Source organism: Canis lupus, chromosome 10 (genome assembly GCF_011100685.1).
Source record: "Canis lupus familiaris isolate Mischka breed German Shepherd chromosome 10, alternate assembly UU_Cfam_GSD_1.0, whole genome shotgun sequence".
NCBI lineage: Eukaryota > Metazoa > Chordata > Mammalia > Carnivora > Canidae > Canis > Canis lupus.
Genome location: NC_049231.1, coordinates 3,937,857 through 4,009,945, shown reverse-complemented (window position 1 = coordinate 4,009,945; position 72,089 = coordinate 3,937,857).

The window sequence follows — 72,089 nt, the reverse complement described above, 5'->3', positions numbered from 1 at the left end:
GGGACTCCAGGATCACACCCTGAGGCAAAGGCAGACGCTCAAAGGCTGAGCGGCCCAGGTGCCCCTCTCACATGGATTCTTAAAGACAAACCTGTGAATAATTATTATCATCTTTCTCCCTGGGAATTCCTTAACTACAGTCAAACTGAGAAAGAATATTACTAAACCTCCTACTATGTGCTTTATATGTATGATCACATGTTATCCTAAGAATGACTCTGTCAGGTACGGAATATTATTTTTCTAATTTAATAAATAAGAACACTGATGGTTGAGAAAATACCTGACTTGCCAAAAGTCACATAGCTAGAAAGTGACACAGCTGGCACTAAAACTATGTGTATCTTTCTCAAATGCCCAAATAGATAGTATTATGCAATTGTGTCTAATTTTAGAAAAAAACAACCTGATATATATGGAAGGGTCCTCATTTGCGAAAAGAGTTTACCCTAAAATCAACAACATTTACTCATAATTCAAAGCTGTATTTGCTTTTGAACATGAATGTTTTGGTCCTAAAATGTATCTGAAATATTTCCTATGGGAAGATTTATAAAATAAATGAAAAGAAGAATATATAACTAATGAAAACATCTGGGGAGGGAATTCAGATGCCAAGTTAATCAGTTGGAATGTTAAAAGTTACTGAGAGCAAAAATTATAATATTGCTTTTTTTAAACACAATATAACAGATATTTCAAATACTGCTATAAAAGCAATCTTTGTTTGGACTCATTAAAGTAGGATGATAGTAAATCATCATAAACACTCATGTCTGTCACATGGCAAGATCTCCATAACAAATATTTTCATGGTGTCATTTGGTAAGCTACTTCATTTCAAGATAACTCAATTTTTTTTCTAAATATAAGTCTACAGAGATCAATAAAGTCGTTTTAATCTTGCTCAATCTGATTAGAGCATTATTTAGCACTGTATGAGTTTTTAGAAATGTATAAGGTGAAAGTATATGCAGATCCTTCCTTTCCTCAAGTCTGCACCATGTATCTCCCCTAAGCAGATACAGATTGAAAAATGTCACAGTGTAAGACACTGAAGTGCCATTATATGGTTTTAGGTGGAGCCTAGGAAAGATGCCATTTTACACACATGAGCTCAGGATAGCTATCAAGATTCAGAAATGACCTTTTGGTCCAGTTGTCCAGCACTGTTAAGATCACGCTGTTAGGTTCTGAGGCTTGTCTTGCTTTAGATCCCTTATAATGTTTACCACAGGGCTCTGCTCATTCAGAAGTAGTTATTGATTTAATGAATAAAGCAATATATTCTGTAGGAGAGCTGATAGCTTTGCAAACAGCAAGTTTCTTCCTTCCCTTCTCTGACCGACCTTCCTTCCTTCCTTCCTTCCTTCCTTCCTTCCTTCCTTCCCATCTTCTCTCTCTCTCTCCTCAGTGAAAACATACTGGAGTCAGGGAATGTTCTCTCCATTAAAGAAAAAGCCTGGGATGCCTGGATGGCTCAGTGGTTGAGCGTCTACCTTTGGCTCAGGTCATGATCCCAGTCCCGGGATCAAGTCCCTCATCGGGCTCCCTGCATGGAGCCTGCTTCTCTTTCTGCCTGCGCCTCTGCCTCTCTCTCTGTGTCTCTCATGAATAAATAAATAAATAAAATCTTTAAAAAAGGAAAAAGAAAAAGGCTAACCAAAGATAACAGGGATGCACCTCAGCTTTTGGACTTCAAGAAAAATATTGCTAGCACCTAAAATGCATTCAACTGCTTCTTAACCTCTTATACAGCTTAATAATCTTCATTGTTGGTGGATATCTGGCTCTTTCTATGGGACACTATAGTTGAATTTATCAAAGTTAGAGGATACTCTTGATCAGATATGCAAGCAGAGACATCAAGTAGAAAAGGCAATAGTCACAGTCAGGAACATAGAGGAAGCTGTGAAATTGATGAAGCAAAATAAGCAAAAACTAAGCAGTCAGCACCAAAGATAATGGACACCACAAACAGGCTGATAACTAAGGCTAGGAGGTTAGACCTACGTTTTCTTGGTCAAAGTCACTAAACTGGACACCGGGATAAGAAATATATCACAACTCAAGACATCTAGATCAAATACAACAAAATAAGGACAGGAAGGCCAGTTACCAGTTGGAGGAGTGTATTTTGGTGCCATTACATCCAGCAGTTAGCTATTGGTGATGCATCCCCCTCCTGCTCTCCCTGATTCTCACTCAGAATTTAATATCCTAGTGTTCAGTTTACCTCCTGCACGATTCTTAACACTGTTTTTCAAGTCGCCACTTTCAACATTTTACTATTTGTTAGTTTCACTCATCTAGTTTTTTGTTTGTTAGTTTTCAGAATCACTCTCTTAAAAATGATAACTGTTCACAAAGGAAATATAACAAAATAAATACCTTTTGCTTGAAAATCTCTCTTGAAATACTTCTTTTGGTTGAAAACCTCTTTTGAATTGCTCTCTTTGATCTCCATCGAGGAAGTTGTCAAACGCTTACCAGTAAGCTTCTAAAAGACCATAGTCACAGTTTCTTTAACTCAGACATGACTATCTTGTTCTTTATCACTTCTCTCTGACTTTTGGAACTGCACATATTAGCTTAAATAAATGAATATGTCATTTTTCTATCTTTTCATGACCATTGATGTGATAGATATCAGAATAGAATCCCTTTTTTCATTTTCTACCTTGTGCTGATAAAGAGAGCAGAAAGGTAATAATGTCTTTAAATGGAATATGGTATCTCATGAGTATTCAGGACTTAGAGTAGCTGACATTGGCAGGGATTACATAATGAAGAGCATTGATGATAGGTCTATAATAAAAATGTGGTTTTATCAGAGAAGACATTCTGCTTGCCTTGCTTCCTTTATCTGACATCTAATCAAACTAGAACCAGATTATACCAGGAAAAATTGTATTTGTAGCACCGGATGCCATTCATTTATGTAGACTGAAAAGTAGTCATGATTCCTAGCTGGCCACATCCTTTTTTTTTTTTTTTTTTTTTTTTTAAGGGTAAATTATCCCACTCATAATGTATCTTCTAGGAAATTAACACCATAAATAACACTTGGGTGCTCATATCACTTTTGTCCAAGTTATGATTAAGAACTACAATTTTCCATTGACTTGAAGATTATATAAAGGTCAAGAAAATAAAACAGCTTCTCTTTGTTGAGACTTCCACTACACAAAAGGCCTAAGAAATAGACCTTATATTTCTAATAGATGTGTAAGGTGATGGTTTACTTTCAAAAGCAATGTTAGTATATAAAATATAAATTTAATGTACTGAGACCTTATTAATTATAAGGTCAATGATAATACAACTAATACTTTATATTTCGACTTTTCTGAATTTGTAGAAATTTTCCCGTGCCTCATTTGGACCTCACAAAAACCTTATGAAATAGGCTGCATTTTGATGGAGAAAAAAATCCTAAAATGTATTGAATGTTTATTTTGTGTTGGCATATTTTGGATACTTCCAAGTATATTACCTTTATTTTATTTTTAGAGAGGAAGAGAGGAGAGGCAGGGGGAGAGGGAGAGAGAGAATCTTAGGTAGGCTCCACAGTCTAAAGAGAGCCCAAAGTGGAGCTCTATCTCACAACACTGAGATCATGACCTGAGCCATAATCAAAAGTTGGATGCTTAACCCACTAAGCAACCCAGGTGCCCTTCAAAGTATATTACCTTTAATTTTTGAAGGAATCCAGCAGGATTGATTTATAGAAGAAAAATGAGGCTCAAAGAGATTAAGTAATTTTTTCCTGAATGCATGGAGAGTAAGTGAAATTCATTCATTCATATTTCCAACTCTACTCATAATTGCAGTTGGATATGTTTGAGTTATCGCGAACTTTATGTATTCAAAATTGAATTCTTTATTGTCATTCTCAAATCTGTTCTTCATTTTCCCCTTCTAAGTAAATAACAACACCATCCTCCCACTTGCTCAAGCCAAAAATATTAGAATCATAAATACTTCCTTTTATTTATCCTCATCCCATATCAAATTCTTTAGCAAATACTATTAGTTCTACCTTATTTATCATGAATCTCATTATCTGCCATCATTTCAACTTTGATCACTTTGCTCTAACCATAATCATCTCTCACCAGGACTATCTTAAAGAGTCTCCCAAGTGGTCTAATGCCATGGTAACTCTCTCTAGCCTACTTACGGCAAAGCAGCCAGAGTATTCTTCTGAAAAAATAAATCATATTATGTCACTTATGTGTTCACAACACACAACAGCTCACTATTTTACTCAAAGTGCTAATCATGGTCATCAAGGTCATGCATAATCTGTCACCTGCTCTTCTCTTTTCACTCTCTTCCTAGCCCACCCCCTATGCACTGGCCTTCCTCCTTGACCAAGCCAAGCACACGCTGCTTCATGCCATTTGAAAATATCTCTCTGAATTGCTCTTTTCTTAGATAATCTACTGTGGCATTTCATTCAAGTCTCTGATCAAATATAGTCTTAAAAAAAAAAAACTATCTATTTTAAATAGCATACCAGTTCCTCTCCCCTTCTCTGCTTTAATTTTCTTCTTAGCACATTATCAACTAATATCAATTTTTTTATTTTATTTTATTGTGTTACTAGCATGGCATCTCCAAGACAGTAATAACTTTTAGTTCATTGCTGTATCTTTAGCACAGAACATAGTAGACTCAATAAATATTTAAAAATCCACATGATCATCAACTACTAAGTCTCATATGTGCTAGACACTATCTTCTGAAAGAGTTAAATCTTGTGAAAAAGATAAACATTGATCAAGTAGTTATTGGAGCACAGTGGTATAGGAGCAGACAATAGGTAGGCATAACCTGTACTTTGATATCTGGGAAGATGCCCTATATTGACTATGGGTATGAGTTAGAAAAGCATAAAGGGAGACAGCAGGGCAAAAGAATTCCAAGAGATGGAATGGCAGATGCCAAGGCTGCCGTGTATGAAGAAAGCAAACACAACTCATTTGAAAAAGTTAAAGAATTTTTGAATGAGAGAATTAAGTACATTAACCAAAAGGAAAGTAGGGGAAAATAAAGCTAGAGAATACATGCTTCATGCATTAATCTTTTTCCTAAACACAATCAGACCTATATAGTCTAGAAGATTGGATTAAAATATGAATTATGGATGTGCAAATGTCATTTGTGAAGTGACAGTGATAGTATAGTATGGTAGCAGTGAAATGGAAAAAACAAAATGGATTCTAAGAAAATATTTTCTTTTCTTTTTTTAAAGAGAGAGAGAGAATGTGTATGCACATACGCATGTGTGTGAGCTTCCGAGAGGGGAAGAAGGAAAAGGAGAGAATCCCAAGCAGGCTCCACACTCAGCACAGAGCTCAATGGAGGGCTCAATCTCATGACCCTAAGCTCATGACCTGAGCCAAAATCAAGAGTTGACACTAAATAACTGAACCACTGAAGCCCTCTTGAAGAAATTTATCCTTGATTAAAACAAAGCTTTTGTTTGAGATAATAAAAAAATGTATAGATAGTGGTGATAGTTGCACAACAATGTGAATGTAATTAATGCTACTGAAGTGTACACTTAAACATTGTCAAAATGGTAAGTTTTAGGTTATGTATATTTTACCACAATAAAAAAATACTAGAAATAATTTAAAATATAGATAAAATAAAAAACACAATAAATTACTAGGATTTTTTTTTTAAAAAAAAACCTTTTCCCTTTTATTATAAGTGGGAAGTAAGAAGCTATGGAATTAAAACATGATTCATAGATTTCTAGCTAAGTTAAATCAGGCTAATTTTGTGATGATTTTGATATATAAGTGGAAACGTCAAGTAAACAGTCAAATATGGAAATCTGAAGCCCAGAAAAGAGGTATGGACTGAAAATACAAGACGGGAGCTGTTGGTCTGGAGATGGCAATTGAAGCCTTTGGAAGAGTATGTAGGAACAGGAAAAGTAGACTCACAGAGAATCTATCAGAAAAGTATAGAAGGAGAAGAAATAAAAAACAAGAGAATATCTGACAGAAGTGAAGTGTTTTAAGGAGGAAAAAGTTAAGTAAGATTATTGTGAAAGGCCATACAAGACAGCATCTAAGAAGTGTCTTTTTATTTGATGACAAAGAGAACATTGCTGATTTTAATAAAAGCACATTGAATGAACTTTTAAGATTCCAAAATAGAATGGGTTGGAAACTGAATGGGAAGTGAAGAATGGAGGAAAAGCATTTTAGAATAACCTTTAGGAAGTTGTTATGAAAGGGATCAGGAACCAAGCAGTGCCTGGATTACTAGAGAGAATCAAGAGGCACTACTTTTTTCAGTATGAGAGACATTTAAGCACGTGTGAATTTCATACAAAGGTACCTGGGGGAGGAGAAAGTTACAAATCAAAAGAGAGTGCTCTGGATTGATACTCCAAATGTTTGAAAAGAAAATTAGATGCAGGCCATAGCTGACCTAAGAGGAAGGATCACTTTCCTCCTTACAACAGGGAGGAAAGAATGTCCTCTTAGAACTAGGGTCTAAACCAAGAGGGCTGTTTGTTTCCCACAAACCCATAGTTATTCTTTATAACCCATAATTATTTTTATAGCATAATCAGCATCTTCTGTTAGAAAAATATTCTGAGATACCAAAAGTAATGTTTAAAAAATACTTAGAATTTTACCAAAATATTTTATTTGGATATTATCAAGATGGCTTCTGTTTAACTCACCTTCCTGACACCTGTTACTTCACTTCCAGATACATGGAGCAGCTACTTATTCTTTGAACAGGCCATCTACTCTCATGGCCTAACGTCTATTTCCTTTGCCAAACCACGTCTTGATTCTGCTGGAGCCAAGCTGAGAATTTGTCACTAGGGATACAAAAAGGAAGAAAATACAATCTTACAGAGATTCCATAAGAAATGGAAACATGGAGAGCAACCCGGGTGGCTCAGCAGTTTAGTGCCGCCTTCAGCCCAGGGTGTGATCCTGGAGATCTGGGATCAAGTCCCACTTCGGGCTCCCTGGATGGAGCCTGCTGCTCTCTCTTCCTGTGTCTCTGCCTCTCTCTTTCTCTGTGTCTCTCATGAATAAATAAATAAAATCTTAAAAAAAAAAAAAGAAATGGAAACATGGATAGTTTATTATAACCCAAAGTGTAAAATACTAAAATGAGAGAAGTATTTTCAATATAATACCACATATTACTAAGAGACTGGGCTCCTGAAGTATAGAACATGTTTCATTTATCTTTAGCACAATAACTATCATGTATGTCCAAAGAATTCAAAAATAATTATTGAACTACTGAATAATTGAAAACAGTGGTACAAGCTTTATATTTATGAATAGTGTCATCAATGCAATAAAAGAGCTGAAAGGGTTTTGTCACCATTCCATTTTGGGTTTTGTGAACTATTGATTATTCCTAGGGAAAGACTATTAGGAAAACTAAATTTGCTAAGAAAACAATTAATTAGAGCACTCAAAATCTGTGTAGTCCATATACTTTTACGGCAGACTATATCTTTGATTTTAATCTCAAATAAATTGCTTCCATCTACATCGTCCTACTCATCTGCTCTAAAATAGCAGTACATGTTAAAGGCTAATGATAGAGATCAGGGTATTTTTAAGTACTGATAATTATGTTGCATTTCAGAATGTACTTAGTGTATATCTAATATTAATTTAGATAAACACTAATATTCTATGGTAGTGTATTGAGGCAGGTTATAATTCCACAAATAGCTTAATAAAAATTTCATTTATTGAGTTCTCAGACAAGCTTATCTGTAGCTCAGAATTATAGAGCATTTACATTTGGAGATGGGTGGGAGAAAATACCTTGTATAAAATCCCTATATTTAAATTACCATTTCAAAGTATTTAGAGAAATAGACTTGATCATTGGTTTTACTCTAAAGTATTTATGGCATTGGATGGATGATAAATTGGCTCGTTCAGTTCTGATTATACTTTTGATGTCAAGGTAGAAGCTCCTAGAATGTGGTATTTTATCTATGTTGAATTAAGCAATAAACACAGGGCAGGCATTCACGTTTAGATACTTACAGGATACAATAACTTCTATAAAATACCTGTATTTAGATGACGATTTCAAAATATTTAGAGAAATAGACTCAATTGTTCTTTTTATTCTAAAGGATTGATGACATTGGACGGATGATGATATTAAATTGTTGAGCTCTGATTATACTTCTAATTTCAAGATGGAGGGTCTAGGATGATGGAATTTTCTCTATGTTGAGGCAAGCAAGATATACAGGGCTGGGGATACTATACATAATTAATGCAATGTACAATAAAAATATTGTGGAACATAATCTTTAGAGGTAATTTCATATTTATGTAAAATATTTTTATTTCTTTTTGAAACAAAGGCTTAACACAGCATCCCTCCTGGCGATTTTCACATTTTAGGACAGCAGCAGTGTAGCAAAAATAAGAGATACATTGACTCCAAAATTATCTTACTATTTATTTATGTCACATATTTTAGAGAAATCATACAGCATGATGGTTGAAGGTAGATTCTAGAAACAATTGCTTGGGTTCATAGTCTAGCTCTGCCACTTAATGATCTTCACAACTTTTTCAACCTCTTGTGCCTTGGCTTCCACATTTGTAAAAGGGATCATGATTCTCTGTCTGAGGGGTAATTAGAAGAATTAAATAAATAATAATAAATTAATAATAATAAATTAATAATAAATAAATCAATGCATAAGGAACAAAAATTCCAGGTGCACAGCAAACACTCAGCATGAGTGAGGTTACTGTTCCTGTGGTCTTTGAGGATATGGTTTTGGACTATTCTAAGCACTTTACCTAAATCTTCTTGGTCTGATCGTAGCAACTTGAGAATGTGGTAACAGACAATCAATACAAAGTTCAACTTGGAAATATAAATTAATAAGTATACACGAAAGTAAAATTGAAGAAAATATTCTGGCAAACTTTTGCCTAATAGTTGACACAGTCTCATGGGCACACCTGCCACTATAATATGTTTAGAGAATAAAACTATATGTGATCTTTGAATTGAAATTTCCACTATTTCAAATTACAAATTACTTCATCTCTGACGCTTGTCACATTCTATGTATTATGTCTTATTAGGCCATTATCATAGACTGTCAAGCAGGAAGCAAACTACTCAGTTATTTTTTTTTCTCCAAATAATTATAGCACAGTAAACACTTGCCATTTTCAGAGTAAAGTATGCACATCACCTGAGTGCAAGGAGGACAAAGAGGACTGACAAACTCTAACTATTCAATCTATGTAATTAGAAATGGATTCCAGAAAAAAAGTAAAATAAGGTGAATTTAAAGAATTTTTAAAACATAGCTAAACTTTCACAAATTTGAGGGTAGATTTTTTTATTCTCTGAGAAAATTAGGAATTAGCATACTTTACCTTTTGTTGAGAGGTAACACTGGGACTGACACAGTGCTAATGCTTTACACTACTTATCTTTTGTAACTATAACAATGTTAGGTGTTGGTATTTGTTATCCGTCGCTGAATTAACGAAGTATTAACTACTTCATTAAACTCAGGGAGGTGAAGATACTGGGTCAAGATTACCCAGCTAGGAAGTAGCTAATACATAGGTTGAAGCCTAAGTGGCCTGTCTCTAGGTCTCATGTTCTTAAACTTTATGCTTTGTTGCCTCTCTATTTATTAACAATACTGAAACCTCAAAGTTGTCTTTATTTCAAATTATTTTAATTTTGATATTCTAAAAAGTCTTGAGTAAAAAAAATTCCAATTTCTGCAGAGTACAGGATCTGAAGCCAGAGAGAATGCAAATCCTCACTTGCTACGGAACAGCTTTATGATCTTGGAGGCAGTGTATTTCAAATTCATGAGCTTCAGTCATCTGTAAAATAAATTTAATAATGGCGCTTCATGCAGTTATTGCAAATTTCAAACGCTACTATATGTAAAACATGTACACAGGTGCCTGGAAAAAATGAAATATTTAATTAATATTCGCTCTTATTATTATTAGCTAAAATAAGACCTGGGGTTCAGAATGTTATTATAGTAATTACGTCTGTGAGTGGTAGAAGACCACAAATGACAGTGGCTTTAAAATAAAAGTGTGGGATGTCTGGGTGGCTCAGTGGTTGAGTGCCTGCCTTTGGCCCAGGGCATGATCCCGGTGTCCTGGGTTTGAGTCCAGCATCAGGCTCCCTGCAGGGAGCCTGCTTCTCCTTCTGCCTGTCTCTGCCCCTCTCTCTGTGTCTCTCACAAATAAATAAATAAAATCTTTAAAAAAGATAAAAGTGTATTTATATTTTATGTAAACATGTGGAGGTAATCATTTCTGGACAGGTGTGTCTTCTGTGTCAGGAGCTCAGCTTATTCTATGTTGTTGCTCTGCCAGGCATGGTGTCCATTTCTTCAGACGACTCATGGTCAACTTTGGCTTGACCATATCCAGCCACACACATCTGTAGTCAAGTCAGGAGAGAAAAGGAAGGGCAAAACAACAGCAACAGATAAAGGGTAGAGACTAATTTCTTAAAGATGTTCCCCAGGGGCTGACACCCGTAACTTGATCAACATCTCTTTGTCAGCACTTAAGGCAAAACTAAAAGCAAGGGAAGGCGGGAAATAGTCTCTATTCTATGCATGCAAGAAGGGACCAGCTTTGGGGGAGCCTGCCTAGGTCTTTATTAAGGAGCTAGGAAATGAAGTGGGGGCCTTGAAACTTGCTTCAGTGTTGGCTGAATTTTTTTTCCTTAATACATCCCTTTTTATAACAATAGCTTTCTTATGAAGTATTAGATATTATCTTTGTCTGCTTGTACATTTTAAATAATATCCTCTGTCCTAGTTATATATTTTCTCCTCTCATTTTCTCTTGTTTTTTTTTTTTTTTTTTTTTTTTTTTTTTAAGGAGAAAATCAAAAGGAAAGGATTATCAGTTTACAGAGGGCAGCACAAGGCAGCCCGGATGGCCCAGCAGTTTGGCACCGCCTTCAGCCCAGGGCGTGATCCTGGAGACCTGAGATCGAGTCCACATCGGGCTCCCTGCATGGAGCCTGCTTCTCCCTCTGCCTGGGTCTCTGCCCCCCGCCCCTCTGTGTGTGTGTGTGTGTGTTTCTCTCATGAATAGATAGGTAGGTAAGATCTTAAAAAAAAAAATTTAAAAAAAAAAAAAGGAGGGCAGCACAGCACGGTGCTAGTACTGTTTCTGGGATAATACAGAGTAGAGAACCACAAATCTTTGTACTTTTTCAATCTGTTGTTCTTAAAAGTAGATTTGTTTGGTGAGACAAAAAACCACATATATTTGCCCCAAATGCAATTTTTGGAGAATTATGAGAAATAAGTAATATTTCAATAACCATTGCATATCCTATTGAAGCACTTGGATAGTTCACCAAAATAATGGAGAAAATTCTGACTTTTTAGCTAATGTTTCTTGATCCATTTAAAAGATCGACTTTTGTTTCTTGCAAATAAGACTATAAATTGTGTAGTCTATAGGCAATCTCTAAAAATTGTAACTCTTACATTTTATTTTTTACAATTTATTTATTTTTATTTTTTTAAAGCTCTACTTTTTTTTTTTATTTATTTATGATAGTCACAGAGAGAGAGAGCGGCAGAGACATAGGCAGAGGGAGAAGCAGGCTCCATGCACCGGGAGCCCGATGTGGGATTCGATCCCGGGTCTCCAGGATCGCGCCCTGGGCCAAAGGCAGGCGTCAAACCGCTGTGCCACCCAGGGATCCCCTACAATTTATTTTTTTGAGGGAGGGAAACAGAGCATGAGTGGTGGGAAGGTCAGAGGGAGAGAAACAAGCAGACTCCCCACTGAATGATGATCCCAACATAGGACTCAATCCCAAAACCCTGAGATCATGACTGGAGCCCAAGTCAGATGCTCAACTGACTGAGCTACCCAGGTGCCCCTGTATTCCTTATATTTTAAACTAGATGTTGATTTATATTTGGAAGAGTATGGAAAGCAGAGGGAAAAGAGTAATTATACAATGGAGAAACCTGACAAACACAACCATCGCCAGGCGATTAAAGTCAACAACAGTGATAAGCCATATTGGTAGTATGTATCTTTGATATGACGTGAAAAAGGTAGCATTTTGTCTTCATGACCTTCCTTCAGAAACCAGTAACCCCAGTTTAGTCATGAATTAAAAAAAAGACAAGGCCCTGTTGAAGGACATTTTACAAACTGTCCACAACTTGCCAACTGTCAAGATCATCGAAAAGAAGGGAAATCTGGGAAACTGTTATAGCCAAGAGGAGCCTAAGAAAACATGACAACTAAACATAATGTGGTACCCTGGATGGGATCCTGAAATGTAAAAAGGGCATTAGGTAAAAAGTATGAAATCTGAATACAGACTTTAACAAAAATATATCAATATTGACTCATTAGTTGTGACAGATGTACCGTACTATTATAAGATGTTAATAGTAATGGAAATTTGGTATGGGGGTATATAGGAGCTCTCTGTACAATCTTTGTAACTTTTCCATAAATCTGAAACTATTCTAAAATAAAAAGTTTAGTTAAAAAGTCAATATAATTTAATAATTGCAGCCATACTTTTAAATATATGGGTGATATTTCTCCTTTTAAAATATTACCAGCTTTAAAATAAAATTACCAGCTTTAAATTGGGCAAATATCTAGATGTAGTTGAGAGAATGCCATTTTTTCCAAACAAGGATAACAGTTGTGCAAATGAGGCAAAAGCCATAAACACAGATTAGTTTAGAGATGGCAGAAATCGATGCAATGTTTCTGCTGCTCATCTAGAGATAACCTGAGAAGTAAACAAATTCCAGAATTCTCATGGGCCTGAATTATTCCTGGTGATTACAGTTGAAGGACATTCTGAAAGTCACATGGATGGTGTGCAGTTTTCTTGCCTAATAACTTCTTTTGGTAGGAAGATCTTCTGAACAAGAACTTTAATTAATCATAAAACAAATATATGATATTGGGGTACCTGGGTGGCTCACTTGGTTAAGCAACCAAGTCTTGATTTCAGCTCAGGTCATGAACTCAGGGTCCTGGGGTCAAGCCACACATTGGATTCCATGATCGGCAAGAAACCTGCTTGAAATTCTCTCTCTCCCTCTCCGTCTGCCCCTTTCCCACCCCCTCTCTCTCTAAAATAAATAAATAAATCTTAAAAAAAAAAAAAAAGAGGGATGCCTGGATAGCTCAGTGTTTGAGCGTCTGCCTTGAGCTCAGGGATCCCTGGATCCAGTCCCACATTGGGCTGCCTGCATGGAGACTGCTTCTCCCTCTGCCTGTGTCTCTGCCTCTCTCTGTGTGTCTCTCATGAATAAATAAATAAAATATTTTTAAAAAAGAACCACTATTTTATATTTAATTATGTTTGAATCTACTTATCTAAATTGAAATTTTTCATCTCCAAAGAAACAAGAGCTTTAAATGATACACTGGACCAGATGGATTTCACAGATATCTACAGAACTTTACATCCAAACACAACTGAATACACATTCTTCTCAAGTGCACATGGAACTTTCTCCAGAATAGACCACATACTGGGTCACAAATCAGGTCTGAACCGATACCAAAAGATTGGGATCATCCCCTGTGTATTCTCAGACCATAATTCCTGGAAATTAGAACTAAATCACGAGAAGAAGTTTGGAAGGATTTCAAACACGTGGAGGTTTAGGACCATCCTGCTAAAAGATGAAAGGGCCAACCAGGAAATTAAGGAAGAATTAAAAAGATTCATGGAAACTAATGAGAATGAAGATACAACCGTTCAAAATCTTTGGGATGCAGTAAAAGCAGTCCTGAGAGGGAAATACATTGCAATAAAAGCAGCCATCCAAAAACTGGAAAGAACTCAAATACAAAAGCTAACCTTACACCTAAAGGAGCTAGAGAAAAAAACAGCAAATAGATCCTACACCCAGCAGAAGAAGAGAGTTAATAAAGATTTGAGCAGAACTCAATGAAATGGAAAGCAGAGGGACCAGAAGAACTGTGGAACAGATCAACAAAACCAGGAGTTGGTTCTTTGAAAGAATTAATGAGATAGATAAACCATTACCCAGCCTTATTAAAAAGAAGAGAGAGAAGACCCAAATTAATAAAATCATGAATGAGAGAGATCACTACCAACACCAAGGAAATACAAACGATTTTAAAAACATATTATGAACATATTATGAACAGCTATACGCTAATAAATTAGGCAATCTAGAAGAAATGGATGCATTCCTGGAAAGCCACAAACTCCAAAACTGGAACAGGAAGAAATAGAAAACCTGAACAGGCCAATAGCCAGGGAGGAAATTGAAGCAGTCATCAAAAACCTCCCAAGACACAAAAGTCTAGGGCCAGATGGCTTCCCTGGGGAATTCTATCAAACGTTTAAAGAAGAAACCATACCTATTCTACTAAAGCTGTTTGGAAAGACAGAAAGAGATGGAGTACTTCCAAATGCGTTCTATGAGGCCAGCATTACCTTAATTCCAAAACCATACAAAGACCCCACCAAAAAGGAGAATTATAGACCAATATCCCTGATGAACATGGATGCAAAACTTCTCAACAAGATACTAGCCAATAGGATCCAACAGTACATTAAGAAAATTATTCACCATGACCAAGTAGGATTTATCCCCGGGACACAAGGCTGGTTCAACACCCGTAAAACAATCAATGTGATTCATCATATCAGCAAGAGAAAAACCAAGAACCATATGATCCTCTCATTAGATGCAGAGAAAGCATTTGACAAAATACAGCATCCATTTCTGATCAAAACTCTTCAGAGTGTAGGGATAGAGGGAACATTCCTCGACATCTTAAAAGCCATCTACGAAAAGCCCACAGCAAATATCATTCTCAATGGGAAGCACTGGGAGCCTTTCCTCTAAGATCAGGAACAAGACAGGGATGTCCACTCTCACCACTGCTGTTCAACATAGTACTGGAAGTCCTAGCCTCAGCAATCAGACAACAAAAAGACATTAAAGGCATTCAAATTGGCAAAGAAGAAGTCAAACTCTCCCTCTTCACCGATGACATGATACTCTACATAGAAAACCCAAAAGTCTCCACCCCAAGATTGCTAGAACTCATACAGCAATTTGGCAGCGTGGCAGGATACAAAATCAATGCCCAGAAATCAATGGCATTTCTATACACTAACAATGAGACTGAAGAAAGAGAAATTAAGGAGTCAATCCCATTTACAATTGCACCCAAAAGTATAAGATACCTAGGAATAAACCTAACCAAAGAGGTAAAGGATCTATACCCTAAAAACTATAGAACACTTCTGAAAGAAATTGAGGAAGACACAAAGAGATGGAAAAATATTCCATGCTCATGGATTGGCAGAATTAATATTGTGAAAATGTCAATGTTACCCAGGGCAATATACACGTTTAATGCAATCCCTATCAAAATACCATGGACTTTCTTCAGAGAGTTAGAACAAATTATTTTAAGATTTGTGTGGAATCAGAAAAGACCCCGAATAGCCAGGGGAATTTTAAAAAAGAAAACCATAGCTGGGGGCATCACAATGCCAGATTTCAGGTTGTACTACAAAGCTGTGGTCATCAAGACAGTGTGGTACTGGCACAAAAACAGACACATAGATCAATGGAACAGAATAGAGAACCCAGAAGTGGACCCTGAACTTTATGGGCAACTAATATTCGATAAAGGAGGAAAGACTATCCATTGGAAGAAAGACAGTCTCTTCAATAAATGGTGCTGGGAAAATTGGACATCCACATGCAGAAGAATGAAACTAGACCACTCTCTTTCACCATACACAAAGATAAACTCAAAATGGATCAAAGATCTAAATGTGAGACAAGATTCCATCAAAATCCTAGAGGAGAACACAGGCAACACCCTTTTTGAACTCGGCCACAGTAACTTCTTGCAAGATACATCCACGAAGGCAAAAGAACCAAAAGCAAAAATGAACTATTGGGACTTCATCAAGATAAGAAGCTTTTGCACAGCAAAGGATACAATCAACAAAACTCAAAGACAACCTACAGAATGGGAGAAGATATTTGCAAATGACATATCAGACAAAGGGCTAGTTTCCAAGATCTATAAAGAACTTATTAAACTCAACAGCACAGAAACAAACAATCCAATCATGAAATGGGCAAAAGACATGAAGAGAAATCTCACAGAGGAAGACATAGACATGGCCAACATGCACATGAGAAAACGCTCTGCATCACTTGCCATCAGGGAAATACAAATCCAAACCACAATGAGATACCACCTCACACCAGTGAGAATGGGGAAAATTAACAAGGCAGGAAACAACAAATGTTGGAGAGGATGCCGAGAAAAGGGAACCCTCTTACACTGTTGGTGGGAATGTGAACTGGTGCAGCCACTCTGGAAAACTGTGTTAGGTTCCTCAAAGAGTTAAAAATAGACCTGCCCTACGACCCAGCAATTGCACTGTTGGGGATTTACCCCAAAGATACAAATGCAATGAAACACCGGGACACCTGCACCCCGATGTTTATAGCAGCAATGGCCACAATAGCCAAACTGTGGAAGGAGCCTCAGTGTCCACGGAAAGATGAATGGATAAAGAAGCTGTGGTCTATGTATACAATGGAATATTCCTCAGCCATTAAAAACGACAAATACCCACCATTTGCTTCGACGCGGATGGAACTGGAGGGGATTATGCTGAGTGAAGTAAGTCAATCCGAGAAGGACAAACATTATATGTTCTCATTCATTTGGGGAATATAAATAATAGTGAAAGGGAATAGAAGGGAAGGGAGAAGAAATGGGTGGGAAATATCAGAAAGGGAGACAGACCATAAAGACTCCTAATTCTGGGAAACGAACTAGGGGTGATGGAAGGGGAGGAGGGTGGGGGGTGGGGGTGAATGGGTGACGGGCACTGAGGCGGGCACCTGACCAGATGAGCACTGGGTGTTATTTTGTATGTTAGCAAATTGAACACCAATAAAAAATAAATTTATAAAAAAAAAAGGAAGAAAAAAAATAAATTGAAGTTTTTTGTTTGTTCATTTTACGTCCCTCCACTCCATAGAAAGAGCAATAATAAATAAATATTTCAAAAGACATTTTAAGTAGTTAGGGAAAATTGACCCCCTATGGATAAATGTTTGATAAACATCTTCCTGTTTAAGAATTACTGGTGATTGTCTCTCTAGTATTGCTTAGAAGGATGATTTTTTTTTTTTCTGTTGGTGGCTTGCATACAGCTGAGATATGAAATAATTCTGACATGGCTTAATTTATGCTCTGTCACATAACAGGACTGTGTCACCTTTGTCAAGTTATTTCTCGCTAAGCCTCAGTTTCTTTCTCTATAAAAGGAGAGAAATAAAACTTACCTTATAGGATTGTATATGTAAAACGATTTTTATAGGTCAAGGCATAAAATTGCTGTTCAGTAAGTAGTCACTTGAAATGATAGAGGCAGGATAAAAAAGTATTACTCAAACTTGATATTTTCAGATAGAATATCTTTCCAAAAAATGAAAAAGAATGATTATATTTTTGCCATCTATTAACTATAAGGATAGGAATTCCACCAAACAGGAATTGTACATTTTTTTAGAATGAAGAACCTTCTTAAAATCAAAATGTTTGCAGATTCTCATATAAAAATAATTTTATAGATATTAATTATGATAATATTTGACCATAGTCTTTTAAAATATGTTTATAATCTATTAATCCCAAGTGCATCTGTTTACACTTTTAAAACTGTAATATACATATAGGCAAGACCTAATATTCCTTCAGTCTAGGGGGAAAAATGATATATATATAAGAATTTTTGCATGTACTCCTTGTAATACTGAGGTCTTTATAAGTTTGTGTCCCTGTGCTCTGGAACCACTGCTTTTTTTCTATGATTTTATTTATTTATTTGGCAGAGAGATAGAGAGAGCCAGAGAGCATAAGCAGGGGGAGTGGCAGAGGGAGAGGAAGAACCAGGCTCACGGCTGAGCGAGGAGCCAGATGTGGGGCTTGATCCTAGGACCCTGGGATCATGACCTGAACCAAAGGCAGACTCAACCAACTGAGCCACCCAGGCATGCCTGGAACCACTGATTTAAACCATATTTTTTGAGTAATCAAAAATCTAAACTCACTAGTATGACTACATTGTCCTGAACAATGTCATATTCACTATTAAGAGCCACTTTTTCACTTAAGTGTTAAAGACTTAAGATAGTACCTTTGCGTTCCCTGTAGCTGTTTGCATACACTAATACTGAAAACTTATCCTGGTGTCATCCTTCTATGATCTTTTAAACAAAAAACATATTATAAGACAAAGGCTGATTGTCAGCCTTTGAGACTTTCTGTGTTGTAAAAAAGACCCCAGAAAATCAAAGTAGCAGGGAATTCCATTCTGAATTACAGATGAAGCAAATCAAGTGTTGACACAAGAAATATGCAATATAAGACAGTAAATAAACCATCTCTTGTCACTGTTGGATGCAGATTAGGATGGTGACAGAACTGATGGTCTCAGCTGTCTTTGCTAGGCCTACCCTTGTAAAACAGGGCATCTGTATATGGTTTATACTGCTTGTCAATCCTCTAGACTATAAACTCATAACCTGGTACCACTGAGGCTTATGAGACTTATGTGGTATCTAATAGCCCCACCCAACCAGCAAAAATAACTACTTGGCATACATAAACGTACAAATGGGACTGTCCCTGGAAGAATTTAACAATTTTCTTGGTCTGATAAAATGGTTGGGAAAGAGAATTTTAAAATCAAGTACATTATTTTTCTTTTAGAGAGAGAGAGAACAGGAACATGAGCAAAGAGGGGCAGAAAGAGCGAGAGAATCCTAAGTAGGCTCCACATCTAGAGCAGAGCCCAATGTAGGGCTCAGTCTTACCACCCTGAGATCATGACCTGAGCAGAAATCAAGAGTTGGACAGACGCTTAACCGACTGAGCCCTAGAAAAACAAAATGTCAGTTTGGAGGTAGGTCTTGCAAAATGTGACAGAGCAATCGAGGATGCACAATATTAGTCTTCATCATCCAGACTGTGGCAGACTCATTGTGAGGACAAGAAAGAGCCATAGTAGGTTCTACAGACTGTGCCCAGAACCCCCTTATCTGAGGAAGGCAAAGGAGGCCAGAGGGTGAAGGAGGGTCACTTCAGCACTCGTCAGAGTAACAGTAATACCTTCTCAGTGACTTTTTCCGACAGTCTGGACTCTTCTGGCACTCTGTCCCAGGGCAGTTAGACAGAGAGAGCCACACCAGTCAACTGGTGACAGAGGGAAGTTGGCAGATGTGAGCCATCCAGAAATTACCATCCTTTTTCAGCCAAAGAGGAAAAAAATAAGGTAGAGATTAGCTGTTGTGCTATGAAGTTGCCCCTTGAATATGGCCCTATAGACAGGTGATCTGAGGAATAACTAGTAGCTTAGATAAAAAGTATTCTGAGAGGACCTAGAAGATAGTTAAATTCCAGTGAAGAAGTCTGAGAAGAAACTGGGGGAGAAAGACATAAGGTAGGAGGTGAGCCTGGCAGGATCACTGATGACTCCACTCCATTCTCCTTTGATCCATGTCTACTTACTGGAAGACCTTTCCTCCCCAATGAACCACAGGATAAACTATAGGGTAAAACTCAGGAGTTATGATCTAGGATAAACCATAACACACTGCATCCGAATTGTAATCAAATGCTCACCCACGATTCTCTCAATTACATTAAACATCCCTGAGTCCTATTGATGTCTGTATCCTCAGTGCTTAGGACTGTGTTTAATTCTCTGAAAATTCTCAGTATGTATTTGTAGAATATATAAAATATTGAATTAATGAAAGGATAGTTAAGAAAATTCCACTTTCTAATTTCTCAGATATATTTTAACCCAATTTGATACCAAAATTTATTTTTAGTCATTAAGGTTATAAGCACAGACGTTCTGAAACTTCAGCATGTTCGAATTAAAAAATGCAAATATCCCAGTCTCCAATTGCAGAGACCACTAATGCCTGCAGAGGCTTGTACACTGCAAGGAATGGTTTTTTTCAATTTGCATAATAAGATTGCAGAACTAACAGTTCCTACTTCTGCCACTTTTCCTGAACTCTTTCAAGTTAAAGCTATTTGCAAAAAACAAAAAACCAAAAAACTTGTATTTATTACAACTAAAGATAGCACTTGGAAATCTGACTTGTCAGGAATCTATAAAAGTCATAGACTAAAAATATATAAATATTGCAATGTCTTTTTTTCTTAAATCTATAACCTTCAATCTATTTTTCAAATGAAAAGATTTGAGTGAGCTATGGATTTCCAAATGTTAACTATGTGTAAAATCTCTTCTTAATTGCTAATGATCATTCCACTACCTAGTATATACTAGTTTGCATGGATCCATCCCATCTAATTATTACACGGCCACCACTTATACTTACCTGTGGTCCTATTTCTCCACAATGACATCTCTTATATTATTTCAGATTCCCTTGACTATATAATGTATTTATTTATTCTGCCCAAGAAGTGGAAATTGTATCATATAGGTTCCTATTATTTTGCCACTTCACAGAAGCTAAATAGGAATGGTAAATATTCAATGAACTAAGACTTCATTAATGCTACTAAATTATTTTTCTTAAAATTTTTTCACTGATAAAAGGTTGAGATATTAATAATCAATATGAATATTTAATTAATATTAATATATGGACCAGAGAAGACAATCCTATCTAGGCTAAAATTATGACAATACCAAATAGGTTCAGGACAAGGGATTATTTGCTTCCCTATATTATGAAACCTAAAGTACTCATACTGAGAATATACTATAAAGCGTTCATATTTGGAAATGTAATCCTTGGAAAAACCATGGCCATGTAGTATTCTTCTTCTAGCACACAGATGGGACCTCTGATGCCAACTGATATGTTTTCACAATAATATGTTTTAAAATATCTCGTCTTCTCTCTTTTGTATATTAAGTGTTCTTGTTTGCCATTCAGCCAGAATCCAAAAATTGCTCACCTTCTTTATGTCACCCAAGTAATACCAAGGAGTGCTTACAAGGAGCAATTACAAATGCACAACAGGTGCTATACACGGAGATATGAATCGTGTAAAGTATCCACTCTTTCCTGACAAAGCGGTGTCCTAAGAAATCGTACAATATAGCAGATCCCACTTAAAAGCTATTTACCCTAGGATTTCATTGCACCACATATCAATATAAAAACTTACACTACAACCTGGATTGCATGTGTGCTTTCCTTTAGTAATAATAAATCTCGAAGTCTGTTGCTCAAGGTTGGAATTATGGGAACAAAGCTCAGGAATTAAATGAAAAAGCAGGATTACACAAGATAGTATTGTCAGCTATAGATATTGCTTTGGATTTTTCTTACCACGAAACACTGTATAATGCTAAAATGTCCCCAGGTTAGGGACCAGCTTCAGAATACTAGCAAACATTAACCACCTGTATTCAGTTGAGCCAAATGTTAAACTCTGAGGTGATATACAGTATTCAAGAGAAATAGGACATCACTTTTTGGCAAAAAAGAAAAATACGTGCATACAATTGAATATGACATTTAATCAGTTCACATTCTTTTCAGTCAAGTGGTCTTTTGTAAAAATTAATAAGTTATGAACCAAAAATAATATCAAACATTTTAGGAATAATATGACACATTCAGTAAATAAAGTTGCATTTTGGTGGTGGTTTTCTGAATAGCAATGTTTACAGAAAGAAAGACACTAGCTAATTTGATGTCCATGTGCTGTAAAATGCAGAAGCTGTCATACATTGCATAGGTAACATTTTCCAAATTCATGGACTGCTATTACGATTGTAACCTTCAGACAACATTTAAAATAAATTCCATTTTTTTTCCTACTGGACGCAATTTATCACTTTTCAGAAAATGTACAGTCACAAAAAAATAAAAAGATTTTTTTCAGAAGCGTTCAACTGAAATAGAGATGTTGTAGACTTTGGGAGGAAAAGAAAAAGACCAAGTTTCAGGTAATAATATCCCTCGGGTCAGGCATTTCCTGTCAGTTAATGAATAACTGGGTTAGAGAACCCCAAGGCAAAGCTTACTCCTTAAACAGCATCGCGTATAGCTGATAAGGGTTTTCATATTGACCTTTTCTGTGGTTTCCCACTAGTCTCTTTTTAAAGCAATGGTTTCTATTGATCCACATCCCCATGTTTCTTTTTAGATATTCTTCTCGAGAAATATACTTTCATAGATTAGCAAATGTGTGCACAAAGAGGAAAATATGACCTCAGGAAAATATCATGGGGCAACAGTAATAGGTCTTACACAAGATGTCCGCCATTCTCTGGAGAATGATTAAAAGTGGAGAGGGTAGGGGGAGATGCAATAAGTCTGGATTCTTCCAAGCCAGAAGAAAAGAAGAATATATTTCACAAACCATGGCATTTCAAATCTTTATGTATTATTTCTTAAAAAGGATTTGGGGTTAATTGAATATGGGCCCCATGCCAGCTGTTCTCATTATCATATTTCCATATTCTTAATTAGTTGCAAAGAGTTACAAATCAGCTTTCCCAAATACTTGGAAAGATTTACTGTGGAAGCTAACTTACTGATGACAAAATCCTGAGAACACTGAACTAGCTGGTGATCTAGTATAGTTTAAAATCTTTCTAAACTTCTCATATTCTAAAACATGAGAATCAGATATTTAAAAGGGAGTCTTTAGGCTATTCTAGCTCAGATTCTCATTTTTCAGAACTATAGATTGAGCTGTAGAGAGATTAACCGACTCGTCTAAGGCAGTGCAAAAATGCCACATGAAGAAATGCATAGATATCAATCAGTAGAGTAGTTACCTGTGCATTATCAACAAAAGTTCAAATTATTTCTCGAGACTCGAAGATGGGATCAGTTTGGAAGGTGGATGCTAGTTTGGAAGTTAGGTGCCCAAGGTCTTAGTCTTTATGTCCAGAAATAATTAGATAAGGAGTAAAGCAAGAGGAATAGGTGTGTCCAAGAAGGGCTCCACAGGGGACATGAAGACTGATTCACAGATTTTAAGTTGGTGAAGAATATCCCTTTTACAGACCAGTGTTTCATAGAATACATCCTATCAGCATTGTTCCCTTGGAATACCTGGTGCATAACGTGTATGTATGTAAATGTATAAATGCATATGCACATAAACAAATGGATACTTCATAAACACCTACTCAAACACCTTTAAGAAATGCTACAAATCATAACCCTCCTAGGACATGCCCGTGGAAATAGTAATTAAAACCTGAGAGTCCTGGGAATCCCTGGGAGGCTCAGTGGTTTGGCGCCTGCCTTTGGCCCCAGGGCGTGATCCTGGAGTCCTGGGATCAAGTCCCACGTCGGGCTCCCTGCATGGAACCTGCTTCTCCCCTGCCTTTGTCTCTGCCTCTCTCTCTCCTCTGTGTCTTTCATGAATAAATAAATTAAAAATCTTAAAAAAATAAAAATAAAACCTGAGAGTCCCTGCAGTTGTTAAAGGCTTTGTGAATTCTTCTCTTGCCCTTCTCCAGACCCGCACACATGATTTTAACTTAGTTATGCTGTTTCTTAGCTTCTGCTGACCCAGGAACATTTCTTGTTATGCCTCTTAACATTCTGTAGAAATAGTGTCCCAAAGAACATGTTGGGGGAAATCATGTCTTAAGCATTCATCTCCACGCATAGAATAATTTGATCTAGGGGATCCCTGGGTGGCGCAGCGGTTTGGCGCCTGCCTTTGGCCCAGGGCGCGATCCTGGAGACCGGGATCGAATCCCACGTCGGGCTCCCGGTGCATGGAGCCTGCTTCTCCCTCTGCCTGTGTCTCTGCCTCTCTCTCTCTCTCTCTCTGTGACTATCATAAATAAATAAAAATTTAAAAAAATAAATAATTTGATCTAAAGAGATGAAGAGGGATCCCTGGGTGGCGCAGCGGTTTGGCGCCTGCCTTTGGCCCAGGGCGCAATCCTGGAGACCCAGGATCGAATCCCACGTCGGGCTCCCGGTGCATGGAGCCTGCTTCTCCCTCTGCCTGTGTCTCTGCCTCTCTCTCTCTCTCTGTGTGACTATCATAAATAAATAAAAATTAAAAAAAAAAAATAAAGAGATGAAGAGATAAAATATGAACTAATGCACTCAACACCATGAATTCTACTTCTTTCTTCTCTACCAGCCTTGCTCGGTAAGCTTCTCCTCCCTGAAAACCTCATGGACTTGGTATGCTTCTTTTCTTATCAGATATAAATCTCTCACTTTTTGCTCACCTTGACACAGGAGAAGAGGCAGGACAGCACAATATTTAGTGTGGACACAGAGAGAAACCAACTTGGCTGACTGCTAGAACTATGTTTCTAAACCCCAAGTTTAAAAAGGTTAAAAAGTCTGGGTACAGTTTTTAGAGATTGCCTTGTACACTATACAATTTAAAATAATGCCCTGTAAATCATAGAAAAGATTGTTGTGAGTGTTAAATGCGACACCACATACAGAATTCTTAGCACAATGCCTTACCAAAAGCACTCATTAAATATTAAATAGTGGTCCATTCACAAGCTAAGGTGTGAAATAGTCAGGGTTTCCATTTTCGTTAAAACAATTTCATTTCTTTTTTCACACTCCCACCCTACCCTGATATCAACCTACTAGGATGACAGGACATTTAACTTCATTTGATATCCATGGTTTAGTTTTCCTAGTGTTACCACAGTTCAAGAGTCTAACCCAATCCAAAAGCTTAGGAAGGTGTTCAATAGCTAGAGTCCTCTGCTGCTTGGATTGTCCTTTCAATCTTACCAAGAGCTGCTCTTACCAAGAGCATGATGCTGTCAGCCAATGATGGCTGCCCATCATCATTCATTCTTCCACACTTCTTCAGTTTCAATGATTCTGTTGCCGCTTCTATGTGGTACATAGAGATTGCAATGACTATAATTCTACTGAATACCAAATATGGAATTTGAAAACCTATGTGACCTGACAGATCAGTCATCTCTTGGGCCTTGCCACTTCCATGACATCATAAGTGGGTACAAGGACCAATAAATGTCAGCATTCTCAGATGTCTCAAACTGTCTATGCTTTTTCTTCTCTCTTCTCTTCCTCCTTCCCCTTCCTTCTTCTTTCTCTTTCTTCACAGCCTCCCCACTCCCAAATTTCTTGCTGAGTAAACTGCTGGAGACTGATTTCTATCCCCTCGGTGTCCTGCCAAGATCGTTTGTCTATATCTAAAAGTTCCCTTTGGCTTTTAAAATCAAAGCAACAAATCAGGGAAATTTAAAGGTAAATTTTGATTTCCATCCTATCTCCTAACCAGCTATTATCCTACCCAAATTACCCATAATAATTATTCTAAGAAGGTGCTAATATAACATCAGAAAGTCTTTGGAGTTTTGAATAGTTTTAACCACAACATACCTTTTCAGCTATGTGGAGGTCAATCCAGCCTGGTCAGAGTGCCTACTCAACTCTTTCTGTTTACCTTCTTATCCATTAGCTTCATCCCTACTGCCCATATAGGGTTTTCCCCCCAGCTCTGGAATTATTTTCCCACTCCACCCTTACCTTTTTACTCCATTGTCATTAGTTTTCTCCTGATGGGGAATACTGATCAGCCCAGCAGAAGGGTTCCAGTGGGGTAAAAATAACTGAAGGTGTCTCACAAATAGAACCTCAGAGAAAATGGATGTAAGGTATCATGAAGAGATACAGACCTAAAGGAAAGCCAGAAAGTGTAATCCAAGGGTGCTTCCAAAATGAACAGGGCTAACAGGACATATGGCAAGCTAGGAAGGACAGGGAATCAGGGGCCCCAGAGCTGAGAAAAGATACAGGAGCAGTCAAGAACAGGCAGGTCATAACTTGAGCCAATTTCCTAAGACAAAGGTGGGATGTGCAACATTAATTTTTATGTTCCAGTCACTGCATTTTGCACAGATGGGAGTTCCTTAAGCTTAAAAATAGTGATTGGGCCTTAAATCTAGGCCAAAGTTCATATCAGTACAATAAGAAATACCACTTACTACTGAAGGAAAATATATAAGGTGACTTCAGAGCTGGTAGGCAGGTAAGTATTGCTTTTTCCTTGTACAATGCCCTGTGTTATGTTTGTTCACTTTAACATACGACTAGAGTGTCCAATGCAGGGTGGGCCTTAGACTCTGAAAACTCATGACGCTGGTAGACTTCTGCCTATTTACATATTATAACCCAAGCAGCTACTCTGCTACCCCAATATTTATAACTCTTGCTATTAATAAATTTTACAAGCTGCAGAGTAACAGGAAGGAGCTGAAACCATAGTTCCTCAAAATCCTTCTGGTTTATTTATTCAACACTCTGGACTGGTGCCTAGAAGTTAATCTTCAGGAATCCACCTTATAGGAAGGCACATTTACCTTTGCGGAGACCAAACCCCAGGGGATGAAGTCTGGCATTTTGATGAAAGTGGCAGCAATCTTCAGACTGATGTGAAAGATATGATGAACAAATTTTACTGTCATTGTGCTCTAAAGGTTTTGTTTGGGTTTTGACTGTTAGAAGATTAGGAAAACAATTTATGCCTTAGGGCTAGCTCTTGTCACAAATACAACTAGTCCTTGTCACAAAGAGTTGATCATTATTGATATGATTAGGTTTAAGTATAACAAATCTCTATTTGTTCTCCATTTAGCCCATCTGGGATTTTTGTTTGTTTCGTTGGCTGATTTGTTTTTTCCCTCCTTTCCTAACTTCCTTGCATTAACTGAGTTATTAAAAAAAATATATTCCATTTTATTTCCTCTACTGACATTTAGTTATACATGATATTTTTTAGTGGTTAATCAAGGAATTATAATATGCATCTTTAATTTATAGCAATGTACTAGGGATTATTACACATTCATGTATAATGGAAGAACCTAACAATAGTATTCTACAACAGTATGGAGGTTTCTCAAAAAGTTAAAAATAGAACTACCAGTCCTATCCAGTAATTACATTGCTGAGTAGTACTCAAAAAATACAAAGACACTAATTCAAAGGGATACATGCACCCCTATGTTTATAGCAGCATTATTTGCAATAGCCAAATTGTGGAAGCAGTCTATGTATCCATCAATAGACGGATGGATAAAGAAGTGATATAATGTAAATTATCTATTTTAATATCAATATATAATCTAATATTAATTAATGTATTAAATATATGATATATTATTCAGTCAGAAAAAAGAATGAGATCTTTCCATTTGCAAAGACATGGATGGACCTAGATGATATTATGCTAATCAAAATAAGTCTGTCAGAGAAAGACAAATTCCATATGATTTCACTCATATGTGGAATTTAATAAACAAAATAAATGAGCAAAGGAAAAAAGAAGAAAGAGAGAGAGAGACCAAACCAAGAAACAGATTCTTAACTACAGAGAACAAATGGATCATTACCAGATGTGAGGAGAGTGGTGGGATGGGTGAAATAGGTGATGGAGATCATGGAGTGCAATTGTCTTGATGAGTACTGGGTGTTATATGGAAGAAATATTGAAAGAGACCATAAGGGAAGGAGGGGTAACTGAGTGGGGAAAAATTAGAGAGGATGACAAACTATGAGTGACTCTTGATTTGGAGAAACAAATGGAGGGTTGCTCAAGGGGAGGTGGGTTGGGGGATGGGATAACTGGTTGAGAGGCATTAAGGAGGGCACGTGATGATAAGCAATGGGTGTTATACTATACGTTGGCAAATTGAATTTAAATTTAAAAAAAGAAGTGTTGACTCACTATATTGTACACTCAAAACTAACATAATACCATATGTTAACTATACTAGAAATAAAATAAAAATGTAATGAAAAATAAAGAAATGTTTGCACATTAATACGTAGGTACGTCTTAAAGATATATATATAAGATAGCAGAGAGCAGAAAAATAACAGCATCAGTCCAACTGGTGGTAGAATTAAAATATATTTTCCTTACACTAAATAAGCTAACTGAACTTGGAAAATCATGATGCAATAATAAAAATAGAGAGACTTAGTTATCTCAGGCATGTAGCAAAAATATTCTAGATTTATTCTCAGTGATATTTGCGAATGCAAGGGAGTTTTACTAAATTACAGCATAAATATCATACTCTGGATTTTTAGAAGTTATAAATGAAGCAGGAGAAGTGGCAAAAAGCAGGAGGATACACTATTCATTGTTGCCCTTGACATGTAATTAATAATGCTTTATTTAAGTATGTAGAGTTTTATGATTTACAAAATATGTTCATAACCCTCTTTTTTTTTTTTTTACAACAAATGAACGTAAAGGCTTAGGAAATAGGGTAGTAGGATTTAAAGTTTATAAAGGATTTTTTCCTTTAATTTCAGTTCCATTAAACTTTTAATTCTTTACTTTCAAATTTTGATAATATTTGACATAATGAAAGCTGAAAGCATATAAGGAAATATTCCTTGCCCCACTTTCCACATTAATGCAAGGAGAGCATCAGAAATGCCCTTTACACACTAATCTGATGAATACAAAAGCAACAAAGAACAGAACATGCCAATATTATTGAATATCATATCTCTGGAATCAAGGTACAGCAGGTAAACTTGTTTATTCATGTAAAGGATAGCTATTACTTGAATTTTTCCAATGTTATAGTTGAGACCATCTAAACACTTAAGCTATTCTAAAATGCAACTTTGGATTTTAATTAGGAAGCTCAATGTTTTCCTTCAAAGTCTCTGCCAGCCAGAGACTTTGAAGCCCTTAGAGACTGATTGGATTATGTATTTTTGGAGAACGGGGATAAAGGATATAAAATGTAAAATGAGTTGACCCAATTATAATTACTTGGGCTAAAGCTATGAAACCATGCTACATTTTAGCAGAGCCAATTTCCTAGGAAATCTTAAACTTGATAAATTTCCTAAAAGGAATTTTCCTTCTTCTGGGTTTGATTCAGATTTAGGACAAGAGATATGATCGATCTTTCTTCTTCCTTCCCCCGCATTTTTGCCACAAATTTTCATGTAAGTAATGATTGTGGCTGTACAATTGAAGTTTTTGACATTGCAATAGTCCCAAGGACCATGATTGGCAATTTGGAAAGAAGGAAGAGGTGACAACTTCATGTAATGTCATAATACATCATAAATGCCATAATACAAAACTCTAAGAGGACAGATATTGAAAGATTCCTCTTTCCTCAATATCTCTTCCTGGCTCCTTCCTGAGCGGACTTGTCTTAATATATTACTAGTATTTGATTTCTGAGCAATTTCCACTTTAATAGGAGACAATAAGAGAATGAAAATATTCCTAAAAGTAAAGAAAAAATCTAAGTGTTTATTCCCATATGCTGGAAAAATAAACTTCAGTGTCACTGAGAAATGATCTCAATAAAATTATCAATTTGGGGAGTGTTCTATCCTGCTCAGATAGCAAGCCAGCTAGCTATTTGTGTCCATATTACCTAAAGATTTCACTACAGAAATCAAAGTATTTCTAGTTTCCTAAACATGTGCAATAAGAAACCAGACTAAAACCGCCACTATTATGGATAATTTAATCCAAATTCAGTCTACATCATCAGTATCTTTTTGTTTTCCCTGCAAGTGTGCAACAAATTGAATGTCTTGATATTTGGAAATCATTCTGACATACATCAATATATTTTAACTTGAACTCTTTGGGAATGGAGGCAACAATTCATTTTTTAAAATTATTTTTACTTATCTTTAAATATAGGAGATCTCTAAATGCGATGTTAATGCTCATATCAGAATTTAAATCATAATAAAATATTGTTCATTGAAAACCTACCTCTTTTCTGAGTTTACTGAATTTGTACTTATTAAATTATTCTGTCTTTAACTTTGAGATCAGCTTCTTTATGATGATTTCGTGCAATTAGAGGTAATTTCATATCTTTGCTTGTGGCATCACTAATTCAAAATATTTAGGAGCATATTGATACTATCTATACTTAAACTTTAAAACAATATATACATGTCCTCATTTGTAAACTTATAAACATAGAATTTAATGTAAAAAAGAAAAAGAAAAAGAAATCTCACCACATGAGGAGACCATAAAGAACCATTCAGAACAACAAAACTCCATATACAGACGTCTGTTGATAACTGCATATAAGGCCTTATTTTAGATTTAGTATATACTCTTCTTTGGTGCATGGAACTGTAGCCAGATGGTTCAGAGAATCAAGAACCAAGAATAAGAACCGAACCAATCACACGTGAGGTGGTCAGGGCATCAGGTAAGGAGATTTACTTCTACAACATCAAGTCCACTTGCTGGTTCTTTGAGAGTATTTGAAAGGAGAAATGCTACTACCCTCCCCCCTCACCCCAGCCACCCAAATGAGATCACCTCACTTGTTCAAGTCTATCTATATCTAAGTGTCCTTTGAATTTACCTAACTCAGGATCCTACTGAGGTCCCGCTCCAGGCCAAACTTCTACATGGGATTTTTCAGACCCAACCACAGCAATTAAAAAGGCTTCTCCTGGCCAGCCTCACAGAGGCAAGCTTGCCTTTCCTCACCAGACTTGGTATACAAGAGGTGAAGTGTAGCTTCTGAAGGGAGCTCCGGTCAAGGACTCAGGGTCCCATGGCTGTCCAGGCTCAGATGCAAGTCTACATTCTCAGTCCAGGCACCTTCGCGCAGAGTCCAGTGTATCTGGGTACTTCCCAGAGGCCTTCCTCAGGTACCTCTCCTGAAGCCTCCTTACTGGAGGAAGGAGTAGAAGAGAAACTTAAACACACTTTTCTTTACTCTGAGTCAGAACTTAGTATCTCCTCTTCACCCTTCCCTTTGTCCCTCTGGGCCCAGACATCTGCAGGGACCTTTTGTTCAGGGGTCTCTCAACAGTGAGCTATTCCCCATGACTGACCTTTGAGTTGTGTTCCATTTCATGGAGGAAAGTGGAAGAATGGGGTGGAGAAGTACTTCTACTCCTAGCAGCTCAGTCCTCCGCTGCTCAGCTGAGCTCCTGGCATTCAAGACATAAGTTTATTAGATACAAGAGAGGCTAACAACTCAAATTTTCTGGCTTTTATCATGGCAAAATGAATGGCTACTATGGGAAATTGCCAACACGTAGGAAGCACGTTCTAAGGTTCTGGGTACCTACTAAAAAAGGAAATAAAGTTTTAAATTATGAATTATTATGAATAATATACTAGTGTCACATATAAACAACATTTGTCACTGTACTGCCTTGATGTTTGTCATAATATTATGACCATTTCTTTGTAAGCAAAATGGGATTTAGAGAGGCTATCAAAGTTAGAAAGTAAGCTTCAGAATTAGAATTTGAATAAATTCTTATCTTATTCAAAGCACCCCCCTCTTTTTTTTAATTTATTTTTGGTCTATTGCAAGATAGCTACCTTTCTAATAGATAGATGCTCAACTACATTTAATTAAATTGAAATGTTAATATTTCTTGATAAATAGAAGCTGAGCTTCAAAGCTAGTCTAAAATTAGCTCATCTGCTTTTCTTCTAAAATTAATTAGACTATCTTGCCCAAGCAACCTGTTTTTCATGACTTAATATTATTTAGTATTTCTGATTTTGTTATAGAATCTTTCGTTGTGCAGCATTTGAAGCTAAGGAGTAAGATAGATGGGCTTTGGAGTGTCAGATATGTCTTAATTCTGAATCACTGAAACAGTCAGCCAATTTTAAGAAACAATAATAAAGTAGGAAAAAATAGAAGGGGAGAAAAGGTCAGGAACATTTTTTTTTTCCTCACAAGTGTACTTGTTTCTGCAAGTGGCTTTAATGAATCATTTCAAAATTGAACAAGAAACAGATGTCAGTTAATTAGAGATTTGAATTTAATGACATGGTTGCATAGGTATGGCACACAAAACATCTGTGTTCTAGTACCTAACATTAATTTAATTTCTTTACAGGAATCATTTACATTTTTCTTCATTTTCAATAAATTGTTTTCCACCGCACAAAATAACACTGTAGTTGTGAAGTCATTGCCATCTAAACAGACCACTGTAAGGCTGACTCCACTGCCATCACTGAATAATTCTGCAGCTCATAGGGAGCCATATAAAGAATAACAAACAACGACAAATCAATTCTAAATTATGTAGACAGTGCATTCTTTGTGCCTTGTGAGAAGATTTAAGGACTAGTAGGATTAATAGGTCATACCATATGCAATTGTAAAATATCAGCTTAGGATTTGAGCTTTCCAGATTTCACTTTACTCTTGCTTTGTGCCATTACGCTTGTGAAACACAAGATAAAAAGCCAGTTTAATGTTTGATGTCTAAACAATTCATTTGCATAAATAATGCAGTTTTTACTCTTATTAAAAAAATTAAAAATATATACACATGTATTGAATATTTATCATGTGTCAAGCTCTGGGTAAAATACTTTTAATATATTCCATTTGGTCTTTTAACAGTCACATGGGACTATTATGATTACCCACATTTACCAATGATGTAGAATACGATAAACAAAAGCAGCACTTACTCTTTTCATCCAGTAAGAGAGGCTGTAAATTACTCAAAAATATAAGGATGGGGTGCCTGGCTGGCTCACTGAGTTGAGTGTCTGATTCTTGGTTTCGGCTACAGGTTATGATCTCAGGATTGTGAAATCAAGCCCTGAGTTGGGCTCTGTGCAGGGTGTGGAGCCTTCTTAAGATTCTCTCTCTCCCTCTCCCTCTCCCTCTGCTCCTCTCTGCCTCTTAAAAAAAAGAAAAAAAGTAGAAGGAAGAGGAGGAGGAGGAGACAATGTAAGGAAATGTTTCTTATCTTTTTTTATCTTATGTGGTACAAGAACTAGCCTAAGGCAGGGGGCCTGGAAACAGTAATTGGACAATAGAGTAAACTTGCTGATTGCTACATAGATTTCAAATGAAAATAAAATTATACCACTTTTAATTTGAAGATTGAGAGAAGGAAGGGATAAGGAGGAAGGACATGCTAGCTTATTATTTTTCATATTAGGTAACATATATACAATACAATGTATTGGTGTAAAGATAACGATTGGAACACAACTCTACATCTTTCTAAATACCAAAATATAAAACATAAGTATTTATACCTTTGTCCAGTAATATCTAAACTACTAGAAATGTATTCAAAATATACAATCGTTAAAAATACAAAATGATTTTTGTATGAGGCTAATCTTTATGCCATTAATTGTGATAGCAAAAGACTGAATGCACTCTAAAAGTCTGTCAATAGACTTGAATAAGAGATGGCATATTCAGACAATGGAATGCCATATATGTTGAAGAGGGATAGGAAACATTTCCATATGCTTCTATGGAGTAATGTCCAACATATCCTTTTCTTGCAGTTCTTTTTGCCAAACTAATCATTGTAGTTTATCTTCCTGTAATATGACCAGAGAAAACATGCAAAATATTAATTTCAAACATAACGTCATACAAATAGTCTTTTTGAGACCCTGAGAACTTAGACTGAATAATGCATTTTTTTCTTTTTTTTAATTAAAGATTTATTTATTTTAGAGAGAGAAAAAGAGGGTGCATGGACGGGGGAAGGGGCAGAGGGAGAATAAGGAAGAGAATCTTAAGCAGACACTCTGCTAAGTTTGGAGTCTGACATGGGGCTGGATCTCATAAACCTGAGATCATGACCTGAGCTGAAATCAAGAGTTGGATGCTTAATGGACTGAGTGGGGCATCCCTGAATAATTATTTCACTGAGCATTATGAAATGGTCTTAATATACTTCATCCATCAATTAAGCAACTTATTTGCTTTATTCACTTAATAATCACATTGTAGGACTGAACAGAATTCAGGCTGTATCTAGCCCTATCTGTCATTTTATTGTTGAAAAACCTGAGGACTGAAGATTGTGTAATCTTCTATAATATTTGAATTAAGAATCACGTCTATAAGGAATATGTCGAAACCCTTTTTACCTTTCTTGATGTATGCACACGAAACACTAGATCCTTGAAAAAATGGAAAGTCAAACTTTAAAAATTTCCAACACACATAAGTGTCCTACAAATACTACGTGTTTTATAAATAATATTCTACTTCTCCATTTTTCTCCTTTAGCTATCTTTTCCTTCTACTCATCACTTTTATTTTAAATTCTGGTGATGTCTTTGATTAGATGTGAGTTACTACTTTAGGTTCTTCTATTTCTTAGCACAGCTGGTTTCCATAAACTTTTCTTGGGTGCTACAATTTTTCTGCCTCATATCTTACCTTCACTATATCAAGAATTCTGAGGTTGTCTATTCAACTCATCTGAGATTGAAGAGTTTTAGGACTTCCCACTCACAAAAGGACAGAGCAGCCTGGCTGCACTTTCTTAACAGAAGGTACACCTTATCAGTAATATACCTTATTGCCCCTGGGCTGCCTACAGCTGAGCTGACTTGGCCTCCACCTTTGGACTTATTACTTTTTCTCATCAAATATACATTCCTCCTAGAAAGATAACTTCTCCAGTATTATAATATTTGTGATTCTAAATCTGGCACATACTCACCATAAATTTGTATTTAACTCATGAATGTGAGTGAGAAATGTGAACACTTGAGAAAATGGATAGCAATAAAACATTTAGTCATAAACCACCATCTATTGACAGAAAGAAAATCTTAGCATTCTAATTAATGTATTTTAAAAGTCTCATGCAAACCTACAGCAGGACAGCATTGATGCATGAAATGGGAGTTTAACCAACATGTAGCATAGATTCAAATAAATATCTGGGATCTGCACTATCCTACTTACTGCCTTTCTTTATAACTAATTTGAATTATCTACCTTCTGCTATCTCTGGGGGGGGGAAGATAGGTGATATAGTGGTAACCCTGCTAGCACTTTTTGGCAACCCAGTGAGCACAGAATGACATTCTGCTATATTAAGTGTGAAGGCTTTGCAATTGGGAGTGTGGTTTACTAAGGACATTTGTGACACTGTGGATTATGTGTGGAGCATCAACTTGGTCCCCAAGATACTGTAAAATTAATACTTTTTTTCATAAAGACATCTGGACACCAAGCCAGTTTGTGTGAGTATGGCATTTCTTATTCTGCTATGCAATTTTTGCCTTTGCTATAAATAGCATCACAAATGAATGTCAGCTTAATAGTCTAAAAATTTGGGGGGTGCATTTATCTAATGTGTTCTTACAAGTTTCAAAACATGGGAAAGTGACAGCATAATTACATCTCACTTTACCCATAGTGTAAAGATAATTTTTTCAGTACCTCTACTTTATATATATAAATTCCTTAGTAATCACTGATGGATCATCAAAAATAGATATAAAATAAACTATAATTATTATAAAGAAGAAGTTAAGAAAGTGATTTTAGAAACGAAAAGGGTTACATTAAAAAGAACTAAAACATTATATAAAGTGAATCATGGTATATTTTATCATGGCAAAGAATGCTTCAAAAGACAGTTTAATTAAGATTAAGACATATTTTGCTTTTTAACTATGATTTTATCATTCAAAAATATCTGATTGCTTGTCCAACTCTCTTAACTTTCCTAATATATTATAAAGGGTTAGCGTAAAGATACTTTCAAGGATTTTTACCCATTAACTCTGTCTTGATTCAGTTACTGCTCAAGCTGTGTCATCTGTTTATTGCTCTTAATAATTTCTAAGCATTAATGATGAAACCTCCTCAGTGATTCAAAACATAGACTCCTAATGATAACTTTAATTCTCTGAATTTTAACTGAAAATTTGCCAGTATCCTAAAAGTAAAAGTAATATTTCCAAATCAGTTTAATATTTGATTCTCATATTTACCACCCTGTGAAGCAGAGAGATGCTTTCCACAAACCTATCTAGATGAAAACTTGATCCATTTGGCTACTGGGAAAGACAATTTAAAGCATATGTACTAATATCCTTTTTATGAATGGACAGAATAACTGGCCATAGAAATACAATCCATTTAATTTATTTAAACTCTAATGATCACTTTAATTTTATTATCATTAAACTAAATTTAATCTAAACCATTTAGAATCTGATGATATCAAACTTTTTTGGTATCATCAAATTTAAACAAATTCTACAAAAAAAGCAGAATAACTTAACATTTATTTAACACCTTATTTGCCAGATATTAATAAATAGATTATTTAGAAACAAATACTTGTATATTAGTTTCACTTCTTTCCCCCTGCGATAATGCTGGATTAAAAACAAAACTGACTTCAGAGGATTGCATAAAAGAACATTATTTTCATATTCAGTGTATCTAGGTTAGTTGCAGTTTTGCTGATAATGGGTAGGCCATTGGTTTAGCTAGACCAGGTGAGACTCCAGACTTTGGGTTAGGGTCTGCCCCTACATAGCTTCCTTCCTGGATTCAAGTTGACAGAATAATGGATATTTGCTCTCCTAATGGGGAAGGAGTTAAGCCACCTGAGTTTTGCTATGCCTTGTAAGGCCTTAGATCAAAACTGGCACATTTCCATGTTCTATTATATTAGTCAAAGTAAATCACATGGTCAACACTGAGGTCAATGATATGGAAAAGTTTACTACACTAACAGAGAGTCAATGGCAAGAAGAGGTAGGGATTAAAAAGTTGTAATAAAATAATACAATCTATCACACCTGAAGACCACTATCAACTGTGTGTCCTGGTGAAGTTGTGAATATAACAAAGTAAGAATGGATGTAGGCAGGGCACCTGGGTGGCTCAGTGGGTTGAGGGTCTGACTGTTGGTTTCAGCTCAGGCCATGATCTCAGGGTTGTGGGATTGAGCCTTGTGTCTGGCTTTGAGCTCAGTGGGGAGTCAGCTTGAGGTTCTCTCCCACCCCCTCTGCTCCTGCCCTGCCCTGGCGCACATGCCCATGTGCTCTGTCAAATACAAAAAATAAATAATTCTTTTTTAAAAATTCAGAATCAGCCCAGGGAGATTCTGTTTGTTTTAATACCAAAGCTCAGGCTGATTCCCAAACATTAGCATTTAATTATTCTAAGATGGGGCTCAGTCACCAGTATTTTTAAAAAGCTCTACTGATGATTTTATAGTATAGTTAGGCTTTGAAAGCCACCAACATACATTTCTCGAAATGTGCTTTTTTAGTAATGTCTTCTTGTCTCAGAGGTCTGAAAACTCAGCAATTGTTAAGAAAGTCAATTCAATCAGATAAGGATGGCTTTGATGAAATTAGAGGTTACTTCCCTTACAATGAATTATATCCCTTAAATTGTGGCTACTGATTTGACTGAGCTCGAAATGGTTTTGGATTCACAGTATTCTCTAGTGACCAGATACATACCACATATACAGATATTCTTCACGGTATTTGAAAAAGACAAAGCTGTTTTGTGGTCAGTGACTGGGCAAAGATGTCAGAAAGGAAAAACTGCACAATTCACTTTTTTCTGTACTTGTTCCACTTTTTAGTGTTCCAGTCTACCTGACACCCCACCTCACCACTGACCCACATTTTCTATCCCTTCTTATGGCATCTAGGCAATCAACCATGACCTCATTTATGACTCAAGAACTTCTTGTTGTTTTTTATCCTCAGTATAAATTACAGAATCTTTTTGGGTATAGCTATATCACTATAAAAGATAAAGACCTAGAAAAGGAAAAGAAAAATGACATATGCTGTTTTTCTGAAATTTTCAGACTTGATTTCTTTTACCTTCAGTTTGCTATTTGTTCAATAATGGACTTCAAAAGCCTATTCCTGCTTTCTTACTTTAAGTGAATTTAACTTGCTTCTTTTTGCAACCAACCTACTGTATTGGAATTCTGCTATCCATATAGCATTCATTCACTTAGCCAGTGATTTAATCAATAATTTAGGTAATGCATTTCAACACCACTCTTCAGTGACTTAACAAACGTAGAATTAAAGATTATGAGACTTACTGATAGTGTGATGTGAATGCTTGAGGTCTGAGATATTCCTCGAGAGGGAAAATTTGGGGTAATACTCAAATTGCATCCTGTATCCACTTCATAAGCTCATAGAATATAATAGAACTGTATCTATTTTTTAAAAGATTTTATTTGTTTATTTGAGAGAAAGTGAGGATGAGAGAGAGAGATCATGAGCACGGAGGAAGGGCAGAAGGAGAAGCAGATTCCCTGGCTGAGCAGGGAGCCCAAAGCAGAACTTGATCTCAGGACCCTGGGATCATGACCAGAGCCAAAGACAGACGCTGAGCCAACTGAGCCATCTAGGTGCCCAGGACCATATCTATTTTAATATTTAAATTAGTTGCTTGAACCACCACATCCCCTACTCCTGTAAACTTAAGTACATTCTAATGCATGAGGAACTGGTTCTGCTTGTTCATATATCATCAAGCTAAAGCTGAATTTGAAAAAATAAGTCCTCTGAACTAAAAAAAAAAAAACAAAAAAAAAAAAAACAATATATCTTCTGCACTCGAGAAGTATTTGTGTTTGTGTCTCTACTGTCCTTGTTATCATCTGTTGCTTGGTGATCCATTTTTCAGCTGCTGAGGTTGTGTGAAGGAGGATGGCCCTTTCCTTCTGTGTTACACTTGGCTGAAGATTTGTAATGCAAGGTTTAGCAAGGTTTGTAGCCCACTACATTACACATTTAGGCTTAGTTTTTATTCCTGAGGGATATTGCCTATTCCAGGTTTTCCAGGGTTAGGAAAGCTACTGTCTCCGTCACAATTTTTTCTTTTGATGACTCTTACTGTCTTTTCTTGCCAAGAGACTTTAGATGAACCTCAAGACAGAAATGGATATGTTCTCCATTCTTTTTGCTCCCAAAAGGTAAATGGCCCCCAAACTGGTTCTGTAGTTGTTTGGGGTTCTTTTGGTTAGTTTATTTTTACTTTCTTCCTAGTAATTAGTTCTGCATATCAGTGGGAACTAAGAGGAAGAGTTTCTCCCTTCCCCTAGAGCAAATGCTCACAATGTGTCTTTTAATTACATAAATGAAGATAAAATTCCAGCCCCTAGATTCTTCTGGAATCTCCAATATGGGGAGGGGGGTTGGCAGTGGAGCGTAAAGCAAGTATTATATTATCTGGTGATGTGAGGGGTTATGTAGAGTTCATAAACCACTTCAGACATCCAATCTCTTTTCTCCCCTGAGACACAGGGATGTAAGCAGTTACCTAATTGGGCTATTTTTATAAATAATGTATGTTAAAGCAGGTATAATACCTTGGTGGTATATTGTATATTATCTACCAAGCTGTCCTTGGGGGGATGAGGGTTGCTGTGCAAACTGCAGTTATATACTTAATCCCACTGCCTGAGAGAACTTTTCTAGCTCCTTCTCTTTTCTGCAGAATCTATTTCCTACCTGAGTGCTCACTGTCTGGCTTAACTACAGTTGGAATCCAAAAAGGATTGTACTTTATGTAGGAGAATAAAGGCTTTCAAAATGAATTTACACTCTGTAGCAATTACTTATCAGAAACCCCTTCCCTGACACGGGTCTCCAGAGCTCTTCTCAGAGGTACTTTAATCAGCCACTCTTCTTCAATATGATACCAGAGAATAAGGGATCAGCCCTCTCAGATAGCAGACGAGACCACATTGGACCCAGTGAGTGTGGGTTTTGGTGACTCTGTGTGTTTAGGCATTGAGCTCAATCTCTGGCTCCTAATGCAAAATGCTCATTTGATAAAGTCCCTCTTAAATAAAATCTTCCTTACCTTCTTTAAGAAATATCTGAATAGTTTTTTGCTTAACAGTTTTCTAAAACCCAACAGCAATGGAATAAACAAAAATTTTCAATGCAATGTTTACTGTAGTTGTGAAGTGTTTAAAAAAAGCAATGAAAAAAAAAAAAAGAGGATACAAGAAGGCAGCCATCTGCAAGCCAGAAAGAGAGCTCTCACCAGAAACCAACCCTGTTGGAATCTTGATCTTGGGTTTTCTAGCCTTTAGAACCATGAGAAAACATATTTTCTGTTGTGTAAGGCATCTAATCTATGATATTTTGTCACAGCAGCCTGAGCCGACTAAAACAATGATCTAACTTCAATAACATTAAATTTGGGGCTGCATATATTTTAACACTTTTAAAATAATGAATATTAACTAAACTCGTAAAAAAGATAAACAAAACCTAAACAAACAACAACAAAAGCAATGAAAGCAAGTTGAGGAACTTAAAGAGCAAGGCAAACATCCTTTTGTAAGGGATGATCAGAGAGGAGCAATCTGAGCAGTTGAGAAGTATCTGAATGCAAGGAGGAATAAGTAGAATGGAGCAGTTTTTTGAGAAATTTTTGAGAAAGAAGCAGGGTTCCCTGATGCAATAGTTTATATAGGGAGTTGAATTTTCCTAGAGCACCCATAGCTTCACTAGGGGGAGGGACAAGGACATAAAGGTCAAACAGAAAATGCTGGACTCTAAGCAACTCCAGGTCAGAAAAATTGAAAAATAATTCTATATTTCTATCTTGTTTATTGCTCCTTTATTTTTCTTAAGTGGGTAAAAATGTGCCTTGTACCAACCCAACAGTAATAAAACAGTATAGAGAATAAAAACAAGTTTTTCTTCTACTCTCTCCAGCCACTCATTTTCCCTCACTGGAGTAACTATTGTTTCCAGATTCTAAAAGGCCTTCTAGAGATAGTATATATATTTCAGGAATATTTATATTCTCCTCTACAATTATAGCAACTATGTATTCTGTGCTGTACCTTGGCTTTATACCTAACAATATATCTTGGTGATCCTTCCACTAGTGAATATATATATAGTGCTGCCTCATTATTTGTAATGAGCTGTATAGATTTATAGAATTGATGTAACTTATTTTATAAATCACCAATTGATATAATTTTATACTTATGCCATATATCTGTAGGATAAAATCCTAGGAGTGAAATTTCTGAGACTGTGTTGATAGATACTGCTAAGTCATATTTCATACAAGTCTTTGTAGATTAGTTTATAATTCAACAAATATTTACTCCTCTTCCCAAGCCCGTGTGGTCCAGACCATGTGACTTGCATCAACTAATAGGATGTGATCAGAAGTTACAATGTGTCATTTCCAAGCTGGGGTCTTACATATATGGCATAATTCCCTTGCATTCTTCTAATCTGCTAAAGGAAAACTGTTTCTCCACTCACAACACTTCTGATGTCAAACCCTAGGTTTTCCATACCAAGAAACTCTCCAATTCTCTGTAGACACCACCTGGGTGACCTAATATTTTAATTCAATTATGGCACTAACTACTCAGAGTTAGGACAGACCCCACAGGTAAAGGGCTCATTCTGAAAAGGCTATCCCCCACTTAGGATGGCAATCACAAGTGTGTGTTCCTAGGTCATCCATACTTCTGTTCAACTTGGTTAAAAATCAGAGGTTCCCACAAGCCCCTCCTCGAGTTGGATAATTTGCTATAATGGCTCATAAAGCTCAAGAAATCACTTTATTTACATTTACCAGTATATTATAAAAGATACTTTATAGTATACAAGGATACAAATGAACAGCCAAATGCAGAGGTATATAGCTTGAAGACCAGAGAGTCTGAGCAAAGGAGCTCCTGTTTCTATGAAGTTGGAACATGCTACCCTCTTGGGTGAGGTTGAGCATCTTTTTGCATTTGTTTTCATTTTAACTGGGCTAGATTATTTTTTCCAGCATTATTGAGGTATAATTGACAAAAATTATGAATATATTTAAGGTATACAACATGATGATTTAATATATGCATACACTGTAAAATGATTTACCAAAAGAGTTAATGAACTCATCCATCACCTCACCTAGTTACTTAGTGTGTGTGTGGGTGGGGGGGGGGGGGGTGAGAACACTTAAGATTTATGTTCTTAGTAAATGTCAAGAATACAATACAATATTAGTAGCTATAGTCATCATGCTGTGATCAGAACCCCAGAACATATGCATCTTATATTTGTAAGTTTGTACCCTTTGACCAACATCTCCCCTTTTCCCCTACCTCCCAGCAGCTAGCAACCACCTTTCTACCCTCTAGTTGTATAAGTTTTCTTATGCCTTCTAGATTCCTCAGGCCCAAACTTAAATATAGCATCTTCAGCAAATAATGGAGAATGGTTTTGCCTGTCCAACTTCATAAGTCTGGATTCGATAACGTACCTCATGATGGACACCTCAAGCCACGTAAGACATTTTGCGTCTCATGATGGGCTGCTCAGCCTCCGTAGCGCTCAGGAGCACTCAAGGAGCAGCAGCAAGCTATGATCTAATATGATCTCATGATCTAAGCTATGATTTTCTTTTGGGTCTTGTCAAAGACCAAACAGCATCACAATCCACTAAAGATTCTGACACCATTGGATCTGCCAGTCACAGTGACAGAGGAGATGCACCACAGCTTAGACTCTCTCTGTGCAGTAGTCAAAGTTGTAAGACTTTCATGTCACCTAGCCAACGATTTTAAGTGCTTTTCTAAAATTCACTTTGTAATGCCTCAAAAATTTGAAGAGGTCAAATAAGAGCTGTACCTTTTCATAGTGGGAAAAAGTGGAAAAATATTTAAAAATGTGTTTTTTACCTTAGCGGAGCTGTCTCAACGACTAGATTACTGGACCCTAAAATTTTACTGTTGTGGCAGATCCTAGAACCTTTATGGGCTTATGGTCCTATCTTCTGGCATGTATATATATATATATATATATATATACATATACACACACACAGATATATATATATTCTTTTTATTGTTGGTATCTAGAGTAATTGTCTCTTTCTTCTCATCGGTTTCAATTAAAACGCTGTCATCAATGTAGTGAACTAGTACAATGTGTGTGGAACACTAAAGCAATTGACATCCCAGTGGATAGTATAATAATGACAGAGAAGATGAGCCTATATCCTTGGGGTAGGGTCAGAACTGAGCATTGTTGTCTCTTCAAAATGCTTCTGATTTCCCCTATTGATGGAGATCAAAAAGAAAACATTTGCCAGATCAATGACCACATACCAAGTGCCAGAGGCTTTAATTATCTGCTCAAATAAAAATACAAACATCTAACATGGCAGCTGAAATTGGGGCTACCAACAGGTTAAATTTATGATTGTCAATCTTCATCGACCATTATAGATCTCATTTTTGGAAGGACTATAAAGGTTAATTACATAATGATATGAAAACCCCTGGCCTTTCTTCCCAGAAGGCATTCTTGCTTCTGATTTACTATGTTGGCAGGGCAGGATAGTTTCCAGTAGTTTCTGGGGCTTCCACTTGGCATTTCATATAATGTCTCTAGTCGGGACACCAACGTGATTTATTTTGCCAGCTGCTAAGTAGATCAATTCCAAATACACATTACAAGACTGGGATAATAATTACAAAATATGTCCATGGAAACTCTTAGAAATGTTATAAGGCAGATATGCCCAACGCTTTATATCAACTTTCCTTCCATGAAGTCTTGTTTTAATTGGTGTTTTGGTTTCCCAGGTATCAATGTTAGATCAAACAGACAATTAAAGAATCACAGGTCTTATGGAAGAAGGAATTTTATTGTATATATTTTCAGAAGTGTTGCAGGGCCCTTGCTCAGGATTTCTAAGTTTCTTTTTCAATCAATAGGCTCTTGTTTTGTGAATTTAATTTGAATTGGCCAGGGCAAGAACCACAATTTTCCATTGCTACAGCTCTCATAGTCTTCTGTTCAAGAGTTCTTGAGTTTTTATTACCCAATAACACTCTAACCAGTACCTTGCCAGTAGTCCATCCTTCTTAACCTAAGGAATATAACAAAGATCCTAATGGTTAAATCTTCCTGATTGTCCTTCTGGCCTTGCGTCTCATTGAAGTAATTGCATCTACTTTGCCTCTAATATTTAAATACTGTAATTTGGTCTCTATCATTCTGCAATTCCATCATTCTGCTGATACTGGGTAGCCCAGTTCCACAACAACAAATCCTACCTTTAATTCCAACCTGAAGGCAACCATCACAAATTTCTCTGATATTCTGGTGCCTCCCTTACCAGTGCATTTCTGTATGCTTTAGTGACACAGTTGTCCTTTGGGCCCTCTAGGAGAACTTAATAAGGTGGCAGGCTTTCAGGCCTTACAATGTCAACCTATTCTAATATTCCTACCTCTCTGGCCATCTGCCCCATTCTCAATACTATGTCAAAATGTCCTGTCATTCCTCCAAGGTTCAATAACCTTGGCCATCATCTTGTCCAAGCCTCAAGGAGCCATCACAAGACTGTCTACATGGTCTTGCCAGAGCACTGAACATCAGGTGGTAGATGAACTGCCCATATAAACAAATTTCTGATCCCCAGTATTTTGTTCTGTCCCCCATTTCAAATTCTTGAAGATCTATTCCAATACCTGTTCCACTGGTTCCTGACAGAATGTATGAACCAAGTCTTGCAATTTCCTTGGCATTAAGCCATTCCTTCTGGAACAAGGATTGTACTAACCTATTTAGGTGTGCTGAGACATCACTTATTATCACTCTGGAGGCAATGAGACTTGTCAGGAAGGATCCAGAGTAAGATAAATGTTATCAGGCAAGTCATCTGCCACCAAGAATAAAATGATTTCTCTTTTCAAAAAAAGAAGGCTGTTTCTGCCAATACAGTTAGTTCAGGGAGATTTAGTGTTCAGGTTTTTTTAGGTTCATCCACATACATGGCTTTAGCCAAAGTTATCAGGCTTCTACTGTTTTCCTCCTAGGGTCTCACAGAAATATCTGAGATTGGGCAAACCATCTCCTTTCCATTCTTACCACTCTTGCAACTGTATCTTGGGCCTGACTTTTCAATCATCTCCTCTGGCACCCCTGAAATTTGCAGTTTCCTCAAAAACCATGGTTGATGCCTTCTGGCTTTTACAAGATGACTTGAGTTAATAGTTGGTTGCCCTTCACGTATCATTTTCTTTTTTGCAACATTTCCAAAACATTTAAAATAAAGCCAAATACTCCCTAATTTAAAAAATCACTACTAGACCTATACCGTATAAGCTCCACAGGCATTACAAATTTCAATACTTGTCTTATATCTTCCCCCTGAGCCCAATTAACCACTTATTTTAAATACCATTAAATTTCTATGCATATTTTAGTTGATTTATGTGTTTCCTACTATAATTCAGAGATTGCCTCACTTATGTGATAGGCCCTGAGCGTTTTAATTGTCCAGTAGTATAATTCTTCTCATTTGTCTGCTTTTTCAGAACGTTTAGCTTTTTCTTATATTCAGTCACATAAACTATAGAATCAGCCTATCTAGTTCTAGTATCCTTTTGACACTTTTCTTGATAGTTTTTAGACGTGGTCAACATTTAAAACAGTAAACGTCAGTAAGGCAGATTACTATCCATGAGCAGTTATCATTCAATTAGTTGAAGAATTTATGAGATACATACATCCTATTGGTTACATTCTATTGGTTCTGTTTCTCTGATGAACTCTAATAGAAGGGGAATATTAATAATATAGCCCAAACTGACAGTACTGTTACCAGCTTGTGGATCCCTTAAACTAGATTTACCATGGGGATTATTTTATAATGTATAAAATATTAAATCACTGTGATGTACACCTGAAACAGGATATTATATATCAATTACATTTCAATAAAAAGAAAATTGTTGAGTACTCCACACAAATACCTGCCCACAGATTACAGCTTTGTTCATAACTGCCAAAATTTGGAAGCAGTTAAGATGCCCTTTAGTAGGTGAATGAATAAATAAACTATTGCTCATCCAGACATTTTTCCAAGGAAGACGTCATGGCCAACAGATAGATGAAAAGATTCTCAACATCACTTATCATCAGGGAAATACAAAACAAAACTATAGTGAGATAACACCTCATACCTGTCAGAATGGCTAAAATTAACAATACAAAAGCAACAGGTGTTGGTGAGGTGCAGAGAAAGGGGAACCCTCTTACACTCTAGGGAATGCAAACTGGTGCAGGTACTTTGGAAAACCATATGGAAGTTCCTCAAGAAGTTAAAAATAGAACTATCCTATAATCCAGCAATTGCACTACTAGGTATTTATCCAAAGGAAACAAAAGGCACCCATGTTCATTAGGGATATTGACCTATAGTTCTATCGGTAGAGTCTTTATCTGGTTTTGGTTATCAGGGTAGTGCGGGCCTCATAGAATGAAGTTGGAAGTTTTCCTTCCTTTCCTACTTTTTGGAATAGTTTGAGAATAGGTATTAACTCTTTAAATGTTTGGTAGAATTCACTTGTGAAGCCATCTGGTCCTGGACTTTTGTTTGTTGGGAGGTTTTTTGTTTGTTTGTTCTGATTCAGTCTTTTTATTTTTTTCCCCTGGTTAACCATCTGTTCAAGTTTTCTACTTCTTCCAGTTGGACTTTGGTAATGTATATTTCTATTTATCCATTTCTTCCAGGTTGTCCAATTTGTTGGCACATAGTTTTTCATAACTTTCTCTTATAATAGTTTGTATTTCTGTGGTGTGCTATTTCTCCTCTCTCATTTGCGATTTTATTTATGAGTCCTTTCTCTTTTCTTTTTGATAAGTCTAGCTAGGTTTGTTAATTTTATTAATCTTTTCAAACAACCAGGTGCTGGTTTCATTAATTTGTTTTATTGTTTTCTCAGGCTCTATATCATTTGTTTCTACTCTAATCTTTACTATTTCCTTCCTTTTGCTGGCATCAGGCTTCATTTGTTGTTCTTTTCTCTAGTTCCTTTAGGTGTAAGGTTAGTTGTTTGAGATTTTTCTTATTTTCTGAGGTAGGTCTGTATTGCTGTAAGCTTCCCTCTTAGCACTGCTTTTGCTGCATTCCAAAGATTTTAGACTATTGTGTTTTCATTTTCATGTGTTTCCATGTATTTTTATTTCTTCTCTGATTTCCTGGGTGACTCTTTCATTGTTTAGTAGCATGCTGTTTATCCTCCTTGTATTTGTGGTCTTTCCAATTTTTTTCTTATGATTGACTTCTAGTTTCATAGCATAATAGTCAGAAAAGGTGCATGTGTGATTTCAGTCTTTTTGTATTTATTGAGGCCGCTCTTATGACTTAATATGTGATCTATTTTGAAGAATGGTCTGTGCACACTTGACAAATGTGTATTACGCTGATTTAGGAGGAAATGTTCTGAATATATCTGTTAAGTCCATCTGGTCCAGTGCATCATTCAAAGCCATTTTTTTCTTATTTATTTTCTGTTTAGATAATCTGTCCATTGATGTTAGTGAAGTGTTAAAGTTCCCTACCATTATTGTACTATCAATAAGTTCCTTTATGTTTGTTATTAAATATTTTATATATTTGAGTGCTCCCAAGTTGGGTGCATAAATACTTATAGTTGTTATATCTTCTTGTTAGATTGTCCCCATTATGATTATATAATGTCCTTATTTCTCTTTTTACAGTCCGTTTTAAAGTCTAGTTTGTTGGGATACCTGGGTGGCTCAGTTGGTTAAGCATCTGACTCTTGGTTTTGGCTCAGGTGATGATCTCAGGTTTATGATTGAGCCCACGTGGGGCTCCATGCTCAGCGAGGAATCTCCGTGTCGGTCTCCCTCTCCCTCTTCCAAAGCAAATAAATAAAATCTTTAAAAAAAAAAAAAAACATTAAAAAATAAAATCTAGTTTGTCTGATATAAGTATTCCTACTCTGGCTTTCTTTTGACGTTCATTTGCTTGATAAATGTTTTTCCACTGCCTCACTTTCAATCTGCATGTGTCTTTAGGTCTAAGATGAGTCTCTGGTAGGCAGCATATAGATGGATCTTGTTTTTTTATCCACTCTAGCACTGTATGTCTTTTGATTGGAGTGTTTAGTCCATTTATATTCAAAGATATTATCATTTTTTAAAGATTTATTTATTTATTTTTGAGAAAGAGAGAGGGAGTAGCAGAGGGAAAGGAGAGAGAGAGGATCTCAAACAGATCCCTTGCTAAGTGCAGAGCTCAATGTAGAGCTCAATCTCATGACCCTGAGATCATGATCTGAGTCAAAACCAAGAGTCAGACAGTCAACCACTGGAGTGACCCATGTGGCCCTAAAAGTAATTATTGATGGATATGTATTTATTGCCATTTTATTATTTGTTTTGTTATTGTTTCAGGAGCTTTTCTCCTATCCTTTCTTGTCTTCAACTTTGGACTCACCTTTGCCTCAAAGGATCCCTTTTAATATTTCTTGCAGGACTGGTTTAGTGGTCACAAACTCCTTTAGTTTCTGTTTGGGAAATTCTTTATCTCTCCTTCTATTCTGAACGATAGCCTTGCTGGTTAGAGTATTCTTGGTTACAGATTTTTCCCATTCAGCACTTTGAATATATTATGTCACTCTCCTCTGGCTTGCCAAGCTTCTTTTGAAAAATCTCCTGTTAGCCATATGCGTTTTCTCTTGTAAGTTAGTAACTTCTTTTTTTTTTTTTTTTTGTAAGTTAGTTACTTCTTTTGTCTTGCTACTTTTAAGATATTTTTATCACTATATTTTACAAATTTAATTATGATATGTCTTGGTGTTGGCCTGCTTTTGTTGATTTTGATGGAAGCTCTTTGTGCCTCCTGGATCTGAATGTCTGTTTTCTTCCCCAGATTAGACAGGTTTTTAGCTATTATTTATTCAAAGAAATTTCTTCCCCCTTTTCTCTCTCTTCTTCTATGTCATTACATTTGATAGAGTCACTGAGTTCCCTAAGTCTATTCTCATTTTGTAGAATTCTTTCTCTCTTTTGTTCAGCTTCATTGCTTTATTTTAGTTTGTTTTCTAGGTCATTAATTCATTCCTCTGTTTTTTTCCACCCTGCTATTCAGGATATCAGGTGTGTATAAACTGTGTTTCTAATCGCATTTATTGAAGTCTTCATCTTCATTGATTCTTTTTTAACTCTTTTATCTCTGTGGTAAGGGTCTCACTGATGTCTTCTATTCTTTTCTCAAGTATGTATGATCACTGCTTTAAGTTCTCCATCAGGCATGTTACTTATATCTGTTTCGCTTAGATCTCTGGCTATGGCCTTACCTTGTTCTTTCATTTGGAACAAATTCCTCCATCTTCACATTTTATCTAACTCTCTGCTTTCTTCAGTGTGTTAGAAAAGCCAATGTGTCTCCTGCTCCTAAAAGTAAATGGCCTTATGAAAAAGAAGTCGTGTAGTACGCAGGGCCTGGCACTTCAGGGAGTGTCTCTGATGTGTGCTGCATATGCTGTTGTTGTGCTTCTGCACTTCTATCCTTCAGATCAGTCATCTGTAGAGGCTCTCCTTTCCTGCCATAGGCAGTGTTTGGTCTCTGGCCTGAATGTGGTGATTTTGAACCAGATGTGCTCTGGTCTGCTTGGAAATGAGACTTGTCACCACTGCCCACAGAACTGAGGCCCTACCAAACTTTCATTGGGAGATATGATATGGGCAGGCCTTTGTGCTGGTCTCCAAGGGGAGGGGCCTGCCATTCTGGGACTGAGACAAGCTGGCTGATGAAAGAAGATCTATCAGAGCCCAAGGGGAGGTGGGGCTAAGTGTAAGCTAGTTAGGTAGCCAATACCAGTGCTTCTCTGCTTCTTGCAGGTGGCTTGATGCTTATGCTGAAGGGTGGAGAAGGGAAATGGTGAAGTCCAGCTCATTTGCTCCCAGGGAATTGTCTCTGCCAATGCTCTAAGAAGAGTGAATTCCCACCCCCCCCCCCCCCCCCGCTGCCCCCATTGTGGCCCAGGCAGTCTTCAGATTGCTATCCTCCAGATTTCCATCCTATCTGCCTCTGGGTTGTTTGCGGGCCTTCTCTCCAGGAGCAGGGCGATGCCCTCAGGATTCTATCCCAGCCAAGCCCACTGACCTTTAAAACTCCAGACTTTAAGCCCTGCTGGTTGCAAGAACTCATAAAATTCAGCTGTTCTTATTTTCCAAGCCAATGGCTTTGGGGAAACATTCTCCATGTACATTTCCCTGTGTGCTCCTCTCTCTCTTTCCTTCTCTGCAATCATGGCTCCCTATACTCCATAGCACCCATGACCTGTTTCTCCCCTAAACTACATCTACACAACTCCCACCTTCTTCGATGTGGCTTCCTCTGTCCCTTTAGTTGTAGAGTTTGTTCTATCAGTCTTCTAGGGTATTTAGGATTCTTTGATAGTTATCTAATTGAGGTTCATGGGACAAGTGAGTCTAGGGTCCTCCTACTCCACCACCATCTTCCTTGAATCCAAACTTCCTGGTTTCCTTTCCTTTTCTTTTTTTTTTTTAAGATTTTATTTATTTATTCATGAGAGACAGAGAGAGACAGGTAGAGACATAGGCAGAGGGAGAAGCAGGCACCCTGCCAGCAGCCTGATGCAGGACTTGATCCCAGAATCACGACCTGAGCCAAAGACAGATGCTCAATCACTGAGCCACCCAGGTGCCCCCTGACTCTCTTAACTAGCACATAATACCATGCCAGCTCTCAACTCTATGCAAGCTTAAGTGCTCACAACCATGAACAGAGAAGCACAGGAAATCACGTTTACTTAGTACACATTCTATGTGCCTGTCAATTTGCTAAGCACCCTTACCAACTCATGAAGGAAACACAAATGATGAAATACAAGTTGAATAAATTTAGGTAAGTTGCCCAAGATCATGGAGCTAAAAAGTATGAAATCCTCTGCCCATATCCATAATCTTTGCAATTTCCACTAACTGAAGGGGAAATTAATGAGGGAAATAGTATTTTTTGAATATCAGTTGTGTATGAACTCTTACCCCTGGTTGGAATATAAAATACAGCCTTTGTCTTGAGAAATTTGCTTTTGTGTGACAAAACCATGCACATATAAAAATAATGATACTAATGTTATTTCCACACTAGAAAAAAAAACCCTGACCACTCATTAAGTTAAAAAATACTTTAGACAAGAAAATTTGGATTAAATATTTTAATAAAATCATGAAAACAACAGCAACAGAACAACGATGACCAGCAGCCCAGAACTTTTGCTTTTCCATCCCATCATTCCCCCTCTGCCATGTTTTTTCCTCAGCCAACTGAACGGCACAGACAGTAAAGTTGTAGTTCAGATAAAGGAGAAAGTACTGTGGGGCTGGAATAGTTGACTCAATTTCTATTTAAGATCCTATTCAGAAGATAGTTTTTTGGATGTCAGCCAGTTCATTAGAAGAAACAGGATTGGATTTATCTAAAAGCAAATATGAAAATACAGGCACTTGTTTCATAATTGTGCAGATGCTATTGATTTGCTGCACTGCTGTGTCCATACCAATTGACATCCAATGTTATTTGTAAGAGGCATACACACATAATAACTATATATTATTTGCACAAATTTAAAAAGTAGGGGTATCAAACATCAGAAGTGATGGCAATCAAACACGACAACTTTGGAGATGCTGGTTTGTTAAGATTCTACAATACAGTGTTTCTGAGTTCTCACAGCATTACCATTAAATAATGGCTTGGACAGCTCAACAACAGAACTTTATTCCATTTAGCTAAAAATTTTCTTTCTAACCATCTGGGCTGGCAGGTGTTCATCATCAGATCTGGGTTGCTATGAGACTGGAACTCGCTAATGCTAATGAGGTATAGAGACAGAAACCTAAATTTTGCTCATTTGAAACAACTTTATATTTGCCATGACTGGAAGTACCAGCAACGCCTTATGACTTTCCAAAATGCAAAATTTGTAATTAAAGTTTCCCAAAGAGGATGTTCTAGTGATCAAAACTGATACAGTAAATTGATGGCAATGTGTGTTTGTTTTCATTTTAAACACTGTATGAATCTTAATGCTTTCTCTCTTTCCTGGTAGAGAACAAATCCGTAGTGTGCATATAATTTTAAGGTGAATGGGCAGGAGAAGAAAAGGAGCATCTTTTGTCTCATGTGAGAGTTCTATTCCTAGCCCAAGAGGAACAAGAGTTATTTGCATATGATTGTCATAATGAAATTTAACATGTGCAGAAAACACACAATAAATTATGGAAAAAATATGATAAACTTGGTGATGTCATTAGTTGTAGTGATTAACTGGTATCACATCAAATTCATCCTAATAATCATAAACAGGCAGTCAGTATAAAATGTAGAATTGATATGCAAAGTGACCTTGAAAAACCAGAAAAATAGCTTTATAGAAACATGATGGAGATTAACCAAGGAATTCAAGTTGTATATTTGGAGGCCAAGGTTACTATTCAGATTGAAGAGAGCAGGCAAGTAACTGAGCAGAAAGAAACCTAGAGTCATGCTGGATCTTCTGGTGAACTTAAATAGATAAAATATGTTGAGGCATTGAATGCACTGGTAAAGTGATATTCAGCATTTTTATTTCCTCCACTTTGCATTACCATATTAGGTACAGTTTGTGTCACTATGCTAGCACTATGTAGGGGAAGGGCACCCACTTGGGTTGGTGAATGGCAGTTTCCAATCTGTCTTTTGTTGTGCCTAGTTTTTTCAGAATGTTGTGGAATTGCTGAGGGCAGGTAGGCTGGCAGGAAAGAGGAAAGTGAATATGAAACTCCAATCCATCTTTTTTGCTTTAATAAAAGCTTAATCTGCATCAGTTTTATACACCAAAGTTTTGTGTAATGTTTTCCCTGAAAGGGGAGGAGGAAGGACTAGACTGCTGAAAAGGAAGGAAGGAACTGAAAGTATAGAGAATAAGAACCAAAGGTTTGCTTAAAAGCTGATGGTAAAGGGCATAATGACATAGATTCTGCTATGGACAGAAATCAAATATTGTGTTGTGCTTTGTGAAATACACCCAACATTAAAGAAAAAAATACATGTGTGTGTGTGTGTGTTTGTGTTTTGCAGTACTAAGCTCAGCATACAAAAGTTTCTACTGGGTTAACAATGACAGAAAGATTCAACAAGGATAAATGAATGGAAATAAATACTGTTTAATAAATTACTGAGTAGATTATTGTATATATCTTCATTGGATAATGATAATATTAGAGTAGTAACATTATTTTATATAATTACTGTGCCATAGGAGCTTTGCATTCATTATCTCAATTATTCTTTACAACAGCCCAATAATTTAAGTGCTCAATCCTCATCTCATAGATGTGGAAAGTAAGGCCTATGGTGATTTAGTAATTATTCCCAAGCTACAAAATTAGTAACCATCAGAGAACTGTAAAACTTCAAAGCTTGCAATTTCTCACTATACATACCTGCCACAAACATAATTTCAAAAATTCAAAAATATCATGTAAGATGTTTCTAGAAATCAAAAAATTGTATAATAAAAGAAAGAGTGATGGGGCACCTGAGGGGCTCAGTGGTTGAGCATCTACCTTTGACTCAGGTCATGATCCCAGGGTCCTGGGATTGAGTCCTACATCGGTCTCCCTGCCGGAAGCCTGCTTCTCCTTCTGCCTATATCTCTGCCTCTCTCTGTGTGTGTCACTCATGAATAAATAATTAAAAAAAAAAAAAGAGTGATGTTTCTCTTGTGTGTTTTCTCTCTAAACATGCATAATCCAATCACCATCTTAGCAAGTATGATTGGATCAAAGTAAATATTATTTGCAATTTTCAATAGTTAATTCAAATCCCCATTTAGGAGTGCGAATTGTTTTCATTCATTTTAAAGTTTCATCTGGAAAGTGAATTTCTGAAGCAGCAGAAGTATTATTAGAATTATTCCAAACTGAGTACTGAAATTCTGGTACAATTCTACTCTTCCACTGAGTTTGAAAATACATAAAAGTACAAGTAGTTTCTGAGAATTCTTTAATAACAATGAAGTAAATTGATCTCTATGGGGTCAACCTAGTAAGAAACATATAAGTAATTTATCTGTTTTTCTAAAAAGGAAACCTGCTGTAATGGAAGAAAAATCAAGGTAGCTTGTTGCCTTTGATTGGAAAACCACTGGATACTAGACCTGTGTTAAGAATTTCTCGTACCCCTAGGTGACAGAGAAGAACCTGCTGATTCCTTGAGAATTCTTTGCCTTCTTAGAGTTCCTTTATTGATCATCAGATATGGGGATGCTAACTTAGTTATAAGATACAGTTAATCGTTTACATTTTTTTCTCTGTAAAGTTAGATTAATAGGCAGAGTCTGTGAATGAACAACTCAGTAGAATGATAACACACAATCCTAGTGTCAATTTTCAAGAGCATTCATTTGAAAGGTTTGCAAATGCAGTATCAAAGTGTACCTCACTTCATCCTTCTAGATTAGCAACTGGGTTAAAGATGCATATGTTCCTCCATTCAGTCACAAAGAACAGTCAGATATCCACAAGGTGTTTAACTATTTGGTTCCATGTACTGTCCACTACGTATGCCTGAAATTTATAGCCCTTTTATGTTGAAAACAGGCCCTCAGACTCTTTTTCCAATCATATAATCAATGCTGCTTAATGTCCATATGTCTGGCTGACTTGGCTTTTGGCTGAAAGTCATGAGCATATCTCTAATATGCCATACTGTTGTGTCACTTATTCCCAAGAAGTACTAATCTGGAAGATTCCTCCCCATCCATACTGTTGGTTTCTTCTTTCAGCCTCATTCCCCTTTTTCTTCTCGATAGTTTCAGGTTTTCATGGCACAGCAGGATGCCTGGATGCCTCTGAAAGCAGAAGAAATGCCTCCCATCCTATATATCTCTGTGGGTATTATGTGAATCAGATGTCTAGGTTGTAAAGTTTAAAAGGAGTAACACAATCATGTCTTTCAGGGTTTGGATCATATGCTGAAGTGAAAACGAGTATCGCAGAGATACGAAAGCTGACAAATGATCATAAAAATCTTAGAAATTACTTGGTTGAAAGAGATTCAAATTTTATTCATTTCTCAAAGAAAAATAAATAAATACATAAATAAACCCAAAGTGAACAGTTGAGTAAAAAATTAAATAATAAATAATAAAAACCTTTTTTTTTCAAAAAGCAAAAAAAAAAAATAGAATCTTTTTAACAGTATATTAGTGTTTATTGAGAAAAATGTTCAGATTATTATTGGATTTGCTCATTGTTTTAGATAAAAGACATGGATTTTCATCTGCTTATATAGTTTACAGTTCCAGATATCACTTGCATGCTCTCATTTGTGAAAGTAGCCTGTACATACTAGGCTACCTCTAGCATTAAACCCTAGCCATACTTTAAAACAGATTTTTAACAGGCTCACAACTATGACTCATTTTGCTTTAATACATTGGAAAGACTGTGTTGCAGAGCTAATTAAGCAAGTGGCTATCATTAGTGTTGTACAATCTCTTGCCAGTTTGAATTTCATAAATGAAATTAGTGTGGTGATTCCAGCTCACTCTCAAGCAGACATTTTGCATTATTAAGCTGTGTCTGGCCTACCTCAGCAATTAGCTTACTCTCCAAATATACTGTCTTTATCCAGTGTCTCCAAAAGAAGATAAAAAGAAGATTGGAAAGCCAACTAAACCCAAATTATGACTTTGAAAACTAAACCACATTGGAAGCCAAATAGTTTTAATCGAAACATCTCACATCATACCCTAATTCTTGATGAATTTTAATTGCATTCCATGGCATTACTCATTTAGTCATGAGTAGCAACTGTTTTATTTATATGAAAGATCCACAAAGACCAGGGGACTGTGTTTGAATATAAAACAGAAATAATATATACCGTGTAGAGTGAAACTTTCCCTTTTATAACAAAACAAAATATACCCATGTATACACATGCATTCAAAAAAATAAAACTCATGAGATATTCTTAGAGAAAGACTAACCAGGAAAACTGACTAGAAAATGATGTTTTCACTTCATGATTCTAATCATGGTGCTTTCGGTTAAAGCTTTCACGCACCCTTTATTTCCTAGGACAGGGGTCAGCAAGCTTTCTTAAAAGCTCCAGACAGTAAATGCCTTTAAGGGCCATTTGTTCTCTGTTGCAAGTACTCAATTCTTCTGCAATAGTAAGAATGTAGCCATAGATAATACCTAAACAAATGGGCATAACTGTGTTCCAAGAATACATTCTTTACAAAAAACAATAGAGATGGCCTGCATGTGGCTCATGAGCCATAGTTTTCTGACCCCCTGACCTGGGGAGATTTGCACATCTCCACGTATTTATTTCCTGCCTCCTCTCCTTTGCTTACACAGTTTTCTCTGTCTGGGACTTTTTTCATTGTGAATGACTGTCAAGTAGCTACTAATATTGCCAGTCTAAATACATGTATAATTAATTTGGAGTAGCCTTTCTTAATCTCCATTTCCCTCCCCTCCCCTAGTAAAATAAAGCTCCTTCTTTTCTTCAGAATTATTAAGTGCCTAATATAAGTTATCCATGCTTGGGAAACTCCAGTAAACAAAATAGAAATCTTTGCTCTTTGCAATTTCCATTCAGGGTGGGAGTAGGAGCTTGGTGGGGTGTGGTGAATACAAACAATAAAGCATTTTCATTAATCAAAATAAGTAAATAGATCATGTAGTATATTAGATGCTGAAAATTATTATAGGAAGATAAGAAAAAATGGAGCAATATAAGGGAAATAGGAACTATATGTAGAACAGGGTCCGTTGGCCTTATTAAATTGTGTTCTCATTGTAAACCTCATTGAGAAAGTGGGATTTGAGAAAATATCTGAAAAAAGACAAAGTTAAGCAGATAGCCTTTCTTTACAGAAGAAACTGTTAGAGCAAAGGCCACAAGACAAGACTGTCCAGTGTGAATGGATGTAGTAACCAAGAGGGAGAGCAAGAGACGAATGTGAAGAGAATGGTTGAGGTCAGATTCTGTGGGGCCTCTTTAATCATTACAAAGATTGTGGCGTTTGCTTTGAGTGAAAGTGGGAGCCATCAGTAAGCACAGGAGCGATATGACCTGGCTTATGTTTTATTTTTTGGCTTTTTTATTTTTTTTGGCTTATGTTTTAGAAGGCTTTCTGACTGCCCTCCTGAGAATGGGTTGCAGCAGAGCAAAAGATAGACGTGATGTTAGTGACAATGCTCCTGCAATAATCCAGGCATGATAGGATCTGACAAAGAGGCAGCAATGGAGGCGTTGAGAAATGTCCAGATTCTGGACTTCAACATTCTACCTTTGCTTTTCTTGCATATATTTTCATCAAAAAGCATTTTGAAGTATTTTTAATTCTTTACATGAATACTCATGCCCCCATATCTAGCCATCAAGAAAGTAATTTATGCCTATCTGTATTGCTAAGACTTTACTTAATTCCTGGCATATTAAACTAACCCAATAAATGCTTAATAAATATCTGGATGGATTAAAGAATGAATCAGCTAATCAAGCAATGAATGATTCAGAGTAAACATTTTTTCAAAAGATTAAAACAAAATATGTACTTAAATAACTGTGATATAAGACAGAAGTGAAATGATGAATTGGCAACAGAAATAAATTAATCATAATGTGGCTAATTAGCTCACAACAATGCAAAAATGTGATTTTTGCTTGTTGCTATTGCTTCTCTCTTCATTTTTGTGATTTTTTTTTATCTATGTTTCTGAGTCTCTCTCTTTTCTCTCTTAATTCTTCACTTTATTTCATGGTAAATATCTGTCTTTCTTATGCCTATATTCCAACCTTTTCTCCTTTTTGTCATCAGTTTGGGCATTAATGGAGTAATGGAAGTTGCTCCTGGTCCTGGCTTAGACTAATGTGTGTGAATTCTTCTAATAAGTTGTACTGTGTCCTAGAACCACACAGTGGTTTTGATAACTATGAGGAAAACATAAATAAATAAATAAATAAATAAATAAATAAATAAATAAATAAATAAATATTTCCTCTTCACTATGTTTACCTCTTTAAAAAAAAAGTAGCAGCAGCAGCTATGGAGAAGACATTTGAAAATGTTCCTATTACCTTCCAGTGTCTATTGTATCATGAGCCTCATGGCTTGCATTTAATAAACTGTGTTGCAAAAATCATTTCTAGCAAATATTTTTGGACATGTTAAATATACTCCCTACCCCATCACCCCAAAGGATCTAATCTGTAGGACAACAAAATAGATCTAAGTATACTTTTTTCAGAAGATTTTCTGAAATAATAAACTTCTCAATAACTACAGAATTACCAAGAATGAACCACTCTAGAGCTTACTTATTTTGGGATTTTTGCTGCCTTGATTTCTGCCCTCAAGTTATTAATGCATTTATGAGGTAAAGTTTGGAACATTTATAGTTGTGGGTTGTTTTCATTTCAAAGGCATTTAATACCCTTTTCTCCATTATAAAAAGGACAATCCCAAAATAAATTGAATTACCAGGATAAGAGAAAAACAATTGAATTTTAGTTATTTTTAAAGGGCATTTGAAGAAACACTATATCTGATTCCTCTGTGTAGAGACGAACAGAGGCTGATTAGCCCATCTAAGGTTTTATATCATTGGTTTCAGGTGCAAATTATTCATTTTGCTGCATTTCATCAGAGTAGCTATAAAGCTGGATGTCCCTTCTCTTTGCAAACCATGAATTCCCAGAAGGGAGAGTGACTCTGTGGTGGGATTTGAATTGAAAGAAACAGGAAAACTAGAGCTATAATGGTTCTGCTACAACACTCTCTAGCTCCTTTTATAAACTGTTCAGTTTTTGATTTCTAACCACAGTAAACACATTTGCCACAGCCAGAATCCAGGTTGTGGTTGTAGCAAGGTAGTTCTCAGGGTAATTGCGTAAATTCCCTTCTATGAAGAACAAGGAGAAAGCCCAGGTGAAAATGCTTTCTGTAGTGTGTTTCTGGTCCCTAGTTTGAAGCAAAAGAGAAAATCAGCAGCATTGCCATCCAGTTTCTTGATGCAAAGCCATTCTTTCTTAACTTGCCGCATGACCCAACAGAGAGTCCTGTCAGACAATGAATCAAAGCTCTTAGTTCAGTCCTCAGCTCTGCTCTACATAGGTTTTGTTCCTTTAGATAAAGTCCCTTTACCTCTGTGTTCCAGTTTCCTTATTTATAAGGCTATAATCAGAAAATCAGAACACTAACCCTCTTTACTTCTGACAATTAATATGTTAATCAAATAAATATTTGTGTGAAACGGCTTTGAGAAAGTACAGGAAACTGAAATAGCCCACATTCTAAACTTGGAATAACTTTATGTTCACATATATCTTTTCTTTCAACAAATGCCTTGAGCACCCACATACTTTATCAGTAAGCAATACTTTTGACTACAAGTATTAAGGTCCAAATAGCAGCTATTTAAATCTGGGTGGGGCATTTATTGTTTAGTTAAAATGATGTCTGGAGGTAGGAAACTATTCAGTGGGTTCAGTGGAGGTCAACACATTTCTTTCCATTCTGAATTATTTAGAGAGTATAGATTTTTTCCACCCAAATGCATGCTACCATTTCCCCTTTCCCAGTAACAAAATGGACACGTAAGCACCAGACATCATAATGTACACATATAAAGCTGGGAAGGTAAGCACTGGCTAGGAAAGGCAGCAATCTCTCTCTTCCTGACAAGTTTATCTAGAAATTATCTTTTCTAGGCAGTTCAAGAAGGTAGTGTATAAAGATTCTGAATTCACCTTCTCCCACAAACACATCGAATCAATGACTACATACAGAACATTTCTCTCTGAAAAAGACCTGAAAACTAGCTGAACAGTTCATCTCCACAGCAATGGATAAAAGGGCCGCATTAGAGTTGGATGGGAGGGGTAGAGACACAGTCTTGCCAAAAACCCCACCCTGGCATGGTGACCCACAATCAGGAAGGATCTTACAAACATGCCCCTTCTCCCTAAGGAGCAAAGAATTTGTGCCCTCCATAGGGCACTCCAATGAGTGGGACCTGAAATAGACAACAAATACCTTGAAATGTGTGGCTATAAAAACCAATGGTACTTATATCCAAGACCCATGGGGCTATAGGAAATGCAGATTCTACTCCTAAAGGGCTCAAATGCAGACTCACTCACCTTGAGATCCAGCACAGCAGCAGCAGTTTTAAAAGCACCAAGATCATATATGAAATATATTTGTTTGCTCATCTTAAAAAATCTGCCAGAGGGGCAGACCTACTGGGACTCTCTCTGAAGAAGGAGGTGCTGACAGGTGCCGTTTTCACAATCGCTTTCTATCTTGCTGGCACCAGTGGGCATATCTCACCTCCGCGCTCACCATGGCCCCACTAAAGCCAAGACATGTGTAATACAAGTAGAAGACACCCCTTGAACATCTGGTTCTGGTGGCCTCACAGGTAAGAAACAATTGGAGAGACAGTTTTTGGCAGGCTACCACCCCCAAGTACTACAAAGCAGACTGAAAAACACCTTCAGTCTTTCTGTAAAAAAGGCCTATTTACTTGTCCTGGAGCTTCAGTCTGAAGGGCTGGCTTCAGGTTTACCACGTAACTAGAGGCTATAAAAGTGCTCTCAGGGAATATGGACTAGGGAGCGTGCTATCTCTGCATTCTCCCTCTACCTCACTACAACTCATCAGTATCACCAAGAAAGGAGCTCATTACACTTATCTGGAGCCCTGATTTTTTTTTTCCAACTGTCACCAAGGGGACATCTCCATATTGTACCTTGACTGGAGGCCAACAGGATTTGTGATTATGGTCCCATAAGATGGTATATATTGCATTCTTTAAAAGTTGCTGGCTTAGGGTTTGCCTTCCAATCAGCCAGAAACTATATGCTGAATGAGAGCCCTCCCTCTAGAACACTGACAGGTCTTGGGTCACCCTCCATCACCAAGACCTATCAGGAATTAATCAGGCTGATTAGACAATTACAAAGGTTCAAGAGATAAGCAAGAGCTACGTAAGATTAAATTATAAGGTTGAGCTGCTACATAAGGCCAGTCTTTCAAGACTGAGAGAGACAGCTGTTTCACATATTATATAGAAACAAACACAGAGAGCCAAGCAAAATAAGGAAACAGAAGAATATATTCTAAAAGAAAGAACAAGATGAAACCCCAGAAAAAAAATCTCAATGAAATATAAATAAGTAATCTACTTGAAAAGAGTTCAAAGTAATGGTCATAAGGATGTTCACTAAACCTGAGAAAATGATTAATGAATGCAGAAAGAATTTCAACAGAGATAGAAATATAAGGAAGTACCAAACAGAAGAGCTGAAAAAATACAACAGCTGAACTGAGAATACACTAGAGGTTTTCAATAGGAGACTACAGGAAGCAGGAGGGAACTGGGTTCTGGAACACAGCAATGGAACTCACTCAAACAAAGCAGAAAGATGGGGGGGGGGGGGGGTAGAGAAAAAGAGAGAATTTTTAAAAATGAAGATAGCTTAAGGGACCTTCAGGACAATATCAAGTGGCATAACATTTGCATTATAGGCGTCCCAGAAGAAAGAGGGAAAAGAGCAGAAAATTTATTTGAAGAATTCATGGTTGAAAGCTCCCTAATGTGGGTAAGCAAACAGACATCTAGATCCAGGGGCCCCAGAGAGTTCCAAAAAAGATGAACCAAAGAGAGCCATACCAAGACACAATATAATTAAAATGTCAACAGTTAAAGATAAGAAAGAATCGAAAAAGCCACAAGAGAAAGATAACTTGTTGCATACAAGAGAACCCCTATAAGCAGGTGTCTCAGCAGAAACCTTGCAGGTGAGGGGCATCTGGGTGGCTCAGTGGTTGAGCATCTGCCTTCAGTTCAAGTCTTGATCCTGGGATCCTGGGATTGAGTCCCGCATCAGGCTCCCTGCAGGGTGCTTTCTTCTCTCTCTGCCTATGTCTCTGCCTCTCTCTCTCTCTCTCTCATGAATAAATAAATAAAATATTTAAAACAAACAAACAAATAAACCTTGCAGGCCAGAAGAGAGTGGGATGATATATTCAAAGTGCTAAAAGGAAAAAACTTCCAACTGAGAATACTTTACCTGGCAAAATTATCATTCATAATTGAAGGAAATAGAGTTTTCTAGACAAGTGAAAGCTAAAGGGATTCACCTAAATCATCCTTACAAGACATGTTTAGAAGGACTTCCTTAAACTTAAAAGAAAAGGCGCTGATTGGTAATAAGAATATATATGAAAGCAAAAAACTCACTAGTAAAGATAAATATATAGTAAAGGTAGTAGATTAACTATTTATAAGCTATTATGAAGGTTAAAAGACAAAAGTAGTAAAAATAACTATAATAATTAGTTAAGAGATAAACAAAATAAAAAGATGAAACATATGACACCAAAACATAAAACATGAGATGGGGGATGACAGTATAGTTTTATAAGGCATTCAAACTTAACTTGCTATCATCTTAAAATAGACTATTTCATATTATAGTTATATGTGATACTTACAGTAAACCACAAAGCCAAAACCTACAGTAGAGACAAAAAAAGATAATAAGAAGATCCAAGCATAACACCAAGGAAAGTCATCAAACCACAAAGGACGAAAGCAAAAGACAAAGGAAGAGAGAGAAATTATAAAAGAGAAAACAATTAACAAAATCACAATAAGTACATACCTACAAGAAACTCACTTGAGATATAAAGACATGCACAGACTGAAAGCGAAGGGATGGAAAAAGATGTTTCATGCAAACAGAAATCAAAAGAAAGCTGGGGTACCTGTATCTATATCAGACAAAATAGACTTTAAAACAATGACTGTAATTAAAAACAAAGATAGACATTACACAATGATAAAGGTGTCAATTTAAGAAGAAAGAGCATTTGTAAAATTTTTATGCATCCAACATAGAAGCACCTATATATAAAGCAAATATTACAGACCTAAAGAGAGAAATTGACAGTAATACAATAATAGTGGGGAATTTTATTTTATTTTTTTTTAAATTTTATTTATTTATTCATGAAAGACACAGAGAGACAGAGAGGTAAAGACACGGGCAGAAGAAGCAGGCTCCATGCTGGGAGCCTGATGCAGGACTCGATCCTGGGACTCCAAGATCATGCCCTGAGCCAAAGGCAGGCACTTACTTAACCGCTGAGCCACCCAGAAATCCCAATAGTGGGGAATTTTAATACCCAATTTATATCAATGGATAAATCATCCATACAGAGGATCAATAAGAAAACATTGTCCTAAAACACACATTAGACCAAATGGATGTAATAGATGCAGAACATCCCACTCCAAAAACAGCTGAATACATATTCTTCTCATGTGCATGTGGGACAGTCTCCAGATTAGATGAGAGGTAAGGCCACAAAACATGTATTAATAAGTTTAAGAAGATTTAAATCATATCAAGTATATTTTCCAATCACAATAATGTGACACTAGAAGTCAATTACAAGACTGGAAAAATCACAAATATGTAGAGAATAAACAACACACTCCTTAAGACAAATGGAAATGGAAATACAACATCAAAATCCATGGGATGCAGGAAAAACAGTTCTAAGGGGGGGGGGAGAGTTCACCAGAAGAAAAATCTCAAACAATCTAACTTTACACCTAAAAGAACTAGAAAACGAAGAACAGATGAAGCTCAAAGTTAGTAGAAGAAAGGAAAGAATAGAGATTAGAGCAGAAATAAATGAAACAGAAATTTAAAAGACAATAGAAAAGATCAATGAAATTAAGAACTGGTTCTTCAAAAAGATACATAAAATTGACAAATCTTTAGCTAGACTCACTAGAAAAAAAAAGAGAAGTTTCAAATAAGTAAAATCAGAAATGAAAGACAAGTTACAACTGAACCAAAGAAATACAAAAGGTCGTAAGAGACTACTGTGAACAATTACACACCAACAAATTGGACAACCTAGAAGAAATGGATAAATTCCTACTGACATGCAATCTTCCAAGAGTAAGTCATGGATAGAAAATTTGAAAAGACTATTAGTAAAATTTGATCAGTAATCAAAAACCTCCCAACAAAGTTCCAGGACCAGACAATTTCACTGGTGAGTTCTACGAAACATTTGAAGATTTAATACCTACTTCAAACTCTTCCACAAAAATGAAAAGGAAGAAAAGCTTCCAAGTTCATTTTATGAGGCAAACAGTACCCTAATGGCAAAACCAGACAGGGACATCACACAAAAAAATGACAAGCCAACATCCCTGATGAACATAGATGCAAAAATTCTCAACAAAATATTAGCAAACCAAATTCAACACTACATCAAAATGATCATATACCATAATCAAGTAGTATTTATTCCAGAGACTAAGGATGGTTCAACATCTGCAAATCAATCAACATGATGCACAACATTAACCAAAGAAAATCATATGATTTTTAAAATTATCTTTTTTATGATCATCTCAGTAGATGCAGAAAAAGTATTTGACAAAATTCAATATCCATTTATAATAAAGACTCTCAAAAATCAGTATAGAGTGAACATATCTCAACATAATAAAGACTGTGTATGACAAACCCACTGCCAACATCATACTCAATAGTGAAAAGCACAAGGCTTTTCCCATAAGATCAGGAACAAGACAAGGATTTCCACTCTTACCAGTTTTATTCAACAGAATATTGGAAGTCCTAGTCAGAGTAGTAAAGCAGGAAAAATAAAATAAAAAGCATCCAAACTGAGGGGCACCTGGGTAGTGCAAATGGTTAAGCATCCAACTCTTGGTTTCAGCTCAGGTCAGATCTCAGGGTCAAGAAATTCTCTCTCCCTCTCCTTTTACCCTGCCACTTATGTTCTCTTTCTCTCTAAAATAAATAAATAAATCTTTTTTTAAAAAGCATCCAAATTGGAAAGGAAGAAATAAAACTCTATTAGTGGTCAACATGAATTTAGAAAACCCTAAAAATTCCACACACACACACACAAAAAAACCTGTTAGAGCTAACAAATGAATTCACGAAAGCTGCAGTGTACAAATTCAATATATAAAAATTTGTTGCATATTTATACACCAGCAAAGAACTATCACAAAAAGGAATTAAGAAAATAGTCCCATTTACAATTACGTAAACAAGAATAAAACATCTAGGAATAAATTTAACCAAGAACTGAAAGACCTTTATTCTGAAATCTATAAGACATTGAGTAATGAACAAATATTTCATAATCACATATTAGAAATAATTAATATTGTTAAAGTGTACAGACTACCTAAAGCAACTTACAGATTCAATGCAACCCTTATCAAAATCCCAATGGCATTTTTTTTCCCAGAAATAGAACAGAGAACCCTAAAATCTCTATAGAACCACAAAAGTTCTCAAATAGCCAAAGCAACCTTGAAAAAGATCAAAGCCAGAAGTATCACACTCTCTTATTTTAAACTATATTACAAAGCTATAGCAATCAAAAGTGTAGTATTGGTATTAAAAAAAAAGAGAGAGATCAATGGAACATAACAGCTTTAAAATAATCCTACGTATATGTGGCCAAATAATTTATGAAAAAGGAAGCAAGACTATACAATGGGGAAAAACACTCTCTTCTCTAACTGGTGTTGGGAAAACCAGACAGCCACTTGCAAAAGAATGAAACTGGACCACCACACCATATCCAAAAGTTAGCTCAAGATGGATTAAGGATTTGAAAGTAAAATCTGAAACCATAAAAACCCTAAAGAAAACATAGATGATAAGCTTTTTGACCTTGTTCATGGGTGATGAGTTTTGAGAATTTCCCAAAGGGCAAGGGCAACAAAATTTAAAATCAACAAATGGGTCTACATCAAACTAAAATGCTTCTGGACAGCATGAACAAGATGAGAGGGCTACTACTGAATGAGAGAATAACAACAAAAAAAACCTGATTTAAAAAATGGACTGAAGGGGATCCCTGGGTGGCGCAGCGGTTTGGCGCCTGCCTTTGGCCCGGGCGCGATCCTGGAGACCCGGGATCGAATCCCACGTCGGGCTCCCGGTGCATGGAGCCTTCTTCTCCCTCTGCCTATGTCTCTGCCTCTCTGTCTCTCTCTGTGTGACTATCATGAATAAATAAATAAAATCTTAAAAAAAAAATGGACTGAAGAATTGAATAGATATTTTTCCAAAGAACACATACAGATGGCCCATAGGCACATGAAAAGATACTCAACATCACTAATCGTTGGGGAAATGCAAGTAAAAACCACGTGAGATATCATTTCACACCTATCAGAATAGCTCATAATCAAAAAGACAATAAATAACAAGTGCTGGTGATGGTATGGAAAAAAAATGGAAACCTTGTACATGGTAGGGATGTAAATTAGGGCAGCCTCTATGGAAAACAGTGTGGAGGTTGCCCAAAAAAATCAAAACTAGAACTACCATATATATGATCCAGCAATTCCACTTTGGGGTATTTATTCAAAGAAAATGAAAACTCTAACTTGAATACACACACACACACTCATACGTATCGCATCACACATACATATACACATCCATCCATACATAGAATACTACTCGGCCATAAAAAACGAATGAACTCTTCCCATTTGCAAGAATATGGGTGGACCTTGAGGGTTTTACATTAGGTGAACCAAGTCAGACAGAAAGACAAATGCCATATGATTTCAACTATATGTGGCATCCAAAAAATAGTAAAACAAATGAATAAAAACAGAAAACAAAGTCATATTCATAGGTACAGAGAAGAGATGAGTGCTTGTCAGAGGGCAGAGGTTGGGGGTGGGTGAATGAGTAAAGGAGGTCAAGAGGTCCAAACTTTCAGTTATAAAATAAATAAGGCATGGGAATATAATATACAGCCTGGGGAATATAGTCAATAATATTGTAGGCATACCTGAAAGTTGGTAAGGGAACAAATCTTGGACGTTCTCATTATAAAAAAAAAAAATCTGTGATTTGTATAGTGGGAGATGGTAACTAGGCTTTGTGTGCTGATCATTTCTCAATGTACAAATATTGAATCATTATGCTGTATACTTGAAACTAATACAGCTATATGTCCATTATTTTTCAGTTAAAAAGGAAATTCTCTTTTTTTAGAAATTCCTTCTATTAGATTTCTCCTCACACATCAGTGTCCAGAACTAGATTGTGTGGTCACTTCTGCAGTGAAAGAGACCTAAGAGTACCGAAGATGGGAAGACTGAGGAATGGGTTTGGGGCAGGACACAAATAGTGTCTGATATAACCCTAACCACAGAAAGTCATCTTTTTTTTTTTTTTTAAGATTTTATTTATTTATTCGTGAGAGACAGAGATACAGAGAGAGAGGGAGAGAGGCAGAGACAAAGGCAGAGGGAGAAGCAGGTTCCATGTGGGACTCGATCCCAGATCTGAAGGTGGAGCTAAACCGCTGAGCCCCCCAGGCTGCCCCATCTTTTGAGAACACATCCCACAGTTGCTGCTTATTCATATTTTTACATGATTCCAATTTTTGTTTAAACAACTTCAGCAAGGTGACCTTAGTGGCTCAGGACCCTGTCCAAATCTCATCTGGGTCGTGAAAGTTATAAGGTGGTTTCTAGATATGTACCCAGTCTTACTCATTGTCCCCTAAAAAAGTAAATGCTATGCTATGGAGGTCAAAGCATCACCCTTACCCTGTTAAGTAACTAATTCCTACCGACAAAATTGTTGGTCGTCCTTTTAAGACTTTGGTCTCTGACTTTCTTTGGAGTTATTTTATTTTTATGGCCTCACTGGTGTACACTTGCTAAAGCAGCCAGAGAGCAAAAATTTACATTATAGAAATATCTCTTATTCCTTTAGAAATATAAACTTAAAAAGTCACTTTTAAGGTGACTCTCTACTCATTCTTCTCTGAAGATATATCTGAATCAAGGTAAATTTTTATCTCTGCTTTCAAGGCAAAGCAGGTGTCAATGATTCTCCTTCTATCTCTCACCCTTCAAAATAATATCATTCCCATTTAATCTTTAAGGGCATTTTATTATACATGATGTACTTAGAAAACCATTGTCTTTTTGCGTTATTGGGAAAACAGAATAAGGAAAAACTCGATTCTGATCAGGTCACTGAAACCAAAGAATCTTATTCCACCCCTCATCTTGCCCTTCAGAATCCAGTAAGGGGCAGAGAAACTGCCCATATGTACATGGCTGTGGAAGCTGCTCACTGTCTCAGAAGGATTCCTAGAAGTAGGGTTGAGGAAGTTGGCATGGTAATCACACGGAATAGTAATTAGACTCTGCAACCCCCACAGAGGCCTCTAGTGTGCTTGATTAACCTTGAGAGGGTCTAGGAAATGTTTCTGGAATCATAAAACAAAAACATATTGGCCAGTCTCAACTTCGTATACTGAACCCAAGGAGCTCATTTTCTCCTAAGCCAGATAGGAAATATCTATGGAAAAAATTAGGAAAGCTAAATATATGACTTTCCTCATGGAAGACTTAGACTCAAATCCAGGGATGGTGGAAATCAAGGTCTCTGTATAGTCAGGGGAAACCCCCACCAGTTCTTTTTTTTTTATTATTATTTTTTATTTTTTTTTATTTAAGCATTACCAGACCTTGCTTCTGTTCTGCTTAGGCAAAAACTTCTTTAACTTCATCCTGGCATTGTTTGCCCAGTCTCAGTGGCAGCAAGGGAGAGTCTGTCTCTCTGACTCCTTCACCTCTAACATCATTCCTTCCTCCTAGTGGGAGTTCAAGAAATAATAGTTTAATAAAATATGAACTTATAATGTTTGAAAGTTATATTTATAGAATATAATACAGAAATATTCCATTGAATAAACATGAGGGTAGCAGTATAACCATGCAATGGGATATGTTGGGTCGAGAAAAGGAGGGCAAGCAAAAGATCCTCTCAAATTCCAAATGCAGCCCATGTGGAAGAAGAACTTTAGCTTCCAAACCTACAATGAAGCAGGATGCCAAAGGAAGGTGACCTACCTTAAAGACACAAAGAGCCTGACAGTAAAAGGTGAAGGAAGATGACAGGGGCTTCCAATGACTTGAGAGCTGAAAGAGTTTCTTGAGGCATATAGAGAGTCTGTGTCGAAAATAAATGTGATGCTTGATGGGTTTGATATTCACTGGGAACCACCGGGGAAACGTTTCGAGTAGTTTGCTTTCTAAACCTTTTTCTTGGTAAAGTAAAGAGTGGGAATGTGTCACCTAAAACCCAAGCAACTTGCTTCCCTTGGCGGCAAAGTCAATCTCTATTCATAGAATGGGCATGTTCCTGAGCCTTAGCAATTTATGTTTCTTTTATTCTCAGAACACATATCAGCCTAGTGAGTCTCAGTTCATGTGCTTGACATACTTCAATGTTATACTGCAAAATAATACATTCTTTCTTTCCATGTGCACTGAGTTTTCAGGTGGGAGTTCTCACATCGCAAACCTATCGGTCAAATCTCGCTACTAAGCCCAGAGACCCCATCTCCATTTATTCACTACACATTTAACAACAGTGAAACATGCAGTCCTTTCACAGGGGTAACAAGGCCCTTGTTAAAGAAGTCACAGAGCACAAATAACTAAGAGCTAATAAATAGTTATGAATATTTTCTGGTATTATGTACATTTCCCAGAATAATCTATAGCAAATTCCAGATGGGTTATCACTAGTTTCCTTTGTACATATAAAACCTTAGCTTAATAAAAATAACACTGCTCATATCATTTGTGCCTGACCAAAATGAAAAATATTTCAAATGAAAACATTCTTACTAAGTATATGATAAAATATGTCATTGCAAACCCATGTTATGGTTTTTTGAATAAAATAAGAGAAAAAAGTTAGAAACCAAAACGTTTAAAATCTAGGTACAGATATTACCTCTTTTTTTTTTTTAGCTTTTCAGCATGAAATTTAAAAATCATTGCCTACTTTAATACTTATTTTGGAAGAATTCTCTCAATTGTATTGAGTTAATTGGTATACATTTGTTTCACATGAGACATATATTATTATTCCTATACTTTTTTATTTCTTAGATTTCTGTTCAGACTAATTGCTAAAATATTGTAACATTGAAAAAATATTGTGACACCCAGATAGTCTAAAGATATTAAGACTTAATTACTGATTTTTATTTTTGTAAACACAAAGACTTTTCTCTTACCCAACCTACAGTTTCTTCAAGGATACATGGAATATTTTATTTTCTTTAAAGACTTATTTATTTGAGAGAGAGAGAGAGCACACAGTGTGGAGGGGCAGAGAGTCTTAAACAGACCCTGCACTGAGCCAGGAGCCCACCCCTGAGATCAGAGCCTGAGCTGACACCAAGAGTCTGTCACCTAACCGACTGTGCCACCCAGGTCCCCCTACATGAAATATTTAAAATAAGGATACTTAAGTTCTTTCCCTTTCTAAGAACCAGTGACTAATTCACATTACAAGGAGAGCTATGATATTTTTCTGTGAGATCGTTATGTTTACCTCTGAGCATCAACTTTACTGTGATAGCTAGCCTCCAAAGATGCCCCCATCCCCCACACCCACCCGCCCACCCCCTAAAGTACACTCTCCTGTTACCTTCTTTTAATCACTGGCTGGAGGGATGATGTGTTAACACCCAATGCTAAATCACGAGAAACCAGGGCTTCAAGCTGGGTATACTAGAACTTTTGCTTTGGGGAAGCCAGTAGCCATGGAAATAATTCAACTGCAGTAAGGTTACCATGCTGTAAGAGGCCCCAGGCTGGTCATGTTCAGAGGCCAAACAGAAAGGAAAAAATATCCAGTCAATTCCCACATCAACTAAGGACCAGTCTTGTAAGGGAAAAGCCAGTCATGGATATTCACCCTAATTGGGCCTTCAAGATGACTCTTGCTGCACCTGGAATCTTCCCACAACTCTATGAGAGATGTGGACCCAGTCAATCCACTGTGAGGGATAATAAATTGTTGCAAACAACTAACTTTTGGGGGTGGTTTGTTACATAGCAATAGATAGATACCATGTATATTTTTAATCTATATTCTTTATTAAAGTCTTCATCTATCACATTGATATATTTTTCATCTCATATATATTTTTTTTACCTTTTTTTTCCATTAATGATATGCCTCACATTTTGAAAGACACATAAAAATGTGGCCTATCGTATAATAAGTCTCCTTACAAACATTTCAGAAAAGCTGGCTTCAAATCCTCATTTTACACATTAGTTGACTTTCTTGTGACTTGAAGCAAGTCATTGCATACTGTCTCTGAATCTCACTGTAGAGGTCCTATAATTACAACAGAATTTATTGCAGTACTTAATAATGCCAAGAAAGAACAACAAAACTAGATACTGAAAAACTGTAGACTCCACGATAAAGGACAGTTTTCCATAACAGAAAATTTTAAGTTCTCTGCTTCATCCCAGAACTGTTAATGATCTACTTGATACTGATAAGGCTCGTATTTATATCAGCCATCTCTTCATTTTAAAAAATGGTAAAAAAAAAAATGACCTTATGTTTATCTCAAATGTTAATGTCATATTTAATTACATAGATAAGAAGTTGTATCTGATTCTATGTGTAATATTAAAAATCCTTATCTCAGTAATGGTGATAAAAAATAGCATGTTTTCCAGTTACTGTATTGTGCACATTTAATTAAGATGAACTTTTCTAAGTCCTGTCACCCCATACCCTTTGGGAAATAGACAAAAACTCTGAAATCTGTGAAGGATAGTCAATTTGAGGTTTAGAGAGAATGGAGAATGACAATATTTGCAAACAAATATGTGAAAATTGTACTAAGATGGACAGCGCAGACTGTGGAAGCTAAAGAAAACACTTGGAGTTTCCCTCTGGGCCCGGCCACCTAGATTTTTAAGACTCACCTTGGTCATCAATTTCTTGGGGAGATGACAGCAAGTAGGCCCCCAAAATGTACACTATTTTGTTATGATAATGCAAGTGTACATTTGAATTTTGAGTAGCATTACTGATTGGATGGGATGAAGCGATGGTGAAGTAGGCCAGCTGATTGCATCTGTGATGGCTTATAAAAGCCAGAAGTATGAGCTGCTGGCCCCGCAGAAGAAGGGTGGGGTTCCTGTTGAGTGTCTCACTTGAGAAGCACAGGACCTCCAATTACGCTGCCTGCTGCTGACCACTGCTAAAAACAATGTTCTCTCAAGTCAGGCTCTAGTAGCACATTTCTACCAACTCAGACATAAGTCCTACCCCTTTCTTCTCCACTAGCACGTGCAGCTGGTGCTAGTGAAGACAGTAGTACTGCCATTCTTGCCCCCCTCGGTGCCGAGGGGTGGATGGCAGTGGCAATGTGT